Source organism: Apus apus, chromosome 2 (assembly GCF_020740795.1).
Source record: "Apus apus isolate bApuApu2 chromosome 2, bApuApu2.pri.cur, whole genome shotgun sequence".
NCBI lineage: Eukaryota > Metazoa > Chordata > Aves > Apodiformes > Apodidae > Apus > Apus apus.
Genome location: NC_067283.1, coordinates 91,261,657 through 91,333,745, shown reverse-complemented (window position 1 = coordinate 91,333,745; position 72,089 = coordinate 91,261,657).

Genomic DNA, 72,089 nt, shown 5'->3' with positions numbered 1-72,089 from the left:
ATTCTTTAATTCAGTTAGGGGAAAAAAAAAAGAAAAAAAAAAAAAAAGGAAAAACAAATGAATAAATATAGAGCAGACTACAGAAATTGCAAACCAGTTTCATGAAGTATTTCAACAAATGTATTGTTTACTGTCCTTTCTTAACACAATTTATCAAAGTTAACCACTGAACCTTCTTTATCAGATCTCTTTCAAATGCTAAGATTTCTTACCTATAAGCCAAAACAGTTGTCCTACAGCCATCAGATGAAGATAGTAACTTGATGAGGGTGATTGATTTGAAAGGTAATTTGAATGGAAGTTGTTGTGTACATCCTCTTAGTGATGCCACGATGACAGCTCAGACAACCCTTCCATGATATATCACCCAGGGAAGCAGAAAAGAGGAAATTTAACAAGTGCCATTGCCTCCTTATCACATTTTTCTTTTATTCTAATTTAGTATCTTCATTCTATATTATGTCTAGTTATTTATATATACCAAAGACAGTCAATAGATGTTTTGTCTTACCATTTAATTAAGTAAAACACTCAGTAAATGATGTATTATATCAGACAACTAGTAACCACAAGCTAAATAAACTAAGGAAAGAATTCTTAGAAATTATCAAAAAGTGATTGCAAAGAAATCCTAGCGAACTTTTTGATCAAATAGAACCATCTGTTATCCTCCTTCTAGGACTTTTTTTTTTTTTTTTTCCCCTCTCTTCCTTTCCATACACACATATATTTAATTCCTTCCATATACTTAAAATCACCCATGTGCTTTATAGGTCCTTTCCATTTTCAGCATATTTCTGTCAAGTCAAATTTTTCTGTACCTATATCAAACACTGGATAGTTGAAACCATTAAGTAAATTGCAGACTTTTAAAAGGTTGAGGTTTTGAAAAAGTACAATGAATTATTTTCACAAAAAATGAAATATTCTCTTTAAAAATACTGGAATATATATCTTCTTGAAATATTATCATCTTGCTCTAAAAATCTTTTCTTTTTTAGATCTTCTGTCCTGTATTTCATTTTCATATCTTACAGATACACATATGGACACTTCAGGAGGCTTAAAATCAAAATCAAATTCCTCTCTTCTTCAAAAGAAAATAAGTCTACATTTTAATCAAAGACGTTTAAGGGGAGAGAATACATACCCGTCTTTTCCGCTTTCAGTAATTTTAGTGTGAAATACTACTCACCACCCCTTCTATTGAACTTTTAAAAATTATTTAGTAAAAGCTTATATGAATATTATGACATTCACTCATGAATTTTAGAAGAGAGAGAGCAAGCACAGCATCTAACTGGCAAGAGCTGAAAGCATTCCATTTGTTTAGGAGACAAAGGCATCCAGACTTTTTTGTGTGGGTTACACCTACTTTGGAAGAGAAGTAGATACCTGGAAACTAGACTTTTCTTCATAAACCCACACACATACAGACAAGTCTTTCACATTCTTCTCCTGGAGATGTCAAGCCAGAGGCAGCCCAATTTGGGGTCTAAATTTCAATTACAATATTTCTCATGCATCAGATATGTCTCACATAAGGCCCAGTGCCACACACTAAAACCCTCCTAGAATATTAACCCAAGTCTTCATTAATCTGTTTGTCAGAAAGAGTATGTGTATGAAAGAGAATGATGAAGAAATACTGCTAATGGTAAACAAATAATGAGCGAGAAAATTATGTCAGAGATGTTAAGTACAAACAGAAAAGGTTCAGTTGGAGGTTTTTTTTGTTGTTTTGTTTGCTTGTTTGTTTGTTGTTTGTTTGGGGTTTTTTTTGTTTCTTTTTGCTTTGTTTTTTTGTTTTGTTTTGTTTTGTTTTGTTTTGTGTTTCCTGGGAAGTTGTATGTTCAAACTGAAATATAGCTCTTAGTGTTACTTAGCTTGGAATCTCTTCAAAACAAGGATCATACATTTGTTCCATGCATACTAACTGCCTGGTATAACAGAAAGCCAGTCTGCAATGACGGGTCACAAAGTCTACAGTAAGAATAAGAAGCATCCCATATAAACTAAAAACCATTGGTATAACAAGTTCAAGAAACATACCTCAGGTTTCAGCGAAGTGCTAAAGACCTTGCAATGGTGACCTACCGGTGTGCACTACGCAAAATTATTTGGGACTGTCTAGAAAGTGTTCACATATGGAACTGAACTCAACTAGTAATGACAAAAATTTCACTCCTGAAGCTAGGTTCTTAGAAGCTAATGAATGGAGGCATCATTTGATGTAGCTCATCTTTAACAACGACAATTCTTCCTCAGTTAATGTGTTTTCTAGAATCTTGAATAGCCAGCCTGTACACAGAACACGCACCAAGGCCTGGTACTAGCTCTGTGCATGGGTCTGCCTCATAATGGTTTAACTCTAATGCCATCTAAGCATGCAATTTAAAGTGCCCCTAGCAGCAAGGGTGTCCGTGATTTCACGGTATAATGACTGTGTTCATTGCCTTATTTGTAGCTCTTCAGAGGCAGGGGAGGAGATCTGACTTCATGGAGGAACTTCTCCAGGAGTGCATTAGGGATACTGAAGCTGTTCATACCAGCTTCAGGCAGTGCCTTGAACATTGGGTTTTGTTCCCTAATGGAACATTCTTTTTTGAGTAAAACAAGGCTGAAGGCATATATTTGCTTTTAAGCAATAGAAAGAAAACAGACAGCTGAGAGTTTTACTGGTTTTATATTGTTACTTCTGTTTTTGTTTTTAAAATTACTTAACAAGGTCTATTGTACCTCAGAAATTTAGACTCAGGTGAGCTTGTTTCAAAACTGGAAAACAGTTTTTGAAACATCCTAACATTGTTTTTAGGTATTTCCCCAAAGGCTGCAGTCTTCCTTTTGAATTGAGGTTTTACTGAGATGAAAAGAAATTCTCTCTCATTGATCCCCATAGGAAAGGCATTTGTCTTTGAACTCTATTTTTAGAGATGTTTTAACACATATTTACACTTGGGGGGATGTGGATAAATGTAGTTTTGTTTAAAATTAACATATTTTTGTTTACTTTATAGGCAGGTAGAGTTCAGGATTTGTACATGAACTCAACTAACACATACACCTCCTGAGAGCCAATGCTTCTTTGAAGAATTTCTTTCTTACCTGCATGCTCCACCCTGCTAGGCTAAGTGTGGTGGTTAGGGAGGAGAGTCTTCCATGCATTATTATTACAACTCAGAAGTGTAATTCAAAATAAGGCTCCTGAAATTGCTAAGAGCTGTACTAAATGGAATCTTTCATTCATTCTACTTCTGTCAACCAATAACTTTGTAGCATGATCCTGTGACTTTTACGATGGGACAATGTAAAAAGTTTTGATCAATCTTCATAGTTTTAAGATTCAGGATAAGCTTTTATCCAATTTTTCTGAAAGCTTATTAGCTATAATATCTGCTGTTTGAATTAGAAGGGCTATATCATGTTGTGACCCCTGGTCTAAGAGAAAAGTGAATCAAGCTAAAAAATGTTAAGCTTTACTTGTTGAACACCAGGACTGAAGTTTCATGCCTAGGACTTCTTTGTAAAGAGAAGGCAATGTTTGGGAAATCAGGTCTTAACATGCCCCAAGTGAGTCCTTCTGCTTTGTCTTTCCTGAGGGGTATCTCCCTTCACTTTCAGAGCCTTCAGTTAGATTCCTCATAACTTCAGGACACATTTATGTGGAAAACTTTTTTTTTTTTTTTTTTTTTTTAAATGTACAACAGGTGTGAACGTAGTCAGGAGTAATTTGTCATGTAGTAGTGTTAACACACTCTGAGATGAAAAGTAGTCAAAGTTACCTAGCAGACTGTGAAGATCCACATCGAAGTCATCTATTGTGTGATTCAGCTGCACATGCTTTTTTACTGTGTACAAATGAGCTCTCGTAGTACACAGATCTCATACACTGACAACAGGTACTTGCTTGTTGTCTCTGCCATTAAGTTTATGTACATAAGCTCACAAAATCTCACCATTGTGTGATAACAGCCAGAATGTTTAAGTGAATTAATTAACAATGTGTAAATTAATCTAGGATAGTAGCTGCAGCAGATGCTGATTTTCAATGGAAAATAACGCCTCTTAGCAAAGGAAGTATGCACAAAAGGACTTTTAGGACACAAAGCCCAGTTCTCTTCCACTGGCTAGTCTATGGCAATAAAAATGCTTCCACCTATTTCCTAATCTTGCCAATGTCCTAATCTTGTTCATGGCCCTGCGTTTATTTGACCACAATCATATTTAAGGTTATGTAATTCATCACTTTATGATTTTATGATCTTTTTTACAGACTATCTTCTGCTCTTCCACCCTTCTGGTGCATCTATGGAGGACAGCAGCCCATTTTATATCCTCTTACCCCTTACTTTGCAAAGACAAGCAACCCCATTCCTTTAACTCTTCATTAGTTGTCCTTTCCCTTATGGTGGTAGTCCTCTGCATTTTATTGGTGTAATTAATCTTCAAAATGGATAATTACAATAGTGTATTGTGTCCAGAAATAGCTTGTCTTATATATCAAATAATTGTATTTGTACAGAAAAAATTCAATAGTTCAAATTTCAATTGCTGTTCCATTTCTGCTGTATCTGTCTGTGAGGTCATGTGATTCTTCTTAGATGATATATCAATATTGCTTTGCATTAGCATTTAATTTCATCAGTATTCTCTCTTTTGTGCTAAGTCATTAATGCCAGTATGAAAACATTCTGTCCCAGGCCTGATCCCCGGGTTCTTAGCAGCTTCCTTCTATTTTCTAGTTCTACTATCTTCTTTACTTTTGCTAAAACACTTACAGCACAACACATCTCCCCAGTGCTGTTTCAGAGTAAAGGAGATAAAAACAAACAAAAAAAGGATTTACAATACATGCTTTTAAAAAATGCTTATTATTATGGAAGGTTACTGATGAGACTGCTTGAAGTTAATAGACAGCTAGTATGTCACGTTCAGATCTGTCTGTAGTTAGATACCAAACATATTAAATATCAATGCTAATTTTTACACTTTGTCTCATTGCAGGAGGGAGTGAATAAAACCTTGAATCATGAGTCTCTTCCCAATTGCCAGGATGGAAGGAATAAAGCAAAAGTTCTGCAGATGTGCAAAAGAAAGTGAAAAAGTGAATAGTGAAGCATGAGAAGTAGAAGTAAAGAGTAAACCATCCTTTGTGCTTCTATCAGAAGCTTCCATCTGGCTTCTTCAGAGATTTCTGTACCAGCTGTTCCTTCAAGCTTGCTAGGCATGCAGTCTTCTCTGATGACATTTCCCCCCCACCACTACTTTAATTTTTTGGTGTCTTCCATTATTTCTAACTATGTTTTTGGGAAGCTGATGCTAGATTTTTCCCACCTTTGTTTTTCCACTCTTGAGCTCCCGACTATGCTGCTTTCAACCGTTGGGCCTCCAGGACATTTTTCCTCCTTCCCACCTTCCTATGCTGCTGCTTCTGTTTACCTTGCAGGCAGCATGTCTCCCATTCTGCTGCATAGTAGCAACTACCAGCTGTTCGATTGTAGCTGCACTGCCAAGCTGTGCTTACAGCAGCACCAAAGGGCACAGAAATTAAAATACTGGTAGCTCTGTATACAGAAATTCACTCCTATCTGTGGAACTAAAGCTATTGTAGGAACAACTGAAAATTTTACAAGCACAATGCTCTCAAGCTCTGGTTACAGGATATCCCACATTGTGAATGCAACCTTTCAGTACCATTGGTAACACTAATAAGCTAAGCAGATGTCCGTGCCTTTGTGATGCTATGGAACGAAGAAACAATAAATTAATTCTCCTTCAAATTCATTCAATAAAAATGAAAACTTGGAACCACCCATTTACATCAAGAATATTTTCAAAATACATATCTATTTAAGAAACAATTATACTCCCTATTTTGTAGTTATTGAACTAAAATATTAACATATCCCACTTCCTGTTTACTAATTAGAACAAATTATCACCAGTTTTGCTTGTGAGCAGAGTTACTTCTAACATGCAACTGGAAAAGCTGTCCATCCCACACACCTATGTTCAAACTATCAGCAGTTTTACTGTCTTTTGCTGTACATAGTAGCTGAAAAGAATGGCTGTAAACGTCACTGGGAAGGACTGATAGGAAGGGGGAAATTAATGAAATTACTCAATTTTTGTTTTTTTTTTAATTACAGCAAACACACCTGGAGATAGAGGAAAACAGGAAAAGTAAGAAGTCCACATTTACTAGTGAATAGTCATTTCAAATGAAAAGAGGACTTTGAAATATAAATTTGTATTCGTTTTGATTTAAATTAATCACTGCTATAATGATATTTATTTGAATAAACGAAGGACTAGGGAATCAGTGCAGAAAAATTTGTGGTTCAGTTGGGAATTCAGGGATGGTACACTATATTAAGCTTTTTTATTTTTTATTTTTGCTTTTTAAAGCATTAAAGCAAAACTAGATCAGTAGAATGGGAAGTGTATTTTGCAGGCGATGTACACTGCACATACACCTGTACCTTATTTATATGCAAACCTTTTTATATTAAAATTTACTAAAGTCTCAGATTGCTAAAAAATAGGAAGAAACTTCAGTTTAATGTGAACAATACACTGGAATCTAATTTTTTCACTGGGCATTTCCAGTAAGGTTTTCCAATGGGGGATAAAAGAAGCATGGGGGGGGGGGGTCCGGCAAACAAACAAACAAAAACAGCAAACCAAACCTAGATTACTGACATACAGAGGACACTGACAGTTGTGGAAGTCAGTCCTATGACTTTGGTTAGTTGTACTATACCAAAGTTAGAGGCATTTCTATTGACTCCTGAGAGTATTATTCGTGTGCTTCCAGAGGTTTACTTAAGATGTAGTTATTAGGTTATATTTGATTTTTTTTTTTTTTAAGGGGTGGAAAATCAAACATGGATTTAAAGAAATCCATATTCATACAGATGCCAATCAGTTAACTTCTGCCTCCATAAAGCTGCATGCCAGATTTAAAATTATTCTCCACGGAACTCCTTTTAAGTTAAATTCCATAGTCTCATGTATACGTTTTATGACAGTTTCATACAGGCCCAGTCATTTCGTCTTTATAAAAAAATGAATACAATCTCTACTTCATGCACACTCTGTACTGTTTATTTTTATTTTAAAGTCAGATTGAATGTAATATATTAAAAACACTTTAATCATTTAGCTATAAGAATTCACTCAATAGATTTTTCCTCTCTTTTTAATAGGACTTTCTGAACAGAGTTCTTTTGATCTCCTTGACTGCTCTCTATATTGTAAGTCTAATCCTATATTTAAACATTTTCCTACATTTCATCAAACACTGATTTAAATTTTCCTTAATCTAGCTAGTCATATTAATCTACTCCTTCACTTCACGTTGTAGAGCATGTCATTTCCTTTTAAAAATAAATAAAAATAAAAATGGTTAATGAAAATGACTGCTACAACATATTTGAAAATACTCCACAATTTTACATCACAAAAAGTGAGCATTTAAGGATTCTGCTTCTAAATGCCACCCTAATTAAAGGAACGTTCCTTTTAAATGTGCTTTTTTCACATGCATAAGAGGCCTTATTCAAATGAAGGGGAAGACCTTTCACATACATGAGGCTATAATAGAGAGCTTAGCATAACTTCTACCTGATTTTCAATGCAAATGGCAGAGGAGAAGTTAGCGTGTTGATGCAGATTATGGTTTATCCTTCTCACACACCACAGAATTCTTCACGCTCTGGAAATATTTTGCTTATCAGTGAGAAGCAATGATCAACACCTCGCACCCCCAATTCCAGAGAGACTCAGAAAGTGAGATCATCAATATTCAGATATAGTCAGATTCTCACGGTTCGAGACTATTAATTTGCTCCTAAACTGAAGATTTACTGTACAATTCGCAAAATAAACATTTTACTGCTACGTACCAAATATCATATAGAGTGATTAAAAGGCAATTTAACAATGTTGTGTTGGTGAACATCAAAAGACAATTGGTATCTAAATGCATTATCTGCAGAAAGGCTGTTCCTTTTACTCTTCATTGAAAAAATTCACTGCAATTTTCATCTCTGCAAAAAACACAACATAGGAAGGGATGACTATGCCTGATATGGCAAATATTCTCAAATTAGACTTAACGAGTGCATATATTGCTCACCACCCTTTAGTCAGGTTCTGTACTTGCTTTCTACAGAAGCTTGAAGTCACTGCTCCTGTCATCATAGACAAGTCCTCCTTTCTCTGAAAACAGCCGCTGTTTCTTACACAACCGATGAAAGAGACTAGATGTAAAACCTCACCAAGCGTCACAGCCCAGGACCAAATTAATGGATGCTAACACTAATTTGGACATCTCTGACTGCTCAGGAGCAGTGTTACAGTTGATAAGGAGACATATATGCTTGGTGCACATTTTTCACGAGATTTCCTGACCATCTTCCTGGACTCACATAGCCCTAGTCTGTCATCAAAATAAACTCAAAAGAAAAAAGAAAACAACAAACAAACACAAAATAAAATGAAAATTAAAACAAAAAAACCCACTCTCTCTCTTCACTATTCCGGCCACAAAAAATGTTCCCCTTTCTTTTGGTCTCACTCTTCTGCAGGACAATGCGGTGGGATTTGTAGTAGATCTTTACTTAGGACATGATAGTGACGGCATTGCCTTTTTTAGCATATATTCAGGTATAATTCGGGTATAATAGAGAGAAGGTTTTTAATAAATTAATAATGGAAGTTTCTGCAGCATATTCCTGACATGCTTGCACTTCAGTTTTGTATGTAGTGATGGCCTGATATTGGGATCATTATCAAGTATTAAAAAACCTATTCCAACTATACATCTTATATACGTAGCCTGCCACCAGCTTCTTCCAGCTGGATAGCAAATCCTTTAGTGAGCTATTTTACCTATTTCGAGCTGTCCCATTGCTCTGGTTTGGTGGGTTTTTGGTAGCGGGGGAAGGGCCACAGGAGTGGATAAGGTAAGAAGCTGAGAAGCTCCCGCTGCCCCAAAACCAGCCAAGGAGCCATTAGAGGGACAATAGATGCGCCTCAGTGATTAACATACGAAAGAACCGATGTAACACCTGAGCAGAGAAGCACTTAAAGGAGAAGAGCTGTGCTGGGAAATGAGAGCGGTGCTTGGTGGTTGGTGAGGAAGAAGGGGCCCAAGCAGAAGTTTCCCTGCAACCCATGGCGAGATGGCAGCTGTCCCCCTGCACTCATGGAGGAACGTGGTGGAACATTCCCTGAAGGCGCCAGGAGGGGTGAACTTAGCCAGTGGACTTGGATTTTGTGGCCAGAGGATTTGCTGCCAGTGGATTCTGATTAGGCAGCTGTGGAAGACCCCGGTGCCAGGGGAGGTGGCTGTTCCCGAAGCAGCCCGTGACTCTGTGGGAAGCCCAGGCTGGAGCAGCTCCGGACCTCGTGGGAAGGACTCATGAAGGAGAGGTTGGTGGAGGACTCTCTCCCATGGGAGGGACCCCGTGGGGAAGCAGGGAAGGACTGTAAGGAATCCTTCTTCCTGAGGAGGAAGGAGCAGCAGGAAGCACCAGCCTGTGAACTGACTCCAAACCCCATCCCCTGTCCCCCTGTGCTGCTTGGGGGAAGGAGGGAGAGAAACCGGGAACGGAGTGATTTGGGCCCGGGAAGAAGGGAGAGGTGGGGTAACATATGCAAGCCCTGCTGTGTGTGTTGTTAAATTATTATTTTTTCCCCAAGTTGAGTCTGTTTTGCCCGGGACCTTAATCGGTGAAGAACCCTCCTTGTCCTTTGTCTGTATCCATCAGCTTTGTCCTCCTCATCCCAGAGTGTGGGTGTGGGAGTTGCGTAAGCGGCCACGGGGCTGTTCCTTTGTTGTCATGTTGGGCCCGAACCACGACACCCATATACAAAGCTGGGACTTGACAATAAATAGAGAAGACACCATCTTCCCAGTTCCTCCAGGTTGTGAAAAGCAGACTGCTGGTATTCAAAATTTTGAAATAAAGTGCTCCAAGGGTTTCAGGATATTTATCAAGAACAAGGAATTTGAAATTAATCCAAGTGGATCACTATGTGTTCTGCTTGAAAAGAGATTTTGTTTATCCAGCAATTTAAATGAAAATTGTTTAGTCAACAATTTTCAATATTATTAAATTTCTGATATTCCAGAGAGCTCAGGAGGTGCCCAGAAAAGATCTGACTTGTAATCTATCATATCCATTAAAGGTCATGAGGACAGTGTTTTGTGTAGCAGAGGCATAAAAAAGTCACTTATTCATTTTTACATCTCGGGTCCATCAAACACGTTTTAGAGGATCATGAAATCGTGTCCAGGAAAATAACGAAGCGTGTTGACTTTTCCCCTACCTAAACCTAACCTAACCTAACACTGTGGTGTTGGTTTTTTTTTCCTAATAGAGACTTTGCTGCCCTGCTTTATGTCTTTGCCACAGTAAGACTGCATTGCTGTGCTTCCATGCTATGCGAAATTATGCAGTAGCACCTTTTGGAAGCTAGAGGAAGCTTTGGTTCACAGCAATCTCATTGATGAGAAATTTGTTTTACTGAAATCACATCCCTGAAGTGCCTGAATGCTTCTCGATTTCCAGACATGAACAAAATGTTGGTTGCTTTTGACATTTAAAAAACCAAAACAAAACAAAATAATAAAGAAATAAATACATGGGATTTTCTCTCACTTGCTCCAGTTAAACTGTCTTGCCAATGAAGTCACTGAAAGGAAAATTAGACCAATGACAAGTTCTGAAAATTCCCCTCTAGATAACTCGGGATGTCTGCAAGGTAAAGTTTTTGTGGGAAATGTCTTGTTTATACAAGTTAGATATAAATTGTTCAGCAGTTTTTCATGCAGGTTCTTTTTTATTTATTTATTTTTTGCACTGCCATCTTTTATAGTGCAAAAGCACATCTGAAGTAGCAGATCCATCTTCAGTTTTACATCTTAGCAACAATAAGTTTACTATAACTTCAGAAATTTCCTAGACTCTTGCTGAGATAGGATAGGATGAGAATAAATTCACTGAAAGATGATTCTGGTAATACTTTTTTGTTCATTCAAATATGCAGAGAAACAGCTCTGGGTATCAGAGAATCAACCTCTTGATCAGCTAACTGGATAAGATTTTTTAAATAGCACTATGTATATTAAAACTGAAAAAGGCTCTGAAAAATAGCATTATTTATGCCCTTCTATAAATCCTTAGAAATACAATGAAAAGTGTTGGTGTTATGTCAAGTAATAGGGCAATATTGCTAAGATGAAAAGTCTCAGCAGATTTCTCCCAAGAGAAGGAAGAGCATAACATGCCCTTTTGATTTTGGAACTTTCTTTATATGCAGTGAACTTGTTTTTCAAAGAAATGCTATGACTGTTTTATGTATGACCAAGCAAGTTCTTAAGATAAGTGCTAAAATATTTCTATCTCAAATCATCAGGAGAAGCTGCAGAGTCTTAAAAATGTACCATTTTTGAAAGTTAGCTAAGAGGATTTTCTGTGAGCATTAAAAATGTCACACAAACTCAAGACTCAATCATCATCATTCTTTGACTTACTTGCAAATATCATCAGTTTTTTTCAGGAGACTTGTGAACTTCAATTGATCTCCTGGTGCATGAGTTATAAAAGAAGGGTTTTTCTGACTATTCTCTTTCAAAGTATAAGAAAATACAAAATAACGTGTAAATAAACTCAAAATTTCTTTAGTTTTCACATGCCAAAAGGAATTACAGAATTCTGAAAAACACAGGGCAATAGAGCATAAAAGGCCTCAGGATTTACAAACCAGTATCTGATACAAGAATCTAAAACTCAGAGTACAGTATCTAAACTTCCCACTGAGTAAATGGAATTTAAGACACCTGAGAAAAATTATCCTTAAAACCGGGCAAACCCAACACTTCAGACAGTCGTCTCTCTTAACTCCTATGATTTTGCAGGGCTTGAGCACCTGGTTCAGGGTTGCAAGCTTCTCTCTTCATGTATGACTGGAGGCCTGAGTCCTGCCCTCAGGCCACATACACCACAACCATCTATTAAAATATGCAAGGATAGCCCCAGGCACAAGTCTGAAAGACCATTTTTCTACATTAAAATACTGGAGTTCCTACAGATGACATCATCATGCATTCACAAGCAATCCAGGAAAATTGTTTCAGTGAGGTAAGATTTAGAGTATGCCAACTCTTTTTAAATACTGTTTCACTGCTTGCTTTCCAATTCCCTGAGAAGGGGGCCATGAAATGTTGCTATGCTTTATATAAGCAATATTTCAAAATTTTCAGGTATGGTGATCATTGTAGCTCACTTAAAGGAAAAATGCTCACTAAAAAATAAAAAAAGAAATGTATCTCAAAGAGTTACAGATACAATAGAACTATAGGACAGCATAAACTATTCGCTGATTGATTTTCTTTCTTTCAGGAATTTCCTCAAATCCACCTACTGTTCTTACTGCAGCATTCTACATTTGGATTTTCAATGCATAAAAACTTGTGTACTCCCAAAACTCCCAGTTGACCACACAGAAAAGACAGCCCAGGAGTATCAATTATCCTTGTCAACTGTAATTTGCTAAACTTGCTGAACTACCTGGCAAATCTCCTCCTTCCAGATGTTGTAATACAAATAACGTATGTGGTAAGCTAAAAAATTCATCTTAATAATATTGTGCTTCTGTAGTGTTTTTCATCCTGTTGGAATGCCAAAAAGACTTCGCTGTTACACAGAAGAACCCGTTTGAATACCATTTGTACAGTCCCTCATAGTCAAACAGAGCCAGGAAAATAAAAAAAAATAATAATAAAAAATCAAAGGTTGTTAAATAGATGTAGCTCTGAAATTCAGAAATAATTTTGAAAATGCATTGCTTTTAGTGTCCTTTTCTTCCCCTTGTATGTTTTTCTGTCTTAATCTGTTCATGCTTGTCCTTAGGTTTGTTTGCAAGCCACTCACAATAAGAACAGCGCTGTTGCACTATGCTTACTTAGCAGAATGGGAACACACATGTTATGTTCCTCATGCTACAAATATATGAAGATCAAGACTAAATAATAAACCAATTTAGCATGCAGCCTCACAAACTGTCCTCTCTAGCAGGAGGAATTGCTTTTCCACCACTTCATCTCACATGGCTTCAGTACTGTTTTACAATGAAGAGATGTCTTTAAATACCCTGATTTCTCTTGAAATTTTCTTGCCTATTTCCTGATCAGACGTGTTCTGGCCAAGGCTGTGAGAAGTAAAGGAACTTTAACCACAGGGGATGTAAATGGGAGAAGATTTAGATAATGACTCCTGGAGATTTATTACTAACAAGGCAGATGTATCAGCAAGACTGAGTGATTCCTTGGCCATGGAATTTAACTCTTGTTACTAACATGTTCTGAAGTGCCAGCTTTCAGTGTGGAAAGGTTATGTTTTTAGCCCTTACTTTGGATCCAGAAAACCAATTGCAAATCTGTGGTATTTTCCATTTTGCTAACAGCAAACATGCTGTATTATTTTCTGTCTACTGGCTTCTTTGAAACATCTCTCTCTGTTGATGTTCCCTATCCTCGGTTTCCCACAAGGGGGAATAAAATTTTATTACACAGATGGTATTTCCATCACGGTTGGTTCAAGGGCAGGACAATGGTACAAAAGGATGTTGACAAGTGACTATGGAAGTAGTTGAGAGCATATAAGAAAAAGCTCTGCACATTAAAAACAAACAAACAAACAAAAATATTGAAAAATAATGAATGAAGAGGACTGTCAAGACAGGCTCTGAGGGCATTCTCCTTAACAGTATTATTCAGGTCCTAACTTCTTCCCGCAGCCTGAGAATGTTAGAGATTGAAAAGAATCCCCCATTTTTCAAATAATAGCTATGGGAATAATCAGGTATTTTGGACAAGGTGCATATATTCAAGTCCAAGCCATCACTGTGTACATGCTTAAAAATAGAAATAAGGAATGGAGTTGTAAGCGGTTTCATAAATGAATTTAGGCACACTTACCATAGATAACATAGTATACTGACCATCCAGATTATGGGTATGAAGAACACGGTCTTCATGTATTATAAATTTTTAGATCTTTACATGACAACAAAACAGCTACGGATTAAAAGATTTAGAAAGACTACACTTTTTCCCACCCTTACACAACTTGATCTTAATTAATTATTGCAGCTGCAATGCTTGGCATCAGTACATATTCATAGGCCTGTTGAAGTCAATAAAACTCCGCAAAGTCAAAGAGAACCTCACAACAAATCTTTTTCCAAGACAGGGGCCTGGAATTGTTTTGAAGCATAGCAGCTGTGTGAATATTATAATTAGAGCATGTCCTCATTCCGTGGTCAAATTCAAACAAATATATATCTACATCTTGATGGGGCCTGTTCCTACAAGTGAATACATCAACCTAAAATCATTTGTCAATTAAGGCATATATACACGAGCAACTTTAGCTTACTTTAGACATCTAACTAAGGTTACAATTCAGATTCCTGAAGTTTAGGGACCTAAATTATCTGTAGTCTATGGAGAGAAGCAAGTATCTTCCAGAGGTAATTCCAAGCAGCTGCACTGAATTTCTTAAATATAATGGTATGCTTAAACTGGACTGATTTGCTACACTTTTTTCAAGGCCCATCTAACCTCAAGAAAGACAAAGACTAAGGAAAACTTATTTTAGGGGAGACTGCTCTGAGAATTATGATGATTCATGATGAAGATTTGAAATAAAGCTAATTAGATGAATCGGAAAGTAAATTCCATTTTGATTTGAAAGAATATTATTAACAACACCGAATAAAATAAGACAAATTGTCAAAATATTTCTGTAATAGATATTTCTATAGTTTTGCCCTTTGAAATATTAAAAAGATACACCATCTAAGTTTATAAGTTTGTTTTAAAAGCCTTCAGAAAAAATATATATTTGCATGTAAGACTTCTCCAGATATGAGAAGAGGCAATAGGGAAGAGGCTATCATGAATGACAGACATAAAAGTAAAGACAGAAATGAAATAAACTTAATTTTCAAACAAATGTAGGGGATGCTGGATGCAGCTGGAAGAAAGTGAGCCTTAAGTACATGTTGCAAGGAAACAAGCAACCCTGTTGCTGAACATACAATACTGAAGACACACATGCACATCCACACTTCAAGCAGGAACAATGTCAGGTCAGAGAACATCATGACCATGAAGCATTAGGAGGCTGATAAGAGATCACAACCTTGTTTCTGAGATAAATGGAGACTGTGAAACTTGCAAAACCCAGCTGTTAGATATTCCTCTACTAGAAGGCAGGGCTTGGACTCTAGTCGCTGCTTCCCTAACACAACACACTTCACCAGAGGCCCAGCCTAACCCAGAAGGTATCTCCTATCCATTCTGCTCCATTGTTCTGGAAACGGGTCTGGTTTTTCCAGCAGCCAACACTGCCAGTATAACTGAAAAGTTTTTTTAGCCTGATGGCCTTCCAGCAGACTGGTCTTCCATCTACCAATTCTACATCCACTCCAGCAGTAAAAAGGGCCTGAACTAAGCTCAGCATCCTGAAGTACCAGAACTGGATTTCTCCCAGTTCTACTTCTCTCCTTTTCCCTCTTACACCCTCCCACTTAGAGCAGCATCAGGATTGCATGGAACAGATGCAGCTATTCACTTCGTCTGCTGATACTCTCTTCCCCATACCAGCTACCCATGCCAATCAGTATCAGAAGGGGGTAGATTTCTTGGAGACAGCTGGTGGTGGTGTGAGAAGGCAAGCTTTTTTTTACCTTGAAAAGGAGCACAGTAACCCACGGTGGGGATGGGGAGGGGGTTGAACATGCAGTATGTGTTTCCACATACTGCAGCTGCCAAGGCTGGATGGTCTTATTCTAAGGCACAAACTGTGCTAGGAACCACTTCAGATTTCTGAGTTTCTTCCTCTAGGTGTCTCAGCACTACATGGGAGTGACAGCTTTTTGTTGTCTCTCCTTGTATCACTTTTCCAGTCCAGACTATCATACCAAAAAGTTTGTGGTATGGTTTTTCTATCCCTATAGGCCAAGGAAGGAACTGCACAGAAAGTATATGCCAAGGCCTGACCCCCCTTTATCATCTTTTTAGAAGTCCATGCACTGGATCTTGCAGGTCTGAGGTACCTGCTCTAGAGAGGATCAGAAATTCCAAAGCATTTCTGTGTTTTCTGCACATTAAGTCATCTCCTAGTACAATCAATGGAGAGACTTTTCCTACTGCCTTTTGAAATGAGTTAAATTCTCCATCAATTGGATAAGGAATGTATGTATCAAAAGCAAGTGCTCTGTATCACCTTGCTGAGATCTCTACAGCTGCCTATTGAGACACATCATAAGTTGTTCCAGGCCAAAGGGAATCATATCCATTTTCTATAGTGACATGTCATTTCTATTTTCAAAAGTTGCAGCAGTGGATTGCGCTACCATTACCTGAAAAATTAAAAAAGAGAAATAATGGTAGAGAGTCTGTGTCATGGAATAGCTTAATCCTCTGATAGGAACATGATAGGAACAGAGTAGTTTCAAGTCTTGCTTTCACTGCTTTGGAATATAAACTCACACTTCCATCTTTTTTTCCATCTTTCACATCATGGGCAAGTATAATACCACTTTTCTACAAAATCAGTCTTTTTTTTTTTTTTTTTTCTCCCAGCTCCTCTTGTCAATGCGATTCCGCTTCACATAAATAATTAAATATTACTGATAAATAATATATATTAAATAAATGGGCCAGAGAGAGAGCAGGAGAAATACAGGAATTAAGGTCTTTGCCATAATATTTTTACATCGTTTGTTGTTTTATTTTTGGGGAAATGTCTAATTTTTTATCTGCATTTCAAGAAACAAAATCATAATTACAAAACATTTTAATGAAAGTACTTTTCCTACCATTTATATCTTAAGTTGACAAAACTAAACATGAGTAAATATAGATGTAAACATTGTTCATTTTTCAAATCTCAGGCAGTAAGTGCCAGAAACTATTCATATTAATTACAGTACCAGTAAGAATTGCAGAGGTAGGCCTATTCCAACTCATAGTGTTGTCTTTTTTACAGGTCTCACATTTTAAGGGAGAGTTTTCTCTTCTGTATGCACATGAACAGGTATTCAGGCAGCTGTTTAAACAGGAGGTGTATTGGAATCACTGAAAAACCAGTGATGTTAAACTCCTGGAGCAGCTATTGAAGTGGGAAATGTTTACAAGCCATTGATCATCTTCAAACCCTGAGCATTCTTCTGCTTTCTGAATATTTTTCTCCCTCTCCAAAAAAACCCACCCAACAAACTAATAAATACGTTCAGCAACACTTCTTCAATGGGCAAATAACCAGTACGAGGCCAGATTTTTCAAACCAAACATCTACATGAAACTTTACATTATCGTCAAAATGTATTGTATTACTCTAAATGGTTTCATGACTTTAACTTGGTTTTAGTTCTTGGACATCTTTACAATAGCTCTAATTTGCAAAGTGTGCTGTTCATTGTAAGCTGAGACTAAGAAAAAAGTAGTTTGGGCATTTCCTCTTTTTTTTTTTTTTTTTTTTTTAACAAGGCCACTTTACCCTAGCATTTAACACAAAATAAATATTTTTTTATAAACTGCAACTGGTGAGTTTTACTTTGTAAGATGAAATTCCAGTAGTTTTATGTCATTTAAATGCACATTCTATTTTAATATTATAAAAATAGCTTGGAGCAGCTTTGTGACTAAATATAATCCTGCAGACCTTTATTTCATATAACTTGCAAAGAAAATATTCATCTAGAGATGGGCTGATGTGGTGGCTGATCTGGTTGCATAAGTCAGTGATGCTATGGAGCAACATTTGAAGGTTATTCAAGCTCACATTTTGTGTTATTAAAATTCAGCGAGCTGTTCTGAAGACGTGTCTGCCATTTTGGGCTGACAATTTTCAAAGGCTGTTTTTGAACTGGGATGGGGTTGTGCCCATTTAGCTGGGAAATAGGGCTATTCTATTTTTAGTTCCAATCCATCAACAGTGATATATGATAGAATATATGATATAAGATAGAATCATACTGGAATCTGTCTCTCTTCCTCAGAATACAAAAGCATCAAGATAGGAAGTTTTGTTTTCCGTACATCCCTCTATAAAAATAGGACTCAGAATTAAAACAACAAACTAACTCCTCAACACAAAGGTTATGACAGCATGTATTAATGGCTAAAATAAATATGTTTTCCCAACAAGACGAATTATGCACCAATATTCACTATACCTGGAAAGGTCAGCATGGAACTCGTCTGGGAGCAGAACCAATAAATTATTTGTGTGATAAAAGCAATGTGTTGCCTAGAACAAAATGCACTGTGTTTTTTAACTCTGACAATTTATTTTCCATATAAATAAAACATTATTCATGGTAAAACAATGTAGTGTGCAGTGAACAGAAATAATCTACAATTTTTAGCATGCTCTTTAACAATGGTGTGAGTAACAGTGAAACAAGTTCAGCAGTAGATGGAGACTAAGAGCTGGCTCTACAGGTAGGGAGGAAGAACTCTGGTTATAATGTTTCTAAAAATATTACAATTCAATCAGCTCTTGATGCAAGATGTGCAGCCAGCTGGAGTGAAAATTCATAATCACAAGGAGGTTTGAATACTCTTTCTGCCCAAAGTTTCCGTTTGCTTCCTTTTTTTTCTTTCAGTAACATGCAGTACCTTGCATGTATGCTGAACACTGCTAAATCTGTCTTCAAAATCCTTTAATAAGTTTTCTGAAAATTCCTTTAATTTATAGTTCATATTTCTTTTACTGTATACTATAGTCAGAAAAAGGTGTTTTCAAAGATGTCATTAAAAATGTTTGCATTAGAAATCTTTGTGTTTATAGTGAACATGAAAGAAGAATTTAGGTCATAACATGAAAGTCTGTATTAACACATCCTGCCCCCTTTCCCCGAGCAAAGCCACTGCAGAGCCTTCATGACCAGAAACCCAGTGGACCTTCCTGTAAGTATCCAGATGGAATTAGAGAAATAGCAGTTGCAGCTTTTGTTACATGCAAACTCTGGTATTCTACCTCAGGCACTTCAATATTTATAAATTACAAGAACGGATTGAGGTGCCTTTTCTTAAACACCCAGTTACAAGTATTTGGATTCAGTAGATCACCCTTAAACTCAAGGATATGCTGTTACTTTTCTGGCAATATGTGAATTACCTCACTTCATCCTTGATGCTTACAGAACACTGGCAAGACAAAGTGTGATAAGTCATGACTAATGCTTACTCAGCTAAGAGTTATTCTTCTGTTACCTTATTGTTTCTTTCTGAATTTAGAACTTCAGTTCTCTCCTTCCCCTCTGTGGTTGGTTGGTTTGTTTGTTTCTTTGTTTTAAAATAGTGTTAACCTTTGAAGGATAATTATTAGGAGAGATGTATACAGCATCTGCTTTTTTTACAATACTATAGCATATGTAAGTACTCATGTCTTTATTATGAGTTTTGGTTTTTCCTATAAATTGTCTGATGTGATAAATGCATGGTTTTTCAGGGTGGTTGTTTGGTTTATGCTTTTGTTGTGTTGGTTTTTTTTTAACAGAAAATAAAACTGTGAATGCATTTGCACATTGGCCAGAAATGAAACTTTAATGGTTTTAACTCTTCATACTTCCCTAGCTGTGACAGAGTATGAAAAGAGGTTTGCTAGGTTGTGGGATAAACTCGCTGAATTTGTCCTGAAACCTGTGTCCAGTTCTGATCCAGATTCCATCGTGACCATACGTTACCATGAAAGTTTGTTTTTTAGCAAAACATAGAAATCTCCTAAACTTCTGCTCCCTTTGGAAACCAATGGCTTACAGAAACAAACAAAAGGTAGTGGCACTGGTGCACAATTTCCTCATACCTTGTAGCATTCATCTGAACTCACCTTAGACTCCTGCATCACTCCTAATCATTAGACTCTAGTTACATTCCATAGAGGGGGCAATCATCTTTAATGGTTCATCCTATAAGAAAATCCCAGAAAAATAGCCAGATATTATGTCTATAATGTAGATGTTGAAATTCAGCGAAGCTGAATCCCGTGGCTGTGGTCCATAGAACAAGGAGCAGAATAAAAACTCAACTCTGTACAACTGATTTGTACCACAGCTCTTCTGATGGGAAGACACTTTCCTGTGTCTTAATCTTCAGATTAAAATGGCTATCATTGACAATTAAATTGTTAACCCAGTCCAAAGCATTCTGATGTAGTGCCTTCCATATGAAAAAGTTGAAATGTAAACAATTTTGCATAAAAGATAGCAACTATACTTTCCTCAAAAAAAGTCCAAAATTTATTTACAATAATTTTTCATTCAGGAAACATTACTAGCTTAATATAAACTAAAATGTAATTGTTTATAATATACAATTGTACATGAGCTAACATACTGAAGTTCTAAGGCTAAACAATTGAAGCAGAAATTACATTTTTCAGTACTTTGAACCAAATAAATTTCTATTTTTATTTCATTAAATTTCTAAATTTTAGCTTTTAATTCTGAGTAAAGACTTTTTTATTATTATTATTTCTAAGACAACTTTCTAAAATGCATTATTTATTTCCCAACCAGGTTAAAATTTTAAATATTTTTCATGTTTGCCATAATCAATGTCAAGGGGTGATTTTCTGGAGGGAGGTTAGAGAGAATACTGCTGCTTTTTCCATTTCAGGTGTTTCTTTATGTGTTACCCGGTTGAGGACAAACGTGTCCTCCCAGACCTCTAGGATGCCACTGGTCACTGTATTCCAGTACTCATTTTGATTCAACTCCCATTAACTTCAGCATGATGGCAAGATGTAGGTGGATTCAAATAGACACTCAGAATGGAAATTAGGACCTTGATGTTTTTTGGGATAGGAAAAGGGCAACTGCTGAAAGACACCAGAGTTGTAAGTTAATATCTGCCTAAAAAAAATAATTTTTACAGAATTGTCCTGAACAAATGCAAACAAGGTAGAACTACATTAGTCAAAAGCAGAAGAGTGTTGCACTGAGATGCAAATTACAGGTATTTGTACAAGAGTTTGCACTCATGGTTGGGCAGGAGAGAGCTGCTGCATCAACCACAGAACAGCTGGGGTGTACAATTTTCTGCACCAACCTGCTTTCTTGTCTCACTTACATGATTTAAAAGTGGAAATGTGAGGAAGCATGAGACCACTAGTAGGTCTTGTTTTAAGTGTTTAAAGAGAATGTGCCAATTATCTGTGCAACTGTTACAAGCATAGAAATATTTTTGCATGAAATCCAGAAGTTCCTAGTAATTTTAAAAATACAATGAAAACATTGAAATCACATAACCATATATTTCTTCTTTACTCTTTTCCTACATTACTCATCCTCTGAAGTGTACTACAATTTATAAGAAATTAGTGACTTTCATGTGTATTAGAGATAAGGTTCTGAAAAAATCAACTGCAATGCAGAATATCAGTGCACAAAAACTTTTTCACCTTATATTTTACACAAAATCTGACTAAAGAACCTATCAAGGGACTTAGCAAATCATCGTGTCTTACTGTAAAGTAATTTACAGTTGCATTTGCAGACTCAAAACCCATTATAGCCAAAGATAACAACATTAACTTAATCCTGACAGGTGAAATACTCTAGTCAATACAGTTGCAAGTATGGTGTGTTGAAATATCCAACTGCAAACAATCCTGAGAAAGGTCATTGCAGCACAAGTGTTTAACAATACAAGTGTTCCAGTCTGGTGTTTTAGACAAAGGCTATCACCAATGTTCAAATAAGAGGGATTCACACTGGATCACTGTCTTTGAAGTTTTTGTAACACAGAGTTTTCATCATGACCACAAGCAATAGTATTCATGTATCACAAAGCCTTTGTTTAAAAACCTGATTCAGAAATGTACCCAACACAAAAAGATATGCTAAGACAACCATTTATTTATATTTTTAAATTTTGTAATCTTTCTGTCCATCATATCAGGATTAGAATGAAATATTTTTCAGGAAGAAAAACTGTTTTGTAATCAAGCACTAAGAATAAAATAAATTTATAAAAGTACCAGTCACCTTCTGATTAGCAAAATTTGAAGAAATTGAAAGAACTCTTGAAATATAATAATACTTTGGCTCAAACACAACTTTGTTTCAGTTAAATTTAGTCCCTTATTGATTTTGATTTTGCAATAAGCCTATGATGTTAAGATAGAAAAAAGCAACCTTTATTGTATCTGTTAGCTGTATAGGGCTGTTTCTCTATACTTAATGCAAAGGTCCTAGCTTCTAGTTGTATATGTAATTTTTCAACCTAGCTAATGTAAATCACATATTTGTTGAAACTAATATTTGCAAGGTAACATTAAGCCAGGAAGCTTGTTCCTACTATTATTTTAAGTTCAGACTTTACTAAGAAAATTACTGCTATACTTACTAGACTTTGAGCTCTCATTTCTCTAGTGAACCCAGTCATGTAAGGGATAAATGCAAGAAAAACAAATTTAGAAGTCTGAGACTGAATTTCTTTAGCATTTTCCAATAAACTAATGTTTAGTATCATCTAGTAAGGGGTTAACACCATGTACAGTTAGTTATAGAAGATCATCAAATTACTCTCTGCTGGGGGGGGACGGTTATTATTATAATAACTGGCATGTTACTGTGTCATGACTCAGTTCCTAGGAGAGAGCTGATGCTTCTCAGGGAGGGACAGTCTAGAAGGTTAAAGCAACCATGCTTCATTAAACAAACGCACACCACTAGATCAAGTGCCAATAATGACATAACTGACATAAAGCAGAAGAGATCTGCACTAGTGTTCTCACCTTGTTTCCACCAGCATGCATCATTGTGGATGCCTGTACTGAGGCCCAACACAAGCAAGGCAAAGAAAACAAATGATGTCTTCATGGGGAGAGATGAGCACAAGGTACAAATGCAATTTATCAGAACAAAGGAAAGGTTGGAGCTGAACACCTACGTGTGTGTGTAATATAACTTAATTTCCAAAGTGTGGCAGAGTAAACTGGGGAAGGAAAAAAAGACGCTTTTTAGAACACTTGTACTGTGGCCTTGCTGTGGAACAGTAGATGGAAACACACAGTACAGAGACAGTTGTGGTTAATCCACACTTCATGTAAAACATCTGACTACTTGTATCTCCATTTTTAGGTTATCTCTGAGTGGGACTGTAAGAGTTAACATGCAAGTATTAGCGGGTGTTAACATAAACTGAAATCTCCAGCTGTTTGCATAAATACTTTGCTTTTTATAAAGCCTTATAAAGTTCAACAGTTTCTACAATTAACAACAGTTTGTACCATTTATACCATTCTATCTCCAGTGGCAAACTAGCAGAGGGACAGGATAGACAGCTAACTGACAATAATTTTTAATGTATCCTAGCTATTTTTATTGCCAGTTAAACTTCAATATCAGAAACATGGTAAGATCACACCACAATCATTTTATCATGTCTCATTAATCATGTTTCAAAAATGCTGAAGCAAGAGTTTAATTAAGAGATTATTTAAGTGCTGTTACAGTCCTGCTTACCTCCAAATGCTCAAAATGCTTTTACTTAGATATTGCCATTTAATTCAACTCACAGTGGCCACCTTTATTTCAATTTACTTTGGGGTTTTTAGCCTACCTGCTTTGCAGGGAGGGTGCACACCAACTCAGTTGAGCACTGAGGGTCAGTAACATCTGAGTGTCCTCAGAACTCCAGAAGAACCATTACTCCTGTCCCTGGGGAAGAATCACAGAGCATTCAGACCAGACTACTTTGCTATAAAAAAGAAATATCCTGGAAACAGTAACACTACAGAGAATCAGTCAAATATATATACAAGCGTTGTCCTTTACACTTCACCTAAGTTGCAGCATGACAAGGCCAGAACCCTTTGGCTCATCTGTAGGCGTATGATCAGGGATGGGATAAGGAGAGCAAGGCTGGTGAGGATAAACATCCATTTGCTCTGCATGTTAAAGAACTGAAAAGTACTATTATCTACTTACCATGTGAGTGGACTGTTTTAGTGGAATCTGACTACTGTTAAGATACAGATTAGTCAGAAAAGATGGTTTGTGACTCCTCTTTAGAAAGGACCCACTGTCACTATTTAAAGATTTGATTGTTTTTAAAGAGAACTTCAGCTTGAGTTGCATGTGAAAGCCATAGTTCTGCACATATGCACACACATGCTTGAGATGTGTACATGCCCACAGATGCACACACACACATTGCTGGGCCTTTGCTGTAGTTAAAGCTGAGGCTGCCCCAGGAGCAAGTGCAGATATTCACACCCAGGTATCAATCAATCAGCCTTCCAACTAGCACACATGGTGAATAAAATCATGAGACTTCTGGTTCCTGCCTTAACGAAAAAATTTAGAGGTTCCTTTAGCTCTTAGAAGAATTTCATATCTATTCATACTACACCTGACATGAATACCTGTGCTATTTTCTGTTCAGCTCATATGGGTTCAAGCTGGCAAAAAGGTCTTTTAAAGAGACATAATTATTGGTGACATTCACTACCACCTGCATTCTTTTTTTCCTGGTTTTATAACAAGCCAATCATCACACATTTAGTTATATAATTTTCACCAGCAGCAAGATAATTTTTTAAGGACAATAGTACTATGGAAATGGAGAAGAAATGAGACAGTTTGCTGCTTCTGGCTGGTTTTGTGTTAAAAGAACAGTGGCGAAACAGCACAAGTCATCCTTTTCCTGTGTGTGTGTTTGTGTGTACAATACAGATAGATGTTATATGTGAGTGCACTTTTCCTGTCCACTATTTTAGAAAAACTTTTAAAAAGATTGACTCCTGCAGTTATTTCTCCATTTTAGTGAAAGAGAATTGAAACATCTCAAAACTTGTTTCTTGGATATAAAATCTAATAAGCAATAATTAAGGTTGAAAAGGCTCGCTATTTTTAAAGCTAGGCTAGACTGCTGTATAATATCCAGTATATATTTGAGGGCCATAAAAGGTTAATCAGTAAAACTTAGTATATAGACACTACGGCAAAGAGCTTTAAGGACTTCAAACTAGGGTTAACTGACTTGCCCCCACCTTAGTTACCCCTTATCTGTGCACCTGTGTAAGTTAAGCAACCTATTAGCGTACAAATTAATAGTTCTGAGGTGCTTAAGATGATCTACAAACTTATATTGATGTAATCTGTTTAAGATGATGTAAAGGTTTAACATAGATTATGGTACTTATGTATCTGAAAGCTTTAGTTTGGTTTATCTGTTAAAAAAAAAGCCTTCCAAGACATGGTTGGGAGGCAAGAGTGGTAATAAGGGGAAAGGGGAACATCAGGGATGTTGAATAGTTAAGAAATGAAGGTGCATAATTTGCCTCAAGCCATGCACTTGAAAGAATATACAAGTACAGGTCCAAAAACTCATTATTAGCCCAGAGTACTATGAAGACGCTAGTCAATCTAGTCTATTAAATATCTCCCAAGTGTGCTGATGGGACATCATTGCTGACATTAGGCAGTTGCTAGATTTGTTACTGGGGAACCACTAGAGTGGTTCTACTCTTTAAAAAGGCAGAAAAGAAATTTTCATTTCTAGAATAAATATATACATTTTGGCCAAGTTTATTTAAACAAAAGCTTATACAACAGAGAACATTAAAGAGAGTTGACAGCATTCATCACTTGCCAGTTTCTACCCAGCACTGCGATAGGATAGATGTCACTTGTGATTGTTGCTGGGGATTGCTATAGTTACCTAATTATAGGTTATATTGCCAAGCATATGTACAAGACAAGGAAACCTAAGTCAAGCATTCAACCCTAATTGTCATGCTCCTTCATCTTTAAGAGCTTAACTGAAGAATCTTAAACTTGTTTTCCCTTATGCATCCATTTTGCACCTCTGGAAAAAATAAACATTTAAATGCTTTGAATTTAATAAAATAAGAAAGCATTTAAGGATTTAAGATTTGTTAGAGTTTTAATTGTTGCCTTCCTTCCAAAGCAATGTGAACTTTTCAGCCTACGTGCTAAAGACTGAAGTTCCACAAAGATAAAAATGGACAATGTTTCTTTAGCAGACAATTTGTCACATAGCCTTTAAGTTTTACTAGCCCAGAGAGATACCCGACAACTAAATAGTGAAAGGAAAGTGAATGATTAGCTGGCAGACCTTCAGGCTACTGAAAGATAGTTTTAGTAGCCTGTCATGAAAATCTGTGGCCTCAGGCTGCAGGGCTACTTTTTATTTCCAAGCCTATTATTGATTTTGGTATGAAGAAAATGATTTGGTATTGTTGCTTAAGGTGTCACTGAGAAAGGGGGAAAAAAAAAAAGAAAAAAAAACAAACAACCAGCCACATGTTTCATTTCCTAACAATTTTTACTTCAAATTTACCTTTTTATTACAACAGGGATTGAGCTGGTAGATGAAGGGCATTTACTACTTAAAGGTACTACCATCTTTATGAAACATGGCACACTAATCGAAAACACAAGTAAACTGAAAATTAAATTTAAAAGCCTATAATTTAGTATCTTCCTTGCCAGGAATGATGACTTTCATTTACAGAGGGAATCCAGAGCTGCTCAGGGTCAGTCTGATGTGTGCCATTTTCAGGCCTATCGCAGAGGCTGATGGAGTTGATTAATTTCTTGGAACTCAGCTTTGTCTTCTCCAGCTCACTGAACAACTTCATTTCAGCTGATGAGTTCAAACAGGGGTCAGAGCAATCCTCATTTCTGACAATCCCACAAAATGGGAATTAATTTTATGAGTTAGTACTATTGCATTCAAAACTAAGCAGAAATTAGTCAGCTAACTTAACCTAAGGAAAAGAAATATTCTGTTTAAGAAGCCTACTAAGATAGACTGAGCTGTTTAAAAATACAGGAAAATATTTACATTAGCCAGAGAAAATTATTAAACATCCCATGGAATCCAATGCCTGAAAACCCGTTTAAAGTCCATGTCAGAGCAAACACTGAAATTGTAGCTGTTGCTCTTCATCATTATTTAAAAGACACATTCAGGTGGATTAAAATGAGTTAGAGAGAACTGGTAGATGCAGGACAGCGAGTAGAGTATACCTGCTCTAGAGGTAACAAGACTACAAGCTCTAATTTTGTTTCAGTGGCTGCTGAGGCATAATAAAGCAATGCTGGTCATGTAAAGTTGTAATGACATTTTACATTATGAATATGGATACTCGTTTCAGAAGCAAATATTTCACAATGCAATCTTCAGTCTTTCCACTCAAGGATGATTAAATACAAATAACATTACTAAATGAATGCAATTTCAAAAAACAATATGCGAAAAACACCACTTGACCTAATTGTATTTACATTTTTCAGATACTACTGGGACTTACTTTAAAGATTTTTTATAACTATTATGTGCATAGAATGATCTAGAACTAATAATATCTTGGCATAAATATATAAGCTAAACTTACATATTAGAAGGATTTGCTAAGGATGTTACCTCTGTCATTGTTCTTCCCAGTGCAAAGGTAAAGTACATGTGGAAGAGGCTCTTCTCTTTCAGTGTGCTGGAATCCAGCTGGGTAGCAGAGATCAGGAACAAGGAGATCATGATATCTGCAGCAGTTAATGGGAATTTTCTCAGACAATTAGCTCTTCTCAGTATGATGTAGGAAAGTTAAAACACAGGCTTAAAAAATGGAGTTCTGTTAAAGTCCTGTGGCTTCCCACTCATGTTGTACCTGAGTCGTGTAACAAAAAGAAAGAAGCTGTAGATTTTTTTCTATTTCATCTGGTTTCCATTTTGAGTGCAATGTTTGACTTGCATCTCCAGCAGTTCATAAACAAAAACTATTATTCCTTTCTTTAGGGTACAGCGTTTCTCTGGCAGGATGGCATGGTGGAAGTAGACAGAGAAGTCAAACGCTGTAAGATTACAAAGATCATGCTGTTATGTTGGTGTTTTATCTCTCTTCCAATCTGTAGAAGGATCTATTTATTTATTCCCAAACTTGGTGGTCCAGAAAAACACAGCATCCGAAAAACATCAATCCAACATTGACTCTCCAGAAGGCTAGACTCAGAAATCCTGTTGTGAATGAAATATCCTCGGTCATGGATTTATCCTACCAGGTAACTGTCTATCTGTATGCATTGTTAACCAACATATATATGAGGACAGTTTCTTTAATTCAAATGTTATTAAATGTTTTTTTGGGAGGGTTTTGCAGACATTACAGTTTTTTATGTCCTTTGCATATTTTATTATTATTATTTTAAAAGTTCAAATCACTTGCAAGTCTAAACCAGTGAAATGAGATCAGTGCCAAGAAATATTATTGTATTTCTTTGTATTTTCTACATCTTTCATATGCACATTTTCATAATAATTTTGGTAGGGAAAGTTCAGACATCAAACTAGTCTTAACAGCTTGAAAATCCTTAACGCAAAGCACCCAAGTCAGTCATTACTTAACCATACATGGTGGTACATGTAATAAGACAGTCAGCTGAACATGAGCCAGCAGTGTGCCCAGGTGGCCAAGAAGGCCAACAACATCCCAGCTTGTATGAGAAACAGTGTGGCCAGCAGGAGTAGGGAAGTGATCATGGCCCCGTACTCTGCACTTGTGAGGCCACATCTCAAGTACAGTGTTCAGTTTTGGGCCCCTCACTACAAGAAGGATGTTGAGGTGCTGGAGCAAGTCCAAAGAACAGCACCGAAGCTGGTGAAAGATCTAGAGAGCAAGCCTTATGAGGAACATCTGAGGGAACTGCAGTTATTTAGTCTAGAGAAAAGGAGGCTAAGAGGAGACCTTATTGCTCTCTACAACTACCTGAAATGAGGTGGGGATGTTCTCTTCTCCCTAGTAACAAGCAACAGGACAGAAGGAAATGGCCTGAAGTTGCACTAGAGGGGGTTTAGATATTGGATATTAGAAGAAACTTCCTCACTGTCACCGTTTGACTCAGGTCCGACAACAATGCTCTCAATCCCCTCCCCCCCCCACCCAGTCAGGGAAGGAGAGAGAGAAAAGGAGAGAGACTTGGCTGGATTGAAAACTAAACTACACAGCTTTAATTAAAACACTAATGAATCACACAAGAAAATATATACAATTATATACAGATATATTCAGATATGGGCAAAAGCCTCTCGCCTCCCCCCACCCCCAGCAACTCCCACAGCACTCCCCTGAACTGGCAAGAGTCCCGAGAAATCCCGGAGCCACTGCTGGAGAAAGTGGAGAGTTATGAGGATCAGGAGAGCTCGAGCCTAAGGGTCGGCGGTGATGGATGAGCAGAGTCCTCCCCGGACGCCGGCCATGGACGGAAGAGAGCGGCGAGAAGAAGGAGGAAGCTGTCTTCTAAGATCTCTGTCCTTCCTCTGAGCTTACGTAGATATATGGAATGGAATATCTTTGGCCAATTTTGCTGTCTGTCTAACTCAGCCTCCCACGGGGGGGGTCAGAGATCTCCCCATAGTGTCTGAGCCGGCGGAGTGAAGGTGTAACCTTGAAGCCTCAGTAGTTAGAAAAACATTCCACTGTCTTATCAGCCTAGCAGAACACACAGTTGCTAGTTACAAGAAAGCTTACTGAAGGAAAAAAAAATCAGTGAAAAGAAAAATTGGCTTAATCCTGGCTCACACCAGGACACTCACCTAAATGTTAATTAAACACTGGAACAGGCTACCCAGGGCTGTGGTTGGATCATCATCTTTGGAAGTATTTAAAAATGTATAGATGTACTTAGGAACATGATTTAAGCCCTGGACTTGGTAGAGTTAGGTTAACAGCTGGTAGAGTTAGGTTATGGTTGGACTTGATCTTAAAGGTCTTTTCCAACCAGAACAATTCTGTGATTCTGTGATTTGTCCCATCAGATTCCTAGCTCATACATTTGATTTCTCTTAGAATTGACTAAATGCTTCATTCTACAGAAGCAAACATTATGCAGTCCATAAAGGTTAAGGAGGTAGCATTTTTACAAATACATATTTCTGTCTATTTTTATGGTTTCATGCAATGTATACAAATACGGTCAGCATTTCAAGGGAAGAAAAAAAAGTTTGGGAAGGAATAATTTAAGAACTTTGGTAAGTGAGGAAATTGCTGGATTTCTTTTTTTGCAGCAATTAGAATTATACCTGTAAAAATCTGTCTTGAATGTCAGATGCTTTATTAAATACAACAATTCATCCTTCTCCTTGCACCATCCCCCATTAGTTTATAATTGGATCTAGCAAAATGAATGAATCTAGAAAAAAAATATTCTACCAATAAATTTATCTAATGATCGATTAAAAAAAATTCATACTAAGGCTTTAAATGGTGATAAAATGCATATCTAGAGAGAAGACCAAAACATATTTTAAATTATACACCTGAGAAGAGTCTAATCTAAAGACTTGCTATTAAAATAATAGAGAATGTTGCTCTGGTCTCTCTTTTATTTAGAGGCATCTCTGTATATTTTTTTTTAATGGAAAAACTGTTTGGTCATAGATGTCTTCTCATTTATTCCCTGCTTCCTAACTATTTAATAAGGTGAAACATTTTGAAAATAAAGAACAAGCAAAAGTTACTTTGTCAATGAGTAAGTCTCTGACAGTTTCTCTCTACAAAATACACAACAAATGATAAAAAAGAGTAAGTGATACTGAGGTACAGGGGATCAATCTTTTGTGTCATTTTGTATAATTTTGCACAATCCTTTCTGTACAGGCACTAAACAAAGACACTAACCTTCTTGCTCAGAAGTTCATGGCACTGCCTATGCAGGCACTGATTTTTTACTCTGCCTTTTTTCTCATTGCCTGGGAGACAGAGAGATGAATTAGAGATTTGCCTTCTATCTGTGATGTTCTGGGTTGCCCTCCTAAAAAGGGTTGACTCATGAAATTGCAAACCTTGGGTTCAAAACATGAATCACTTTTCTGAGCGGAATAAATGAAGCATTTTCCAAGTGAGCCCTCCCAAATTCCATTGTTTTCTATATTGAAAGAGATGGCAAATCAGTTGCTCAGAGCTAAAAGACAAAATAATAATTTCTGCTGTCACCAATGAGAGCAGCAATTGTTGAAGCACAAACTCTGTGCTGGTGGAGTATATGGAGTTTAGGAGCTTTCATTCAACAGCTGACGTTTGACACTAACTCATGTAAATCCTATAAATCTCCTTGTCCAATGAATCTGAGATCTTGATGCAGATCTTATTAGCAACAGACATGAATGATAAGATGTTTTTAATTGATAAATGCATTTACATTCCCAGATATGTCACTCAGAATAAATTATTCCTTTGTAAATTGCAATGAAACAAAGCAAGCAGTGAGTTACAGCTTAAAATGTCACTATTAGAATGAACCTCAGCTACTTAGAAGTGAACTTTTCTGTAAGACTTCTTTAAACAGAAATATTTTTGGATAGCATGACTAAGGGGGCAAAAATGTGAGTATGGTTTATTTCCACTACAGAAGCCTTGAAATGCTACAAATCACAATCCATAGCCAACAAAGACTGCACGCTTGGCAAAACAAAAAAAGGTGGTGTGCAATTAACAGCATCATCCTCTTCAGGGGGGGGGGAAAAAAAAAAAAAGTATTGATCTTCATTTTGAGCAAGGTATTGCACGTTTTTCTTCAAACTTCTCCTATTGCTGGATTTTTTAAAGTAATTAGGTATCCCATTTATAAAGGCAATTAGTAGTTACCAGATTATACACAATAATGATTAAAAGGTACACAGAACACTGTAAGTGGATGGGGAGAGTTATCTGATCCAGTTCTGCAAGTGGTAACAAATTTTTGCAAAGTGAAAATGTGTCTTTTTAGACTACTTTTCCTAGATGTCTCTCCTTCCAGCATATGCAAAATTTTCACACTGCTTCTGCTTTTCCAAGTCACAGGAGGATAACTTATGTCTTGCTCACAGCTATCCACATTGTATCTAACCCCCATCTCAAAATGCCTAATTATGATGGGTTTACCTTTTCTTTTCCTCAAGGGAGGAATTTAGGCTATTAAAATCCACAGTCCTATTATTTATCCAGTTTACAATACTGTGCTCTTTCTCTAGTGATGCGGTGAATCCCGTGTTTGGTGTTTTCTATGTTAGAATGAAGTCAGACTGTGAGTGTCACAGATTAAAACAATTTCCAAATCCTCAATACCTTGAGCACAAATCTTACAAGCAATGTATATCTTGTATTTTGATTGCTACAATCTATGTATGACTCATGGGCACTGTTTATGTAATCTTCTGAGTAGTACTGGTGACACCACAAATGACATCATTTGTGGATATTATACCTCTACATCATAATTCCTAAAATGCAAACTGATTACTCAGTAAGAATTTACACAAATTGGAATGTAAATATAATTTGTGAAGGACAACAGATTAAAAATTATACAGGCTTTTGTGCTTTGAAATGCTGAGAACTTTGAACTTCCACCAACATCAGGAGACATTCCGTCAGCTGTCGAACTGTGGCTTTTTAATTGACACTGTACAGCAAGAAGTCAAATTGATCTTTTGATAGCAAAAGTTTCAGCCACAGTTTTAAGACTGGGAAAGCACAAATCTGCTTGTATCTCTGTAGGCTGTAAATTGGAGTTGCAGCTTTTTCTGCAGTAAAAATGAAATTACATGTTATTCAAAACTAACTCTAAGATGAAAAATGAGAAGGACTAGGTACTCAGGTTTGACACACAATACATTATGTTTTTCTCAGACACTGCTGTTTCTGTTGAACAAAGTATGGAAAAATTCTAGCAGTCTTGCCCAATATATGAAAGCAGTAAGCCTAAATTAATACATAACAGCAAAACTCTTCTGCATCATTTACTTGCCATCTCTCCTTGTAACACAAGAACATGGACAATACACATGGGAACTGTGTGCTACCCATTCAGAGGTCTTCGAAGAACATTCCTTAATTAATCCCCATGAGATAGAGTTATGAGACTTGGAGTAACTAGTTTCTCTTGTTAGTGAGTTCATCTCTATATTAACAGTACTTTATACCAATGGAATGACAAACACTTATGAATTGGGATTTTACATCTATTTTATCATCCTTAATCCAGCCTTTCACAAACAAGACTTCACACAGACTGTGCTCTGTCCATTTATGCCTAGAAAAGATAAAGCACAGATTGCAGCCATTGAGACACTGCTACCCAGCCCCAGCAGTTCACTGCTAATCTGAGAATCTGATCTGAAGGAACCAGTTTTAGGGAGAATGTAATTTAGTCATTATGCCCATTGAGTCTTTGGTTTATCTCAGCCTCTCAGTAGCTTCACCCCGGGCATTATCCGTCACACTGTTCTGAAGTGTTGCTCATGAATTAATATGCAGTCTCTGATGCACCTGACCACTGCTCTCTGAAGATGTTAAAAACTGAGACCTGGGATTTGAACTTTTGCTGAAAGTCAAGTGCTAGCCAGCAGAAGATATGAGGATCATGGGAAAAATGTATAACTTCTGTCAATGAGATACACTTACATTCTACAAAAGCAAAAGGTTGTGAAGATCCCTCACATTTAAAGACACATCCCAATCATAATTACTGAATCACAGAGTTTTTGGTCTTTTTGGAAAAGGATCACCAAGTTTGACCGTCCACCCAGGAAGAAAAAAAAAACAACCAAAAAAACACAGAAAAACCAAATCAAACAAAAAAGACTAACACCAAACAACACTACAACACCACCCACCATGCCTACTAGAGCATGCCCTGAAGTCCCACGTCTACATATTTTTTTCATACCTCCAGGGATGGTGACTCTACCACTTCCGTGGGCAGCTTGTTCCAGCACCTGACTATTCTTTTGCTAAAGAAATTCTTTCTAATATCTAGTCTAAACCTTCCCTGGTGAAACTTTAGGACATTTCCTCTAATCCTATCATTATTCACTTGGGAGAAGAGGCCAACACCCACCTCAGTATAACCTCTTTTCAGGTAGTTGTAGAGAGAAATGATTTCTTATTAAAGAACCCAATAATTACTACCTCTGTGGCACAAGCTTTTTCAACCAAATAAACTGTATTCCTCTTGCAAAGAGCAGGTACCATCATTCTTTATTATACCTGTTGATAACTCAATTTGCAAAATAAGTTATAAATTTGATGTGAGGAGATCCTCTGGAAAACAGATAAAGGCCATTTGTTGTTGGTTGGTTGTTTTTTTAAATCCTCGAATAATTTGCCCATTTACTCATCATAGAATCATAGAATCCTAGGGGTTGGAAGGGACCTTGAAAGATCATCTAGTCCAACCCCCATGCCAGAGCAGGGTCACCTAGAGTACATCACACAGGAATGCCTCCAGGCAGGTTTTGAATGTCTCCAGTGAAGGAGACTCCACAACCTCTCTGGGCAGCCTGTTCCAGTGCTCTGTCACTCTCACAGTAAAAAAAATAATTCTGATATTCACCTTGAACCTCCTATGCTCCAATTTGCATCCATTACTCCTTGTCCTATCACTGGTCATCACTGAAAAAAAGCTTAACTCCATCTTCCTGACACTCACCCTTTACGTATTTGTAAACATTGATGAGGTCACCCCTCAGTCTCCTTTTCTCCAAGCTAAAGAGACCCAGCTCCCTCAGCCTTTCCTCATAAGGGAGACGTTCCACTCCCTTAATCATCTTTGTGGCTCTGCGCTGGACTTATTTCAGCTTATTTCAGCAAGTATTAGATACAAAAGTAAAGAAAGACAAAAAAATTGCTAATGATAGGGATATGATATAAAAAATATAGTAAACGATCCCATATTCAACATATAATGGGCTTATTTCCAAAAAAGAGAATAAAAGTGGTAAAAATAATAGTTTAGAATAGAGGAGGTAAAAAACATTACAGACCAAAATTTTCATTTTGAGTTGTGTTCATTGGACATGTGCTATATGTGTTTCATATTCTAAAATACCAGTTACAGTTTGTAGTTTCATGCAGTTGTCAGACACACACATACCTTGCAGCATCTAGTAAAAGCAGTCTTTATTTGTGGCTTTTTTTTTTTGCTTAGTATCATCAGTCAATTGACATCAAAGCCACCACAGAATCACAGCATGGCTGAGATTTGAAGAGATCTCTGAACGCCATCTGGTCAAATGTCCCTGGTCATGCAGGGCCACCTAGAGCAGGTTCTGGTGGCTTTTGAATACCTCCAAAGTGAGATACTCCACAACCTCTGTGGCTAACCTGTGCCAGTATTTCCTGATGTTCAGATGGAGCCTGCTGTGTTTAGGTTTACACCCATTACCTCTTGTCCTGTCACAGGGCACCAGTGAAAAGACCCTGGCTCCATTCTCTTTGCCCTCTGTCTTCAGTCATTCTTCTACTTTGATGAGATGCCCCCTGAGACTTCTCTTCTACAGGCTGTACAGTCCCAGCTCTCTCAATATTTCCTTACATTTGTGATGCTTCAGTCTCTTCACCATCTTAGTGGTCCTTTGCCGGGCTCTCTTTAGAGTCACAGAATCACAGAATGACTTAGGTTGGAAAAGACCTTTAAGATCATCGAGTCCAACCATTAACCCTACTCTACCAAGTCCAGCACTAAGCCATATTCCCAAGCACCACATCTAGATGACTTTTAAACACATCCAGGGATGGTGACTCAACCACTTCCCTGGACAGCATGTTTCAATGTCTGACAACCCTTTCAGTAAAAAAGTTCTTCTTAATGTGTAGTCTAAACCTCCGCTGGTGCAACTTGAAGCCATGTCCCTGTTGAAGCCCAGAACTGGACCCAGCACTCACCTTTGGGTGACACTCCTGCTAATGCTGGGTCACATTTACCTTTTTTTGCCACAAGGGCACATTGCTGGCTCACATCCAACTTGAGGCCCACAAGGATCCCTAGGTCCTTTTCTGCAAAGCTCCCTTCCAGCTAATTGTATTGGTTCCTGGTGTTGTTCCTCCACAGGTGCAGGACTTGGCACTTCCCCATGTTGAACTCTTCAAGAAACAGATTTAAAAGACAGTGCACACAAAACTCACATGCTAGCAAAATAAAACAAGTACATTAAATAAAATACTTGATTTTTCTTGTGTTCCCATCCTTGACCTGCATGAAAAAAGAAGCTGTAGATCTAGTACACACAGCATATCAGAATACAAAACATGTGGTAGCCAACACCTTTCTATACCTTAAATGTGTGTGATGTTCCTTTGTTGATGAGCACTCATCAGGGATTCAAGACATCTAGGTCCCTTCCTGTCCTCTCCCTGAAAGAATCCAAGCTCCATAATTTCCTATAGCATTTAACCAGGAGAGTCAACCTAACTGATGTCTTCAGTGCTCCCTGCGATGCAGATTATCAGCTTCCAGCTTCTCATTAGGAATCCCTTTCTGAACATTTTCCCTCCTGTAATCTATTTCATGGTGTACTTTTTAACTGGAGATATGGCTGCCTATTCTACTACAAATGTTGGGACTTAATCCACAGGTTTTATACATCTGGTTTTGTACTTTTGTATATACACACGTAAATATCTCTTTACATATCCATATATATGTATTTATACATGCCAACAGATACATTCTATATACTATAAGTGTGTGATATTACCACACTATATGTAACACACACACACAGCTATATGTAAAAAGGCAGATATGTATAAATATCTTAATTTTATGGTTGCAAGTGTAGCTGTAGATTTATATTTATTTATAATGCATATCTAAAGACATATTTACGTCTCAGTATCTGTCTTCAGTAACTGTAAGGTTTTGGAGACAGCTGTTTTACTTTGAAGGAGACATCAGCAACATGCATACAATCTCAAAAAGAGAGTGTAAAATGAATGTGCATTTTATAGTGAGGGGATAGCTGCCACTTCAGTTCCTCTCAGAACAGCCAGGGCAGGAGGGACAGAAGCTCAACTGACAGCACTGTACACTGGCAGCAGAAAGTTGCAAATTATCGCTGGTAAAGGAGAGGCTGTGAATCTGAGTATACATCAGTGTGTCTTAAAGCACTGGGAAATATGACAACTACTTTGCTGCTTATCCATTTTGTTTGCTACAACTCTGATGTAATTATCCGTTATGCAATTTATGGTTTTAAAACTCAATAAATGTGTGGTTAGCATCTAAAAAAAAGAATAAAAAGCACCCATCAGTTGCTGTACCACAGACTTTTGTTAGCTGTGTGCTGTGACACATCTTACTTTGCTCATGGACTGGATTTTTTTTTGCTCAAAACTGCTGGAGGAAGTAAGGTAGTATTCTTTCATTTTCATGTCATTTTTCATTATTAAATTGAACAAGTAGGAATTGGAAAGCTGAGCAGCTGGTTTCAGGGCACTCAAAGTAGCCTGTCTCATAGACAGAAAGAACATTAGGCCATGCAAGGTATTAATTAACGTTTATCATTTGTGGGAGTTCTCAGCAGTTGACATTGAAAAGATCATTAGTTTCCAACATAACATTTTTTAAACATATTATTCTAGAGTTAAGAGGAAGTTTGTCAGTCTCCAATGTAAATCAAATGGAAGCACCTGTCATAAAATGATGGACAATGCCATTGGAAGTCTTCAAAAGAGCAATACCAAAACAAGATATTGTGGCATTGACACATACCACTGTGGGCACGATTGGAGTTATGGAAAGTTACAGGGAGAAGAAGATGACATCTATTTCTCCACATCAGTACACCTGCTTCAGAGCTGATTTGATTTTTCTGCAGAGTCAGGTTCTGTTCCTTGGAAAACTGCATTTATGATGCAAGCCAGTGGTAGGGACACTGGAAGTATATTTTTCTCCAGCTGCCCTCTCTTTCAGACACTATCTTCCACAAACTCTTCACAGCAGGTTTTTTTATTAATTAAAAGGAAGAGAAAAATAATTAACTATTAATTTAGTGTGATATTTTAAGAAAGAGTAGAAAACTGTAAAGCTACTTTTATAGTGTGTAACATTTTCCCAACAGAGGAAACAAAATATTTTTAAAATTAAAATGTCACAAATTATTATTAAACTTATGTAAACAGAAGTGTATAAAACCTGCAACAGCTGTTTCAGATAACATTTGTAACAGCCACTGAGTTTTTCACAAGTGTGATATGTTTCTTCCGGCAGAAGAAACATAATTCAATGAGTTAGTGAAACTCAACAAAGTGACTATTCCGTTTAGGTCACAATGATATTTTCAAGCACATAAAGTTTCCCAGCATTCAGGGGGCAGTTCTTACAAATCAAACTATGTTCATAAATAGCACTGTGGGAATGAAGGGGGGCAAAGCAAACCCTGAAGTTTATTAAGATTGAAGTTGGTGAATGCTCACTTTTTTTTTTCCCCTGTGCTAATATCTTTCAAAAGTGAAGAGTACAGAAGGGAAAAGTCAGCAAGTGACTAGCATGGAGAAACAGGGAAGAAATAAGTGCTGACAGTGATTGAATTATGTTGATCATATCAGCAAAACAGCTATCATTGGCACAGGAGAGCTGGGACCATCAGCCTGGGACCATCTGGCAGTGATCATTGCAGTGCCTGACATCAAGCAGGTAATGTTAACTCCACCACTGAAAGGGGGCTATGAACTATGATCAGAGATACAGCCCCATCAGTAGACATCTATTTTCCTGCTTTGCCATAAATGTCAGTGTCCATAGACCCCTCAATTATTCAGTGTTTTGCTGAAGGTTAAAGCTTAGAACTGATTTTATAAGCCTGCCTTGACACATACTATTTCCCATGACCATACACACACGCACACACAAAATGCAGGCTGGGAATGCCAAAGTAGATAAAGATCAACTGTAATTCATTTGTGATAATTAGACAAAAAATGAGCAGTCCTTAATGTGAGGAAAAAGGAACAGACTTTTTTCTTTGGAAAAGATTCTTTGAAAGCAAAAGGCTAAACACATTTGGCTTTTGTTGTTGTTTTTCCCATTTTCAAAACCAACATTACAATTTTATGATGCACAAAATGGAAAACTTTCAAAAATGTCAGGTTTTGAAAAAGATTACTATGAATAATGTATTTCAATACAGCTTTGTCAAACTATTTTATAGTACATACATTTGTAATTTCTTAACACTGAATTTACTGGGAAGTGACACTACTGTGCTCATGCTGTTCACACTTGTTTACAAATAGAGGCAGTCAGGCTTTGAGCTTCAAATTCAAGTGTCCAGATACTGACGTGACTTGCCTGAAAGCACTGGCAGGAAAAGTGTGCTGTGTTAAAAATTCATAAGGAACACTGCTTTTTATTTAAAGAGTAACAGGAGCAAAAGGTTTTTGCAGTGCCCTGGGAAACAGAAAGTTCAAATATTGTGAAGTTGCAGGAGTAGATCAGAGCACACTATTCACAGTTAAAGCCTACAAGGCAGTTCTTTATAGTGTGTTGGGTGAGACAACTGAAGGAGAAGTGAACATAAGGAGCCAATTTGCTGAGTTTTGTTCAGTCTGTAAATTGAGTACTACTTATTATAGACTCATGAGCTGCAATAACTGCATATTGAACAATGGAAAACTGTATTTGAATCTGTGTATTTCTAGGTCATCTAAACTTATGTTTCTACAACTCCTCTGAAATATTAAACAGATGCATGAAGGGCTGATACAGCAGATTAGATTTTTCAACATTTTAAGTCTCACCAATTTCTAATCCTATAGCTGGCTACTTTTTCACATAGCTTCATGTGGGAAATAGTCATGTTCAGGTTCCAGGCTAGAAGGAGACAGAGTACGTTTTTATTTTAAGACTGTTTGTGTCCCTTCCAGAAATACATGTACACACTGAGTTAGATATAAAAGTCCACCACTTAAGGTGAAACATTTCTTTGACTTACTGTGCTCTTTATCCTGAAGTATATACTGACTGCTAACAAAACTGTTATGCATCACATACTTTAAAATATCTTTAAATGAATATTCAGCAAAACAGCTTTGTATGTTAGACAGTTTCTGAACCAGATCCTTCTAGGAGAGACGAACAACTAGAAACACTTGTCAAATATGTTATTTCATACATTTCATTAATATCTATCAAATGTCTGTCAGATGGCTGACTGAATTCTTTGAGGAAAAATTAGTAGAGTAAAACCTCAGTGTTTGACAGTAGTCAAATTATGCAAAGGGGGTCCACCTCAAGCATGTGCACACAAATAAGGAAGTGCCAAGATAACAGCATTATGGAGAAAGGTCTCACACTTTTTAAGGGAGAAATCAGCATGACTGAGTGACTGCCTGTAGTGCCACTACTCTAATGCACACAATATGGGGAACAAACAGGAAGAATTAGACATCTGTGTGCGGGTGCAGGCTACAATCATAGTGGGGTCACAGAGTTGTGATGGGAAGACCACCATGACTAAAGTACTAAAATGGATGGGTACACAGTCCTTATTAAGGGCAGGCTAGGAAGGAAGGAAGAGGGAGTTGCCTTTCATGTGAAAAAAGAGCAGGGACAAATGGGGAGCTACCTTGGTCTGGCTGACAAGCCAGGCAAGAGCTTATGGATTCCAAGGTAGACAAACACAGGTGACGTTGTCATGGCTGTCTGCCTTAGGCTGCATCAACAGTAAGAAGACACACAAGGGCCCTTCTGACAACAGAAGGAAGTATCATATTCATATGCCTGTTTCTTCATGAGACACTTGAACTACCCTGATATCTGCTGATAGGACAACATTGAAGGCCACAAAGAATCCTGAGAAAGTGTGGAGAGCATTGATGACAACACAGGCAATCAGTGACTGGGCAAGGGTAGGCCCTCTTCTGAACATGATGTCTACAAAAAAAAAAAAGGAAGATCTTGCAGGACATGGGAAGATTAGGGAAAGCCTTGGCTGCACTGACCAGGAAATGATGACACCTAGCTGTGTGGTGTGGCAAACATGCTGGATGGAAAGGATGCCATCCAGAGGGGCATTGAAAGGCTTGACAGTTGTGCCTATGCCAAACTCATGAGGTTCAACAAAGCCAAGTGCAAGGTCCTGCACCTGGGTCAGGACAATCCCAAGCACAAAGGCTGGGCAAAGAATGAATTGAGAACAGCCATGAGGAGAAGGACTTTGGGGTGCTGTTCAATGAGAAGCTCAACATGAACCAACAATGTGCACTTGCAGCCCAGAAAGCCAATCGTGTCCTGGGCTGCATCAAAAGAAATGTGGCCAGCAGGTCAGGGGAGGTGATTCTTGCCCTCTACTCTGCTCTTGTGAGACCCCACCTGGAGTAATGTGTCCAGTTCTGGAGCCCCTAACATAAGAAGGACGTAAAGCTGTTGGAGGGAATCCAGAGGAGGGCCACAAAGATGATCAGAGGGCTGGAGCACCTCTTATATGAAGACAGGCTGAGAGAGTTAGTATTGTTCAGCCTGGAGAAAAGAAGGCTCTGCGGAGACCTTATTGTGGCCTTCCAGTAGCTGAAGGGGCCTACAGGAAAGATGGAGAGGGACTTTTGCAAGTGCATGTAGTGATAGATGAGGGGGAATGGTTTCAAGCTGAAAGAGGGTAAATTTATGTTACATATTAGGAAGAAATTATTTCTGGTGAGGGTGGTAAGATATTGGAACAGGTTGCCCAGAGAAGCTGTGGATGCCCCATCCCTGGAAGTGTTCAAGGCCAGATTATATGGGGCTTTGAGCAACCTGGTCTGGTGGAAGGTGTCCCTGCCCATGGCAGGGGGTTGGAACTAAATGATCTTTAAGGTCCCTTCCAACACAAACCATTCTATGATTCTATGATTCTTTGATTCTAGGATTCCTTGATTCTATGATATTATGATGGAGTTCATGATACAGAAAAAAACAAACAAGGCAAATAGTGGGATCACAGCTCTGGACTTTGATAAAGCAGACTTTGTCCTGTATAAGAACCTACTTGGAGAAGTCCTGCAGAAGCCAGTTGTGGAGAGATTATGGATCCAGGAGAGTTAATTGCTTTTCAGAGATCACAACCAAGCTCAGGAATGACTTCCCCCTATCACCAGGATATCAAGTAAAGATAGATGAATGAGGAGCTCTTGACTAAACTCAAATACAAAGAGGAAGTATACAGAGGTTAGAAGGAGGGTCATGTGTCCCAGGACAAATGCACATACTCTATCCAAGCATGTTGGGGTGAGTTTAGGAAAGTCAAAAGTAATCTGGAGCTGAATCTAGCCAGGTGCATGAAGGGAAGCAAGAAAGGATTCTGTAGGTAAATGAACAGCAAATGGGAAAAAGTGGGCCCACCAATTATCAGGGCAACGGCCCTGGTGACAAAGGACACAGAAAAGGCCAAAGTACTCAGTGCTTTCTTTGCCTTGGTCTTTACTGGTAAGACTGGCCTTCAGGAATCCCAGCCCCCAGAGACCAGAGATAGAGTCTGGAGCAAGGAAAACTTAACCTCTGTTCTGTAGGGTAAAGTTAAGAACCATTAAAGCAAATGAGACATGCTTAAGTCCAAGGGACTGGTGACCCATAGGTGCTAAGAGGGATGGCTGATGCCCTCATGAGGCCATTCTCAATTATTTTTGAGAGATCATGGCAAGGAGGGAAGGTTCCTTTGGACTGGAATAAATCCAGTGTAACCACTATCTTGAAGAAGGATGAGATGAAGGAGCCAGAGAACTACAGGCCAATCTGCCTCACCTTCACCATGGAAAGATATTGGAGCAAATAATCCTAGAAGAAAATTACAAAAACACTAAGTAAAAGGTTACTAGAAGTCAGCATGGATTGATGAACACAAAATCATACCTGATCTGCCTGAAAAACTTCTACAATGAAATGGTTAGTTTTGTGGGTGAAGGGAGAGAGGTGGATATTGCTTATCAGGATTTTAATAAAGCTTTGGCACTGCCTACCATAGCATCCACATTGACAAACAGATAAAGTAGGGACTATCACAAATGGAAGTGAAGTGGACTGAAAGCTGGATAAACTTCCAGGTTAAAGCAGTTGTGATAAGCAGTAGCAAAAAAAGTGAGGATGAAGGCCAGTCACTAGTGGTGTACCTCAAGGGTCAATGTGGGGGCCAACATGATTTAACAAAATAATTAATGACATGGATGATGGGACAGGGTACACTCTCCACAGTTTTGTAGACAATACAAAATTGGAAGGACCGGTTAGTACATCAGATGCTTGTGTTGCCATTCAGAGGGACCTCAAAAGTCTGAGGGCCAACCAGGTGTGTAAACCTCAGAACACCTTTGCTTTAATGCAGTAGCAGTTTTTCTTTCTAATGACAGAACATGTAAACAGCTGCATTTGAGAACTGAGCATTCTCAACTTGCAAAATGGGTGATCACAGAATAATGACTTCATGCAAAATCCTATTTAATCTAATTTTGGCTGGATAAAGAAGCAGTCCCCTGGGCCCTCTTCCTCCACACCACAAGTCTGTAGGCTCCCATGTAACACAGATTTCCACTCCCAGCAATAAATATCCAAGCATCTTTCGTGTATCTTATTCAAGCCCTTTGTTTCTCACTGCCTAGCCTTCCAGTCTCTGCTTTTCACTCTCACCAAAGCAAAAAATCCAAGGTTCCTGTGGCTCTGCTACAGCTGCATACAGTTACAGCAATGACTATACAACGTCTTGAAGGTCAAACATCACGTGAGTACAGGTTCAGTGCCTATTAGCTCAGATTCTAATGACACCTTTATTCACTGGGCACATTGTGGAAATTCTCGCTGTTAAAATCTCTAACACTATAATAAAAACAGTTCATATTTATAAAATTAGCATATGTACAAGTCAAAAGCCTCATCTCAAAAAAGCTGCCAGAGTAAAGGAAAAATTTGAAATATCTCCCAGTGTGTAAGAAGATAGGGAATTGCAATTACAAATAAAATGTCTTCTGCTTATTAAATAAATAAAATTGTGTGGAGTCTATTCTTTTCAAAATTAGGTGTGTTGGTTTAGAAATTTACTCAGTTTAAATCTGAACAGCATTTTCTACCATGAATCAGGCTGATAGTGAAAGAAACCATTAATCGTGTGATGATTGTAGTCAGAAGATGCAAATCAAATTCTGCTACATGACTGTATTCTTGCTCATTTATAGAGCACTATCAGAATATCTCAATCAAATAATCAGGTTTAAAAATCTATGTACTTCTTTATTCTGAAAAAAACAACACCCTACACACTTTTTGAAGAAGTAACTGATGAATCAGTTGATAGGTGGATAGGTGGGTTGCTCAGGCAGAAGTGAATGAGAGAAAATGGATAATACTTAACATCTAATAGGGGTTCTGGAAAAAATGTTTTTGTTATGTTTTCTCCCATTCCAAATATATCAAAAACGCAAATACACTGAAACAAAACAAAATTTACCTTCTTATTTGGATTGTTATCCACAAGTATTGTAGGTCCTGACATCCTGTTCTCCTCTTACTTAGCAACACAGGTTTTCAATTAGAACTTGGATCCTCAGACTTTCAACGCTAGGCCTGAATTTTAAGGCATCATTGTCAGGCCTTTGCATATGACCAAATTTTATCCTTGAATAAATTACTTAGTACAAATTATTTGCTCCGTTTCAATATATTGTTACAGTTCCTGAAACTGTTAATCAGATTTCTTTAAACACTCCTTATGCTTGAAAACAAACAGGGCTATTTTCTTTAGATTTGCTGCTTCCTTTTATTCTTCTACAGGGTTTTGACATTTGATATATTTTCCTTTTATCTTAATGATTGCAGTTAGTTATAACAAAATTTTCATTTGTGGCTTAATTAAATTCAGGAATGGCTACTGGCTACTTTAATATATACTTTTAACTCTCTAAGGATATGTCCATCCATAATAATATTCTGATCTGTTCTTATTTCTCCTGTATACAGGATTTCTTGATGATTTATTTATCCATTAATTCCCTTTTTTTCAGATTTTGTCTCATTCCCAGTTTTCAACACCTGAAGTTGTGTTGAACCTGCTCTGAAAACAATTGTTGCCTTGTTATAATCCTTTTTCAGAATAGTAATGCAAACAAATGGTTTTATCTTCCCATTCCCCATTTCCTTGTAATTTGATATAGAAACAACTGATAACTTACACTCTAAGAGATTTCATGTTTCAAATTATTGCCAATTACTGCTGTTGAGGCGCATACTGATACACCACATTCTTTGGTCTCTAATACCATTTTATACTCAATACAAAAAGTCTGAAATATTCATGCTTCAGATACTACTTCATCTTGCTACTCTAGAATAATATATATTACCTAATATCTATTGTCCAAACAGAACACATGCTTTCTAGAGAAAAGTTCTGGCAATTTAAAAATAATTGCTAAATTCTGTGTGCTTCTTTTGTCAGCATGTCCGTATCAATGCATTCAAACATTGATCAGACCTTTCCACACTTTTCTTACAGCAGGTCCAAGACATTACACGATGGATTCCAATATAAGAAAGCAGTTGAAGAGTAATCTAAAATCATCTGTAGTCAGAGCAACGCTTAAATATATTTAACCTTGAATGTCTATCTTGTAGACTTCAATAAGAATAAATATGATTAAGATCCATGTGGAATAGCCGTAGCTATTACAACTGACTTTATATTGTACATATATGCTCTTCTACAAAGGTACCCAAGTATAAAATATTGTTAAGAAAGCAAGTGAAATGAAGTGTCTAAAAGACAAGCTTCATCAAAGAGCAAAGAAGAACAAATACAGCAATGTAGTATAATTCCCCTGTCACTGAGCCTGGTACTGCTCACAGCCTGACTCTAGTCCTAGATACTAAAAACACTTGACAAATCAAGTTCAATCAATAAATGACTCCTGTGAGGACCAGAGATATTTATTTCCCTTTTGGCTAAATGTTTGTTTTGTTATCATTGATCACATTTGGTACAACAACTGAGTTATTGAATATTCCAGCTGATTAATCGTCTTAGAGTATTGTGTTTCCCTGGACTTGTCAGTTACTTTTTTCCAGCTTCAGAGAATTCTTGAGCATTCACTAGGTATGAGGATGCTGCTCTTAGGCTTAGTGCAATTGGAATCATGACCAAAATGTAACGTACTCTTCAATGTAAAAAGTTAAGAAATCTTCCTTTATTCTCAAATGATCAATTTTTTTCACACTTGCATCTAGAATTACTGTTGCATGTGGACTGAAAATGCAAAAATATTGGTTTAGATTAATAGTTCAAAACATCTGAGTAAATGCTGAGTAAATAATTTGGCTAATATCATGCTCAATTATTTTTAAACTGTCCAACGAACAAAGAGCAAAGGAAGAGATGGGATAAACAGAATATGCCTCCTGTTCTTCTATTTAAGAAAGAGGTCATTGCAGGTAACTCTCTGCAACTTGGTCAAATCCCCGTTCATCAAAACTCCACATGGGAACATCTCATCATAATGCACAATCTCACATCCAGTGTTGATTCAACCGAGGGTTTTGAAACACTTTAAAAGCAATCAGTCTTACTTTTTAGATGGGAAAAAAAAATCTAACCTAACCAAATAAATTGCATGGTTTCAGCACAAGCCCTGTCTGTTCTCTTCGTCACATGGCTTCAGGACCACAGAATACTGCCACTGAGTGTTCATGTAGCTTGTACTCTCAAATTTTATCTAGACTTGTAATCTGTGAAGCTTCCAGAGGAAGATAAAGGTAAGGTTTGCATTTTTTAGTATAGTAGCAAAGAAACACAAAAGAATTAACCAGCTAGGAAACAACAAAGAAATATTCCTTGAACCCCTCTCAACTTTCCTACTCAAAACCAAAACAAAAACAAAACAAAGCAAATCCATGTGGCAATTTCCCTGCTACTGATAATGGAATTTCTAAATTTCACCTTCTGATCCATCACACAGGATTCCTAAAAATAAAAATAAAGAAATATGGGTGCATCAGACTGTTGCTACTGCTTGAAAAAAAAAAAAAAAAAAAAAAAAATTAATCTATTTGTGGCAGAGATTGTGTTCCTAAGTAAGTTAACAAGATGATGTTATCACATCACCTTGCTGTTGTGAAATCTTGACACATTTCTTCTACCTTGTTTCTAGCAGAAAATGTTTATGTTATACTGCCTATGTTGAGCTGAATGTTTACAGAATGCCGGAAGTCTGCCTGAATCATCAATTTCCTCATTGCCTTCATTGGTCATATGGATTGTAAAAGTCTCTAAATAGGCATCTTCTGTTGAGATTAAAATCTTGTTCTTCTTTCAACATATGGCATCTTTCTCATATTTTGTTTATATCTGCATCTCATTGCAAGAGATCCCTTTCTGTACTTTGCATAATAGAATTACAGAAATCATCAAAATAATTTTGCTTTTCCTTTGGCCTCGCTTTCCTCTCATTAAGTATTGTGAATGCATTGTTATAAATGTATCAGCACAAGAGTTTTGCATTGACTCAGTTCTGCTCTGATATTCACTATATGTGTCTATTTCTTTGTTATCAGTTATCCTTGTCAATTTAAGAGTATATGTCTTGAGTGTGTAAAAATTACAACATCCCAGTAGTAATGCCTAAAACTTTATCCTCCATTTAACACTGAGAGCTAATAAGATCAAAAATCACCTCAATGAAAGGACAAGGTGTATTCTTAAGAAAGGTCCAGATATCACAGTTGCAGTCCATTGCTCATATTTAGAAAGACCAAAAATTCTGCAAAAAGAATTGAAGAATATTATTGCCTGTCATACTAAGACAAAGTACAAAATCACAACCTCTGTGGGCAAATTAGAAGTGTCACTAACAAGATGAAAAACTTAACATAGCTGTTGATAAGGCCATCTTTATTCTGTACAGTCATAAACAATTTCATTTCAGTAGACAAGTAAGGAGAAAGAAATATTAATTGTATTGTACCAGTCTTTACTGAGACTTCATTAGAATATCAGGCTCACTTCTGATTAGTTATGTTTAGAAAGGTAATTTCAATGCAAACCCAGCCTACTCAGATGATAAAGGGCTTTAGAGAATAAATCTTGAACGAAGAGTCTAGTGAAACAGAAGTTGGTGCAGGATATGATTCTTTTATTTAAGTACTTTTACTTGCTAAACACAATGGAAAGACAAGAGCAAACGAATGTAAAAATTAGTTACGGATATATCTCCCAGCAAACAAAAGGAAAACTTCTAACCATTAGATATTAAGTTCTGGTGTGGTCTTTTGAATGATGCAATGTTATATGTCCTTTATTTAAAATAACTAAATATATTTGGGGTTTATTTGGCTGCAACCCTGCATTGAACAGACATATTCACTGAACTTCTCAGATCTAGAGATTTTTCCTGAACAATTTTTAGTGCTGTAAGAGCAGAATCAACTCAAAGACCAGGGTATACTGTCTTGTTCATTGGTAACATTTCTCCTAGCTTTGCTACATTTCTACAGACTTACCCTAAGACACAAGCAATCTTGTGCAATTCAGCAAAACTGTTCCAGCCCTTCATCCAGTTCATCAATGAAAATGTTGAAGCATTCATAAAGCCTCTTAAGGTAGCTCATTATTAGCTTCCCTTCATACCAGAATATTTTTTTCTTCATTTTCATTGCTGTCTCTCAATCAAAGTTGATCCTTCCATGTCTAGCTCCATTGTGAATGAAATTTAAAGTACAGACTGTTCTTTAAAACACTGGTATAGACATTCCCAGTATATAAATTAACCTATTTGTGACTCGTTTAGTAAGGCTCCAACAGACAAAGATAAAATATCAAGAGGAAGAAAAAAACCCTCACTTTTTTTACCAGTGATTCTGGAAATGCTCTGCCATAATGAGCAGTTTGAGAGTCAGGTCATTTTTATAATAGCTACTTACACGATATTTTTTATTTATTTTTTATTTAGTTTGTTTGCTTATCTGTTTAATCAGAGCTATTTTACAGCTATTTGATAGAAAATGTGGCTTTTTATTCCCTCACACATATTCTTAATTTTCCAGTTTTGCAGTCATACAAAATACAATTCAGATCAGGTTTGGTTTTCCTGTGTTTTTTTTAATGTAAATCTGCATAGTCTGAAACAGATTTGATTGTGTCAGAAGAGTGTACACCCATTCAGCTAAGTTCTGCCACCAGGAGAATGTGAGGCTGAAATAGGAGTTTCTCTGCAGACTGTACATGTCTTCGGGGAAATCTGGGAACCTCAACATAAATTTGGGGCAAACCATGAGGCTGGAATAGGCAGCCTGAACAATATCTAGGTAATAAATGTCTGCTCGGTGACCAAATATATTGAACTTTCAGCACAACAATGAGAACTGGAATTAATATGACCAAGTATGGACCCATGTGTGAAATTAAGGGTATTGTCCTCTGAAGTAGAAGGTAAACCAGCATCAGTAAACAAGGCAAAGACTCCTATCTTGAAATGTCAATATCCATCTTAGGTGGAAGGTCACTACTTGAGCTTTAAATTGTGAGTGTTTCAGAGCAAAACTTGTATCTTTACTCTTCAGTTTAAATAGGTGTTCATACAGGTAAACATAATTCACAAGTCTTCTAAATTATCTGAATTAATAACACTTCCCCTGTCAATCAGGTTTATTTTCCTCAGTATTTGTGAAACTGTTATACTGTTAACGTTCTCATTGTTCAAACAATCTTCTCTGATAATAGGCACTGAATTTTCAATTTAAAAAAATGTGGAAGGGATGCATAACTTTTCATGAACCACAAGGAGGGGCTGAAACTTATCAGGGTACAAGTAGAGCTGTTTGCATAAAGATAAAAATTGGCAGCCCCAGGAAACTTCCAGAAAGTACCAGCTTTTGCATAAACTTTTGCATAATTTTTTCATGGACTTTGCTCATAACTGTGTAGGTGTTGCATGATCACAGTAAAGAAATGAGGAGTGGAAGGGAGCAGAAAACTGCCGTACAGCAGAAGAGCTCATGTGACAGGAGAGAGGACAAGATGTAACCATTCATACCTATAGCTTCATAAATAACTGGTCACTTGCTGTGTGCCTCAGGAGAGGAGACACAAACAGACAAAAAGGAGCCTTTTGATTTTCCTGCTCTGACCAGCAGCAAGGAAGACTGTTAGTACAGTTTTACTGGCTATATGGTTCCGTGTCATGCTATGGGAAATGGCCACCAAAAAATAAGAAGCAGCTTGAACATTCTGTGTTTCGTTTGGCTGAACTGTAACAGATACTGAAGTGGGTCCTAAGAGAGCTTTAATATACTCTGATCCCAGCATATTTTGATAATAACCTCTCCATTATATTAGTCATTAAGGAAACTTGAAAATACCAGTTCACAAACTAAACAGAATAACTCCTCTCCATTCCAGACTTTTGCTACAATTAGAGCAATTTATTTTGGGGAAAAGCCAGGAAAAGATAGAGGGGGGGAAGTCTGAAAGAAAGCAGTAACAATTAGATTACTTCTGCCTCTGCTTGCTGGGTGGGTCCTCTGAATGTCAGCTCCATTATTCTGGACGTCAACTTCAGGCAGCAGCTCCTAAGTGCTGTTCCAAATGGTGGCCTAAATGGGAGTCCCTCTTGTACATTCTTTCTCCAGTAATAGTGGCAGGCTGTTGGGAACTTCTTTTAGTTCATAATAAATTTCAGGAGTGCTAGCCTGAGAACAATGTTTGAGGCTTACGCCAACACAGACTGGCAGATAAATGTTCTGAATCCACAATTTCATTATCGCTTCTGAAAGTCTGTAGGCAGCAAGTCTTGTTCACTGGTGGGGAAGAGCCCAGATACTGTAAGGTGCCAAGGATGAAACTCACACAAAACTTACATAATCTCAACATCTTGTGGGCCCTGCTTGGTTCAATTCACCAGGGACTCCAAGCCCCTCACAAACATTAAAGAAAGCATCTTCATTGTGGTTGCATTAAAGAAAGAATCCTTCTGTGAGGTCAGTTGGGATCCAAAACATAGACAAATTAAGTGAACAAACGACAAATCTGTGGCAGTGCCAGGAACCATTTTGTAATTCTCAGTCCACAGACACAACCACAGAAGTAATCTTGTACATTTCTGGTAGCAAAAGAGGGGAGGGGGGGGAGAGGGCAGGGATGGGAGGGAAGACCCTCACAGAAACCTCTTCATTCTTTTTTAACATGGATTTTAGCATACATGGAAACAACCGTTTCATTTTCACATGCGAACTGAGAAGGCTGTTAAACTAAGCTCCCAACAAAATGGTTATTCAACTTGTGTAGCCGGGTTGTTTGAAACAGAGATTCAGACTTCAGGCCAGTTTAAAACGCCAACTGTTTCTTACTAGCAGCTATGCCTCAAGCACTATCAAATCTTCATGCTTTTCTCTTACTTGTTTGGAGGAACAGGCAGTACCTTCAGCGACAGCAGGCAGATCCATGGCTATAAAAGCAACTTAGGAACAGAAGACAAACCCTTCCTCAAACTATTCTTTCTGTTATTTAACTAAAAGGAGCCTAGGCAGCCACACCTTACCATGGCACTTTGTAGCTGCCAGATCTGCCTTTCCACTGCTCAGCTGTGCCAAAATCCATCCAGTCACACTTCAGTGTGCCATTAAGGTAGAGCAGCTTGCAAGATGAAGGTAGAATATGCAAATGCATTTCTCCTGATCACCATCCTTCTGTCCATGGTGGGTTTATCATAATTTGGCTGGAGGAAGTTAAAGTACATGACTAGTTTTGCTTTTTTTCCGGTCGCTATTGCTTTCCTCCTCTGAACTACTGAAATTAAATACATTTGAGCAATCTAGAAACATCAAAACAGCATATTTATTTTGTATTAACATTTTTATAATGTCCAAGTACTGTGAAGTCCAGGGTAGAAACACAGTAACTGAGCCCCATTCTCTAGTTTGCTTTAGTTGCTTCACTACCCAAGGCAAAGGCAGGCCTGAGCCCTACCACTTTCACTCAGTTCTGCTGTTACACTATAACTGCAGGAAGGAGGAGCAGCTGTTTACTGTCCTGCCTATGTTCTCTACCTCGTCTCACATAAGCTACATGGCAGATAAGTGAGAAGAAGTTCCCCATCCCTATCCTCCATACAGGCAGAGACATACACCAGCAGATGGATGCATCAAGTTCCAACCCACATTCAAGGTCTCCCACATTTCTACAAGGCTGCCTACACTCCCAAAATGCCAGTTACAAGGTGGAAGACTCATTGCCCTGAATGGATTGTTTACTTTGGCTCAGAACATAAGCTTCAGTTGTCTTTGCAACATTACCTTTTCCATGGTGCAATTTTTTTTCTAGTCTTCTCTTGAGAAGCAGTGTAGAATAGAAAAATTAAACTAATCTTTCAATATCCATTGGCTCCAGTACCTAGACCCACAGGCACATGCTGTGCCTGCATCTGACTATGTGTGTCCCTGATGCAATAAGAAGCAACCAGAAGTCAGGAAGCTTTCTGGCTGCTTTGGGGTCCCAGCACAGGCTCTTTGAATGACTGAATGGTGCTGTGACTGCATCACATCCATGTGACCTCAACATGGTCACCTCCATGGTCCTCAACAAATGTAAGTGTGCCTTTGAAGCCACAACCAGCAGGAAACAGCTGAATGGTGAATATGGCTGTGGAGTTGTCTGTATCATCTAAATCTGGCTGAACCTGGCACTCCTGTAAAAAGGCTGTGTTAGGTAAGATAACTGAATGCATCTGTGGAACTTTATTGAAAATGAAATAAGTAAAAAAAATAATAACATTTTCATCCTGAGTGGCCATTTTTTTTGGTTTATCATAGGAGCAATGGCCTTAAGCCAATGGTTTAACATTGGTAACAGAAACTCATAGAAGCAGCTTGGTTTACTGGAGGAGGGAGAGGTGATGGAAAGTCTGAGCTATCAACAGTGACTCACCAGATAAGGAGCTGTTTATAGTCCTTGCACAGCTACAGCTTCATTTCTACTCTGGCTTCATCCTGGCTCAAACCAGGACACCCCTCTTCTTCCCCTTGGGCCATGTGGTGTCTTTGCAGATAGGGGACATTTCAGGTTTTTTGGGAATTAGTAATAATACTTCTCCCTGCAAACAGCTGCAAAGTCTATGACTCTATAGATCTAGAGAATTTAATAATGTGGGGGAAAAAGAAAAGAAAAAGAAAAGGACATATATACACTAGCTATGAGTCGAAGTATATGTAAAAAAAAAATAATACTTTTAGATATGTAGTTACATCCAGTTATGAAAACCCAAGCACAGAGGTTTTAGGAGTGATTGTCTACTACAGTCAACAAAGGGAATGAAAAAGGTGTCAGATAAAGGAAAGGATGCACGTGTCTCAGCCATTTAAGCAGCAAGCTTCCAAAAGAGAATGCAAAGCTTTCTTAGAAGTTAAAATTCCATAGAGTTCCAGACCAGAAAGAAATCTTACCTGGAAGGTGCCCCTATGCTAAAGAAAGTCAGCATGACTTATCAAATCTGTTTTGAGTTTTGCTCTCTCTAAGTGCCATTTCTAAAGATTCATTGCCTATGTAGGCTTTTACTATCAGCATATTTATTTCACCTCCTAAATGAAATCCAATTTGAGGCTATTAATATTAATGTGCTGAGATAATTCTGATGATGAATTAATAAAACACTTGGCCTCTCAATATGCTGTTTGCTCTTACCATTTAATGGTGCTCTTAACTGGAAAAAGGAACAGATAGAGCAGACTCCAGCAGAAGACTGAATATTAGAAACCACTTCATTGTTTTTAGCTTGCCGCTTTAATGACAATCGATGGCATTGATTTTAGACTGGAAAAGTATTTACTAAATCTTTGCCATGTGCTACAATCCCTATTTAGATTCCTTAAGCATAATCTGTATGTAACACCTGCTTAAAGTACTTCAGCTACTTGACGAGAATAATTTAAAAGATACGCAATGCATTTCTGTCATTTATAGAGATTTGCCCTATTTCTTATGTTTGTCATAAATATTGGGGGTTTCTGCAAAACAATTCTCCTGGCACTGAAAGCACAGCTGTACCTTAGAAAAATCAGATGGCATCAACAGTCTCATTCTTTTACATAAGGAATTTCAGTTCACTGAACATTTTAGTTCAGATAAGGCTAATTCACCTACCTCATTATGCTAGAATAGATTTCCATTTGAAGAACTGAATTCACTTCATGTACATGTTTTTTACATTAGCCTTCAAAGTTAGCACACAATGCTAACAGAAAAAAAAAATATCTAAATAATAGGATATTTCCACAGACAACTACACAAAAAACATATGTGTAGACATACATAGTGTCTTATACATAATTTCTATTGTTTTTCTTTTTATTACTGATATAAGTGAATATGGAAAGCATTTCATTCTAAGCTCACAAATATATATAATTTATTATGGTTAAACCCTAAAATATTAATGCTAGCCATTCCCAGTTTTCACCTAATAAAGAAAAAAAAAATTCTAGCACTGTGATTGCCAATCTAAGATTTCAGTTCTGGAAAGCCTGTCAAAATGGTGGCCAGCAGAATGCATATGAGGCATAATGTAGGGGTCATTACTTTCATTCCCTTCATTGGAAGTGCTCTGAGCCTTTTCTTTCTGCAAAATAGTACCCCTTATTCTGTTTAGATATACTTAATTGCCCATAAATCCTTGTTATTTCCCTTATCCAGCTGGCATTTAAGATCTTCAGTTACAAATTTGTAATTCACACTGCATATCAAGAATTAATTTCAAACCTGCCTTTACTCAGTAAATTCCCTCCCCTATACTCTTGGTTGAAAATTACAAGTTTGAAGAAGTTGTATAGGTTTGCATACTTCTTCCTAGTATTTCATCTACAGAATGATAACTATAATTAAGAGAAATTAAGCAAAACCCACATAGCTGCTATGAACTCCTTCTAAAACAACCAAACAATTGACTGCTTTGGTAGCCACTCTGTCAATGGGATTCTCATGGCACAGGTTTTGGAATGACAGCAGTAGTTACAATTTTGATGTTATATAGGGATCTATTTTACTCTAAATAAAGACTTCATTTTCTTAATTATGTATGTGATAGAAGGGTAAGGCTTTCAAAATGCACTCAGTGCTTTGAAAATTACATTTCCTACAAGTCTTTAGCCCCTATGTGGATGATCATAACCCTAAAAAGGACACTCCTGTGCTTGATGTTGAGCAGTTCCAATAGTCCTGTCAAAATCAGAGTGGCAACTCTGATGGCTGTAATTTATTCAGAGATAAAGTAAGGACATAAAGTAATGACATATAACTCAGCTGACTTGAGTAAGTGATGTATTACTCCTGAGTCCTCATCAATGCTGTGAATGATATTATTTCTAGGAAGCGTACCTACCTTCAGTCACTCTTGGAATATTTGCCTGACCATACTTTGTGTGAAAGTTGTGACCTCTGAGAGAAAAAGGAAATAAATTAGAAGAATCCGAACACTTTTAATTTGAAGATTTTTCTCAGGGACTGATTTTAGAGGCAGCGTTATTCTCTTTTTTTCTATCACAAAATACTACACTTTTTATAATAAGTTAATTTGGTGAAAGAAAACTGATTTCAAACTATTAAAATGAATTTGAAAATGTTGAGCAGCCTTTTTTAATACTGCTCAATGATAATATTTATTTCAACTGCAATATATTTTCTGAAGCAGCAGCAATAATGTTTCATAATTAGATAATGCAGAGCTAAACACCGGGAGTTTCTAAGTGTTGAGCACCTTAAACTTTTGACAAAGCAAGGGCAGAGAGTGCTCAGTGCCTCAAAGGACAGGTCAGTGTTTATATAACAATGTGTGAAAATCAGTTTTTGTCTTGTTTTTGTTAGACATAATTTGATGTTTTACAATAGAAAAAAAAAATATAGCACACCCCAGCATATCACTTTTATCACTGGTGTGTATAAAACACTTCCCCTACACTTTTAAGGTGATGAAAAGGATAACTAGCGTGTCTCTAAACCAGAAAAGCTTGATAGGATGTCAAAGCCTTTGGCTAAACATAGATTGACTTAATTCTTTCAATAATGAACTTTGGTCCAGAGCATTTAACAACCACAAGAGGAGAAACCCGATATAAAAGAGAAAATCTCCTCATTCAGGTTATCTTGACTATGCTGTAGGCAAAACATAGAAATATTTTTTTTAATCGAGATTCTCTGCAGCAGGCTGTTCCAAATGCCAGTATCCATCACTGATGACTGGATCAATAGCTCTGTTTTGGCCCCAGTCTCTTACGAGAGATGGCATGCCATCAGTGACAGACAAATATCACAGTTAAGCAAAGTATCCAGCCTGACCTAGTAACATTTTTATTGATTTTTGTTGTGCAAATAATGTCTTTTTGGGCTGAATAAATGGCTTTGAGCCAAACAGTCATTGTTTATGATTCCAAAATGCAATAAAGGGACAGGAAATATATTATAGCCTATGTCTCAAGGCACACAACATAATCATCCTTTGGTGGTGAAAAACTATCCAGCTGAAACCATGAGTGCATATTTATCCATGCTTAAAGGTACCTGTAGGACTTGCAAATCTTACACAAAATGTCCTGTTAGGAAACAGATGGTATTGCCCTTTAACCTATTGAATAACTACTAGAAAACCAAGCAAAAAATAACCACTATATTTCTTCAATCAATACAAAGAAAACACTTTATTATTTTTCCTTCAAATGAAATATCAAACTTGCCAAAATGGCATTAGGATGCTTGGAAAAAAGGACAAAACAGAAAGTACCCTGACAGCTTTTCAAATGGTACAAAATTGTACTAATAGCAATCCAGCAACAATATTTGGGGCATTTTTGTCTTTTTGTCTTTTTTTCAGGAATTACTAAAAGACATTTTGTATATTTTTTTCGTATAAAAGGATAATATTATTTATCTTTCTTATTTTCCTATTATTATTATTATTATTATTATTATTATTATTATTATTATTATGTAATCACTTAAGCTATCAATATAAACAAAAATATCTCCTTATGGTTATATCTGCATACTAAATCACAAACCTTTTCTACTGGGTAGGTATCTAATAGATCCAGTAGATTTAATAAGAAATGTCTCTTAGTCTCAGGAAGTGTGCAATGGCCAGACATGCAGATGTCATAAACAAAGACTATCTTTCAACAGTATTGCTAAGTCACGAGCGAAAATCACCAGCGGCGACAGTCTGAGGAAAGAAATAGTTTTATAACTGCTGCACTGTCTACAATGAAATGTTTTAACAGGGTTGTTGTTGTTGTTTCCAAATAACTAGAAATAAGCTGTATTCGCTTGTATTATTTCAAGGCTGGTAAAACTATTTTGCTCTCATTGCACAGACCTGTGTTTTCATGGAAAATATCAATAATTCAAACACCTCTCAGAAAAATTCAAGAATATTTATCCTCACCCCAGAAGAGTCCATTCATCTGTCAGAAAACGCTACAGTAATCAAGTGCCAGCTTAAATCCTCTCTCTCTCCTACATCTTTATTAATTCTCTCATGACAGCCTTAAATATAGGCAAAGGCTGTTCCTACAAAACTATGCACAAAATCAGAAGGTATACTTGTAACATTATAAAATTATATTGTAGAAAATTGGATGAAAGTCAATGGGAAATTTTAAAAGGAAACATGGCTGTATTAGCCTATATTTGTTAATGGCCTATAATTAGTTATTAGCCTCTAATTTGTTAATGATTTTTTACTGTAAAACAAAAACTTTTTATCCTCTTCCTAGTAAGCCAATTGCAGAATTTTTGTAATCTTCAACAGAAGTAAGTATTCCCTTTCAATTGCATAACATCATTCCAACAACCCTCCCAATCATACGTCTCTGCTGTATGTATTTGTAAAGAGTTTTCAGTCAGTCACTGAATGCTTCCAGAAGGTTTTAGGTGATTCAAGCAGTTTGGGAGGGTTTTTTTGTGTGTTTGTTTCTTGTTGGTTGTTTTAGTGTGTTTGTTTCTTGTTGGTTGTTTTAATGGAGTTTCCCAAAGTCTCAATCCTGGACAGATTACACCTGTGATCAGAAATCATATATGAGGACAGTTTCTCTGAGCCCAAAGTTACTCCCATGTCTAAAGGACAGGATATGAAAATGAGATAGGATATTAAACGAGATTGACTTTTGACATATCACATATAGATGATACCCACAAATTTGACACCTCCTCTTCTCTCACCCACCTATTTGAGCATTCAAAAACTGGAGTAACCATCTTCTGAGAGTGATCATATAAGATCATAGACTTGATTTTCTGTCCTTTACTGACTTTTTTTAGATTTTTGTAAACATTACAGATCATATCATAAGCAACATCTTATATCTTAACTTAAAGGGAAATAAATTCTCATTCTTCCAGTTCATAGAGGTCAAATCTATTAGAGAAAAATCTCTTCTTCTCTGGACCCCTGCCTTTGGCAACAAGTACACTGGAGCATGCATGGGCCAAGTCTCTCTGAATCCACTTTTCTAGCCCTGACAATTATTTTGTTTTAATTTTTTTATTCAAGAAAGAGAATAAGAAAACAGCAAGAAACACCTAGTGAGTGTGATTCATCTGGCCTATTTACAGATATCTCTCTTAACAGGAGATTAATAGCCCTCTGAAGGTGTCTGTTTCTTTCCATTAACTTCAAGGAAAGCCTAGAATTACTGCCTTAGACTTAGTTGTCTATCCTACTTTTAGATATACAGGTTAAGATAAATGAATTCTCAACTTTGGTCACTTAGGCAGTTTCAGGCTGTGGATCCTGAGCAGATGGTGATCTCTATGTCATTTAGGGTTGAACTGGGCTGGATTTCATGCACCCTTTTTCATTGTATTTTCAACTGTCATTCATTCTCAGAACTCTGTTTACTCATTTGGGACCTTTGCTTTAATTTTAACCCAGAGAGCTGTTTATGTTAAGTATTTTGATTTCTGTCTTTAAATGTTCAGATGTTTTATTGGATTTGGCCTAAAATGTAATATTTCTTTGGACTAGGAGTCAGGTGAAAGTAATTGGACCTGTGTATTGTACTGAAAACATGTACACTTTTTCTTCGTTAAGTTTAGAGGGGTTTGGTGTACTTTATTTGAAATTTTAAACTCAGTGTAAATCAGGAACATTAAACCATGAAGTATTAAGATATTGGCAAACACTTCAGTGCTTAATGAGGCAGGTTACCAGTTCTCTGAAGTAGGTAGCCCCCAATAAACTGAACCATTCCCAAGCTGGAGGACCAAGCCTACATAAAACCTAGGCTGGATATGAGATATAATAATATATAAAAAGAGATCTGTAACTACTCCTCCTGCAGACCTCAGGAACATATGTTCACATGCTTGACACAAACCGTCTGTGCCAATAAAACCCAGGCCATTGTCATGCTAAGGAAATTCAAGCCTCCCTGCAGACTAAGCCCTGTCTATGTCAGTTGGTCAGGCACGTCTTCTCCTGGGGGAGTTGAATCCCACCAACAGAGTACATGGTTTCAAGAGGGCAAATAAATACGCTGTAACTGGATAGCATGTGAAATCTTCCTGCAAAGACTAGTCACCTGGGTGTTATGAACTGTGAAATGAAGATACTAGAATTAATATTGTTACAGCATGAAATCACCTTCACTGATGGGGCTAAAAATAAAGGAATAAAAATGTTTTTTTCATAATTGTCTTAATATAGAGCCTGCTTTCTCTTTAGGTAAGAACACCTCCACCCATTTCCGTCACTTCAAGGGTACAATTTAAAGTCTTTTATATAGGAAATGCAGCAAGGTAAAAACAGACGTGCTTTACTGGTTGGCTTTTAAAGACAATGACAGCTGTGGCCAGACTGACCTCATCACACCACTGGCAATATTTTTATAGCAGTTAGAGTACTGGTAAGGCAGAGGCTATGATACTTGAATTTACCTGTTTTCTTTCTTTCCAGCTCCTTCTTTTAAGTTTCTGATCCATCTTGTAGATTATATTTTCTACACATAGCCTCTATCCAGACGTATGTTACTTGTGAGTGCTTTATTGACACTTTGAAGTGTGTGAATTACAGCTTCACATTGGACTTCACTTCTTGGATGCAGAGAAAGGGTGAAGGGGAGTAAGGGTAGGCTTGGAAACATGCAAACATGAGCTGTGTTTGGATGCACTTAGCCAGCACAGGCCTGGATACAGAGCAGCTTATATTTGCATGAGACAGGCTTCCTGCAGGAAACAGCTTGAGCCAGTGGACAGGCCCCTAACAAAGCAGTCCAGATGTCTTCTGATCTATCTCTAATTTTCTCTAGTTTGCGATCTTGGGAAAGCTGCTTCCCCTCTGGGCCCTAATTTCACAGTCTGTAGATACTTAGAGAGACATCTAACCTACAATGTGATTTCAGACTTTTCTGAAGTGCCCATTTCCAGCAAATACGATGTTAACAAGCATTAGCTGAGTAATAATACTAAGTTTAAGAAGGAGCAAAGGATCATCTCTTACACACTTGAGAGGCAAATCTCCAAGCTTGATCACTTTGTGTGATCTCTGGTTTTACCTTATCAGCAATATCTGTTTGCTTTGTCTTTTCCTCTGACTACATTTGGTACAGGAATTTTTCTTATACTCCCAAGTATTAACAGAAGATTATTTTAAAGACCATACTAGGAAGAGGAGGAAAGTGAGATTCTGCCTTATGTAGAGTGTGATTTTCTCTTCAGAACTTCTAAATAAGTTTACCTTTGAAATAAACAACCAAAGCTAGGCAATATTTAAGCTTAAACAGCCTGCAGAAGTTTTTATTAAAAGCAACAAACTCTATAAGCCTCCATGGGCTGAAACATAGTAGCTCACTAGTGCACCTCCTCTATTGCCTCTGTAACATAATGAAAATATGATTATAGTATATATAAGTAGATACAAGCAATCATATTAACAATGAACATCAGAGGCATAGTTCACAAACCAGAGAGAGAGAGATGAGGTATAAGCAGCATTAGTAGTTAGTGCACAGCTTCTGCAAAGTCCCAGAGAATATCACTGGCTTACTGAAGTGCAATGAAGTCCACATCATTGTGTGTCTTCAGTGATACAACAGATACACTAGATAAACTTGTTTCATAGAGCTGAATGAGTCCAATACAAGCTACAGGTTCATAGCCCATAAACTGAATGGTTTCTCCAAGGGTTAGGAGATTTCTGAGACTTTTATAGGTTGGCTAAGGAAATCCTCATCTTTATGGGGAAACCATCTCAGTGACTGAGTTTCTTCCAATACTCATGCTCAGGGAAGGAGACTTAATTAGAGCAGCAATACACACACATTCTTGTGTATGAGGGAGAGTTCCATCTCCGCACTTCCTAGCTATTTAAACCATGCTGAAGTACTCAGTCATTTGATGTCAGTATCATCTGGGGACCAGCTGTCTTGCTAGCTCTCCCACTCCCCATGTGGTCTCTGCACCCCATATGTTTCCGGCACTTTTTCCTTCATGCCTTGATCTCCCTGTATCTAGCAGAGACCGATATTCCAGCTCCCTTACTTACCTTCTGAGTTATCCAGGCATGGTACAAATGGTGGTTTTCACCTCTGTTTTATTCCTAGCAGGTATTTGGCTAAGCTTAGCTCCTGTTTGCCATGGTGTTACAGCAAAAGTAGCATTTCAGAAAAGTTCCTGTGCTGCTCAGTAAAATAAAACAAAAGTGCAAATATGGGGGGGGGGGAACAACACACAAAAACAGAGGATAGGGTTGTTTGTTGTGGGTTTTGTTGTGTTTCCTGTTTGTTATTTTTTTTTAATTATCCTGATAATGTACTTATTGCCGGGAAAAAGATAGGGGAAGATATGGTCTCTGAAGGTCAGTGATTGTCTTTCCCAAAATCAAAATTCTGCCAATAGCAGAAGGTTGGTCAACAGACAAAGTGAGTGCTTTACCTCTTTCAGTCTGCTTCTTCATCAGTGATGTTGAACTGTCTGCAGGTGCTACAACTACTCTCCTCTGTTAGAATCCCGTCTTTATTATAATCTTAATATTATCATATAGAACCCAACTTAATCTTGGATCTGATTCTACAAACTTGACTTCAAATTCACTTCTCTATCCTACCATCCTTTTTCAAAGGCTTTATGATCATTTAAGATTTATCTAGTAATATACACTATATTGTACTGCTTCCGAACACTTTTTATATTGTGTTGTGTTTTATAGATTGCATTTTATACATCCTGTAATCAATCATGAGTATGCAAAATAAGTTGTCTTCACTATGAGCCAACTTTAGAATGTCACTTTGACTTGATTACAGTCAAGGTAGAAACAAGATTAGGAAGAATACAGTTTTGCCAGAGTAACAGCCATCTGTTACCAGCTAAGAACTCTTTTCAAAATATTTTAAAGAAGCCACATGGAACTGCAAGTTACCTTTGTGCAGTCCTTTGTCTACTTTCAGGTAGACATACTCTGCTCTCCTTACATCAATTTAAGGTAAATGATTGACCATGCCTTTCAACCTAAAATTTTGCCTTGGGCCAGTAAAGTTCTAGTAACCCTAGTAATACAGCCACTTTCACGAGTGAAATGTTGAAAAACAATTAATCATTGTAGACAGTATTTGCAAAATGTGCTCTGCACCATGTAACTCTATGATTCAGGATTAGACCCTGAGATAGCAAAGCCTGAAGAAGATACATTATTCCAAGCATGAGAGAAGTTCTATTTACTTCAATGAATTGGTACCCAAGTGTTCTCTGGGTTCAGATCTTTTACCTTCACACCACTAAGGCAGTCAGGCTAGAAATCTAAGGATTAAACTGAGAACAGGGAGAGGACTCTTGGTCCAGAGACTTGTGCAAATTTGATTAGGCTTTCAGGACATGAGGACAGTCAAGTGTTGCAACAGGTTGCCCAGAGAGGTTTATCTCCACCTGTGAAGGATTTCAAGACCAGAGTTGACAAAGCCCTGAGAAACCAGGTCTGACTTTGTAGTTTAATCTTCTTTGATCAAGAGGTTGGACTGTAGACCTCCTGAGGACTTTATAACCTTACAACAAATTATCTTATGACCTTATGAACATAAAGATACAAAAACTCAAAAATCAAAACCTTAAATTGCATCAATTTATCTGTGGCCTTACTTCTCACATACTCTAAGATTATCATAATTCACAAAAATATATGAAAGAGAAACATTGATGACATAGACATGTTATAAAAAGCTTTGGCCCCAACTTCTGATATTTGTTACCTGGTAGTTCTCTCTCTTCTACCTCATGATTATTGAAGACACTTGCTAATGTGTCATAATGTTTTAAAAAACATAAATGGACTGCAAGAGAGGATCAGTGTTTGCAGTTCCTGGTGATGATCTTATCATAGAATCATAGGATCTGGGAGGGAACTCTGGAGATCAAACCCAACCCCCCTGCCAGAGCAGGATCACCTGGGGCATCAGTATAACAATGGGACACAACAACATGACCTTCATGGATCCATGCCTGAGAACATACAAAAGTTGTCTACAGGTATTTCAGTAGCATATAGCTGGACACGCAGCTAAAGAAATTTTCTAAATGGGTTTTCCTGAGCAAGTTCCTGTACTTATGTAAATACTGTGAAGCAATGCTCTCTCGTATAACAGAATATTTTTCTAGTTCTTTGTTTCTTGATTGTAGCATAAGTAAAATGACAGAAAGTCTCAGTTTTCAGAACAGAAAATTACTTTAGCACTGAGAGGGACTTGAAAAAAATTGAAAAAACACTTTCCAAAACTATTGCAACCATATTGTCATAGTAACCTATTCCTCCTGGACTGTGATCATAAGAATCAGGGAGTGAGCAAAGTAGTTGTGAGGATTTTTCTGGGTTATCTGGCTTTGAAAGGATCATGTTCAAACCCTGAAAAGATAAAAGAGAGACTATACAGAATGTAAGCTGGACCGTTAAACATTTCCATATGACAAACTCCTCTCCTGAGATCTGACCTGCCTGTAGATTCCCCAGTTTGCAGATCTAAAGGAACCAGGCCCACCTGTGCCTGTTCTAAAAAGAAGCTGGGTCTGACTAGCTTTTGAAAACTACTTTAAGATTCTCACCAGAAAATACCTCAATAAAAAAGGAAGATATATCCATAAAACATTCAAAAGAAAATCCCATGAACCAGGATTTTTAGGAAGTAACTCATCTAAAAATTGTTGTAAAAACAATATCCCATGTAGGCATTTCTGAAAGAAATAGCTACCCTCTGTAGAAGACTTTTCTTTTTCCTACAGATTACTAGTAACTTCTGTCCTTAGGCAGCAATCCTGATGTTTATGCACATGTATAACTCCAAGCACATGGCTAGTTTTATGAACCACAATGGAACTATCTGCATTCCTGAAGTTAAACACATGTATAAGCACTTGCAGGATTGAGATCCATGCTCCTAAATCAAAACTTTATCTGCCAGCAATAATTATGCTGGTGGGGTAGAAAATTGGAGGCACAAGTAGTCAGATGTAGGTGTTTCTCCTTCATCTGAAAGAATGATCCTCCACTACACCTCTAGCATCTCCACAGACGCCAGAACCTGTTCTCCCCTTCCACCCCTGTGGCTAGGCAGGGCCTTAGAGAAGTCACAGGAAAATCTGGGTTTCTACTCCGTCTCAGGACAATGCCAGCTGCACACCTACCTACAGCAGCTAGTGACCAAGCCCACACTCCAGCTGTCACTGTGTATCACAGCTGTTCGTGTCACGTTGTCCTGTGGCTGATGTCAGCCAAATAATGTAGCTTGAGGTCATTACAGAAAGCTCATGATATCATGTATCACAAGACCAGGTGGGATTTGCAGGCAACCTGAAATCACTCTGCTCTTTGAACAGACTAGGCACACACCACAAAGCTACAGGTATCTGCACTACAGGATAAAATATCAGTACTACTAGAATGCATTACTAAATAGCAAACATTCAGTGAAACACAAGAATTGTAGGAAAAAATTATCACAATTTTGAACAATTATCAAATTAAAATCAGACATCCATGTTAATATTCAGTGAGCGGCCAACATATAAATACAGATGTAAAATCTGTTTTAAAATTTGTATCAGTCAAGTTGAAATCCACCCATTAACCTTTGACACCCAAAATACAGTTGGTGCATACATCTTAAGAAAGCCTAACTATTCAAAATCTATTCTTAGCAAATGAAGGACAACTCCTCTGGCAAGTTTCCCATGTGGATTCCCAGTAACTATTGCAAACCTACTCAAAGCACTCATTTCTCATCACAAATTTCCTGTTAATTAAAAAAAATATATTAGTAATATTCTACGCCATCACATCCAGTTATTTAAAAAAGCTACTTTGACAATTCTGACCAGGTAGTGTTCTGTGAAATAGTTGGTAATGTGTCCTGTGTTGGGGAAAGCCTGAACTAGCTGGAGAGCTAGCCACAGGTTGTCTCTCAGCTTAGCTTGGTACTAAAGGCCTTTGCTGAGAAAAAGCCCCACTCAAAAGCATATCTAGCTCAAGAAACTTCTATATGTAATCATTCTGAGGTTCTAAAAACCTTCTTTCTCTTGCCATGTATGTATTGAATAACAGAACAAATTACTCACTTTTGCCAATTATTCTTAGTAGACCTGCAAGCCTCCTCCCCAGGGCACGTCCCTTAGGAGCCTCTCAGCAGTCAGCTGCACATAGCACAAACACAGCCTCATCATCTGACAGCCCAGGGGTGTTCTACTTCAGGAATCTTAAACCAAGATTTTTTCACAACTGCAAGTATCAATAGCAGCTGTAACAGTTATATGAACTACAGAAGTTAGGAAGCCTGGTTTCTTGTGACTTTTGTTTTGTGGTTGAATTGCTCCATGTCTCATGGAGTAATGCTTCCATAACACATTTCCACATGAATTTTCTGATTCTGATATTAGAAATCATAGTTTATCTTTCATTTCTTCAGGCCCTTCTCCGTTTAGCCACCTGAACACCCTTGGAAACTTCTTATTTTTTGAAATCTCTATTCTTGTAGCAAATTTGCTAGAAATTTTGTTGGCAATTTCAGAATACATTAAACAAATGTTTAGATCCCCTGACTTTATAAAACATATTTCTTCGTGAAATCGGCCTGACAAATCTACTAGGTTTTCAAATTACTAAAAACATCATTGTGAATAGTCGACCTCATGTTCACAAGCTCATTTGTCACTGCCATGCATTTTGACGAGTTATTTGAGTATTGCTTGTTCAGATTATTTAATTAATTTGGTTTAACAGTTATTAATAAATCACTAACTTAAAGTTTGCTCTAGTAGCCACCTCACCTATCTTTCAATTTTTTTTAGATTTTTTGTATAGAGTTTTTCCTAGTTAGCGTTTCATGCTCTCAGAACTGTGTAAGAATCTATAGACAATGATTCCCTACCAGAGGAGTATCAAACATATGCATCTAATTATTCAGTTAACAATGATACATCTTTCAGTCCTACCACAATCCTACCATTTTTAGATCAACTAAAAATTTGAGGGTTGAAGTATGGAATGTAGTTTTTTATGTTGCACATAAAGGGCTTTTAAATGCTTAGAAATACTTTTTAGCCATGTGCTATAGAAAGATAAAGTCAACTGAAGCAAAAACCTTGCTGTAATGATAGGAAAAATGGAGAGTTATTGCAGTTGAATATCTGTATATCTATATATCTGTGTATTAGGGATCACTTTGACATGAATAATAAATGAGGCCATTTTAAAACAGTAGAACAGAACTGTATCAAATTCTTTCACTAATAACACGCTTTTTGCTAACACTTTTTACACATTTTTAGTTATTTTCATGACATATGGAAGTGTTAATTTTTAACATTTATTGCTGTGAGCACACAAATTAGCTGTGAGTATGCATAATTACAAGGTGACCAGGCTCAAGAGCTCTTTTGGGAGAAAAGTTGGAAAAGAAATGGACTTGTTTTCCTTCTTCTCCAATTTTTCTTGCTTTTGCCTAATTTTTAATGCTATTTATCCCTCTCCCAAAATGGATTGTCCTCAGCTAGCCCATGTGCTTTTTCATTGCCTTTCAAATTTTTGTTATCTGGGTTCTTGCCTGCAACTACATCCCCTTTGATGGTCACATTGTTAACATACGTAAAATGCTCATACATTGTGTCCAGCTATGTCATCACAATTTTGTACAGTATTTGTATTCTGTTATTGTTTAAACTATTTTGGTACGGTTATATTTAACTAAATGTTATTCATTATATACTGGTTAATATAATTTCTAAGTTTCACAGATCTCTGCTTTGGCTTCAGATTCCATCTTACCAGAGGAGACCAGAATAACTTGGCAGAGAACCTAATAAAAAATAAGTGGTGAAGGGTTGCCTCTTGATGATGGCCATGAGATTCTGGAAGAGCCTTTCAGCAGAGGAAACTAAGGGGAGATGGGTAAAGAAAAAGCTTGTAATTTTTAAGTGGAGCTGATCAGTTTGTTCCATTTTTGAAAGGAGCAATGTGTTGTGATTTCTGCAATAGCAGACAACCAGGTATCATGACTGAGTTCAAGTTCTACTCCTTCCATACGTTGAATGATGATTAAGTCACCCAAGGGAGGAGAGAATTAATAATCCATGCAAACAGGAACTACTACAGTGACCTGCCATTATGCACATCCAGCACAGAATAAGGTTCTTCTGGACTCCTTCGTGACTAATCCATTCACAACCTGCTCCTGCCTTTGTGAGGAGGCAATGAGCATTTAATGAGTAACTTCAGGCTCTGCAGGCTCAAACCAAAACTGTGCTGTTCCTCTCAGGATTTGGTCCTGGATTTTCATTTCTATCCTGCCAGACCTAGAACTGAAATTACTATATGACCATTTTGGAAGCTTTATCTCTTTGGTCAAATGAGGGTGACAGTTCAATATTTCTGAAAAAGTGAATAGTGAACAACCCAATAGGAAAACAGAATTCATCTTCTATCTTTCACTTCTTAATATTGCAGTAGGAAACTGGGAAACACGGTACACACTTTATACCTTACCAGCAGCTACTCAGTCAAAGCAGAATTCATAGCAGATAGAGACAAATCATCTGATGGCAGAGGTTAAAAAAAAAACCTGTTACTATGACAACAGATAGGGTCAGATAACAAAATGAACAGACACTTTTGATCTTCAAAAAATTCTTTTTCCTTTGCTCTCTCCTCTGTTATCTGGACCACTCCATCAAACACCCTGCAGATAACAGAGCTGAAAACCCAATCGACCTTCAGGGAAGACCAGACAAGTTGGAAAGTCTATGGAAAGGTTACTATTACAGTAGAAATGCTTATTTTGTGTCTGTGTGTATGTGTATGTGCATGCGTGTGTATTTCACCAAAGTAACAGACTACAGTTCAAAAGGCTTTGCAAAAGCCTCTAACATTGCAATGTTGAGGCATTTTTTTATACCACTCAAAGAAAGTAAATAGAATACAATGTGGTCTGAAATGATCCGCTACAAACTCGTATTGCACGGTTAGTATATTGTGGGTTAAAGAAAATAAAATTCTTTAGGCATTTTTGGATTGTGCATGCCTTACCACTTCATACATGCTGTGAAATCTGGGAAAATACCAAACCCTAAAAATGTTACAATGTCATATTTTAGTATCATTTTACACTATTTCAAAAATTTTTATATAGATAAAAAGGAGCATGTCACAGACTGATGAGCTGGAAAAAAAAAAACCAAAGCAGCATGTTACACTTTATATGAAATAACAAAAGAAGAGTGAAGAGGGAAAAAAGATAGCAAAACTACACTAACTAATGGAAAAATGCTGCCTTTACCTCTAAGACTACTAAAGAAGTAAGTTATAAGTGCACAAGGTAAAGAGTCTGTGTAGGGAATGGCACTTCCTATATGTAGTAGTCCCGTTATCTGAAAGGGATGTCTTAACCCATGAACTGAGTTACTTAGATAAATGTATTTGGGGCCGTGGATTTTACTTGGACATAATTTTCCAGTCCTCCTCCATATGGCATTGCCATTGAATTGTTAGCTGAGACAGTGACTGTTCCAGACATTGCATTAATTTAGGCCAAGTATAAAAGATCTTAAGTGTCACATGCCACGGTTCAGGAATCTCTCCTCACAACTCTGGTCCACATTCATGAATGGTACTTGTGTAGTATATAAGAATATCTATGTGAGTCAGTAGAAATATTTATTTTGCACAAAAGAAAAAGTTGTGTGAAAATTTCATAGGGACTCTTGTCCTGATTTCTCTGAGTTTCTCACAAAACCAACTGATTTAAAACTAAAATTACCAATCACCAAGGAAGGGATGACAAAGCGTGGTGTTGTTACAGAAATTGCACTGCTGCTTTCAATATTGTCAACAGATAGAGACAATCACTATATTCACATTAATGAAACTGGATTTTGTTCTTCTTTCTGTTTTTAGCAAGAAATCTAAAATCTCTGCATTTGACCAAAATTTGTATTTAAAAAATATTATGGCAGAAAATATGGGAAAATGTCCTGTCAAGGCAAAACAAGATATTTGCTTTTTAGCTTATTCTATATTAGGGCCCAAAAAAAGCCTCTGATTCCTGTACAAATAAGACCCTATACTCCAATAAAATTATTTCTCTATTCATAACTTTTACAATATTTTGTTTCACAAATAAACATTCAAAATAAGTATCTAAAAAATATTTTTCTAATAGTTTTCTATAGCTATCAGAAAAAGAAAAATTTACAGTTAGCTGTTGATATTGTACGTAGCTGTGCTGACTTCATTTCTTTGGCCAAATATTTTGTTTAAATGTTTTGTTTGTAAAAGTTCCAGAGATTTTTAATCCATTGTTTAATCATTCCTTGTCCATGCTAACAAGTCTGGGAGATTGTTTTGGTTTTATCATCTTTAATTTTCAAACTGTTTTTTTTTATTTTTTATTTTTTTTAGCTTATCTGATTGTAAATATCATGCTCTGAGACTCATATAGGATTTGGCAACATTTTTGGTGGAGAACAAAGACAAAATGTGCTGTGCTATAAGAATTACACAGTATTGATCAACTTATGTAAATTAATCAAGTATAGCCCTTGCATGAAAATCCCAGTACAAAGCAAGAAATATGTGTGGAACATGAATGCAATTCCTTACAATTATCTGGTAATTGAACTTTTCAAGAAACCTGAAGGGAGCTTTCTGTTCTCAGAGAAATGGTCTCAAAAAACCCCCCTAATTTGTATACTTTCAAAAAGTACCAAAAATTATCTATTATTTATAGTAATGAGAGGGAAAAGGAACAGACTTTAGGAAATTCTGCATTTGAACAAAGACTGCACTATTTTGCTAGCACCTGTTTGCCACATAAAAGCATTGTGCTGTTGGCACAATATGGATAAAACAGTCAGGTCGAGGCAGCTTTCCATTCTGGAACAGTAACACATTGTACGTCTCTCTCCTCACCACAAACATACTTGATAGCATGTTGTTGGGGCACGGCAGGCATGAAATTAGCTTTATCATGGTAGTTCTTCAAAACATGGCTCTATGTTTGTTTGTTGGTTTTTTTCCTTGGGTTTTTGTCTTCACTTTTCCAAACTTTCCTTGTAATTCCTTATAATTTCTTTATAAATTTGTAACTAAGCAGGTGAGGCATTTATTTCTCTCTAAAAGTGAAAACTAAGTATCAAGAGTTGTAAACAGTGGGAAAAAAAGATTGTTCATCAAACTCTCAAGTTTGGCTTTACTGTGGGAGTGGTGAGATACTGGAACAGGTTGCCCAGGGAAGTTATGGATGCCCTCCCCGTAGTAGTGTTCAAGGCCAGGTTGGATGTGGCTTTGAGCAACCTGATCTGGTAAAAGGTGTCTCTGCCCATGGCAGAGAGGCTGGAACTAGGTGATTTTCAAGGTCCTTCCCAACCCAAACCATTCTAAGACTCTCATGAGGATCTTCATGCAGTTCTTGCAGAATTGAAAGACTTTGTTGTTTTACTGCTGGAATGTTTTACCAGGTGTCTCCTGTAAATTAGAAATAGGCCCCAAAACTGAGATGCCACTGGAAAGCAAAGAAAAACCAAAGTATCTAGGATGTCCTGTCAGCAAAAATGGAAAATGTCAATCATGTTTTTTGCTTAGCAGTTGCCCAGTAGATTTGAGTGAAGCTGAAATGATCTAAGGAAACCAAATCAGAGCAGTTCTAAACTGCATTTCCTATGCTGTCCCACTGCCTCACGGAAAGAGTTACTTATGTTCAGGAAAGTTGCAGCCTTTTCTAAAGGCAGATTCAATGGTCAGATTGTATATTTTAAAACGATCTTCTGAGCCATATAACCTTCCTGTTGGCTCCTACAATACTGGTTATGGAAAGCTTTTCAGAAACGTGGTGAGATACACAGTCCTGAAAGGGAAATTGCTGCACCAGAGAGGCATGCATTTCCAGGAAATGCAAATTGACAATGAACTGATTTGAAGCTCAATGTTTGTAATTTCTCAATTCAAAATCCATGAAAAAACAAACAAACAACAACAAACAACAACAACAAAAACAAAAACCACACCACAAACAAACAAAAAAACCCAAACAACCAAAAAAACCCCCCCCAAAAAACAACACCAAAGAAACAAAACAAAACAAAACGAAACAGAAAACAACCTGCAGGCAACTTAACAAGTGTTTGCATTACAGCATTAAGTTGCACCAGGGGAGGTTTAGATTGGATATTAGGAAAAAATTTCTTCACTGAAAGGTTTGTCAGGCACTGGAACAGGTGTCCCAGGGAAGTGTCTGAGTCACCATGACAGGAGGTTTTTAAAAAGCATGTAGATGTGGTGCTTAGGCGGTGGACTTGTCAGTGCTGAGTTAACAATTGGACTTGATGATCTTAAAAGTCTTTTCCAACCAAAGTTATTTTCTGATTCTATGATTCTGTAAACTCCAAGTTATCCTTAGACATCAGTGAATTGGTATTGTACAGTAAGTGTGCATATTAGTGAATGAATATTTACAGAAGGAGGCAGGGCAAGGGCCTGGGAGCCCATCTCTCACTTGTTTATATAGCAGACAGCATGAAAGCAGCAGCTGTTGCACACTCTTGCTCCCCTCATCCTAGAAAGTCTTCTCTTCAAGTTAGTTAGTGCCTCTGCTGAAGCAATAGCAAGGTCACCAATTTGTCCAGATTACCAGAAATTTGGCTTGGGTGTGGAAGGCCTTTTGTTCAGGCCACTGAGTTGTTGCCAGTCATCTCCAGTTATTATTCACCTGATCTTGAGATGAACCAGAAAGAAAACAATCTGTGTTAGAACATTTAAAAA